At 41.9% G+C, this 72,089-nt stretch overlaps 2 protein-coding genes, 1 long non-coding RNA gene, 1 other non-coding gene and 1 pseudogene across 6 annotated transcripts; 2 read left to right on the top strand and 3 right to left on the bottom strand.

Moving 5' to 3' along the window:
• Positions 1 to 7,646: 7,646 nt before the first annotated feature.
• Positions 7,647 to 7,840, bottom strand: LOC144999341 (18S ribosomal RNA; annotated as a pseudogene).
• A 13,687-nt stretch (positions 7,841 to 21,527) lies between these two features.
• LOC144999195 (small nucleolar RNA R71) lies at positions 21,528 to 21,634 on the top strand. Its single transcript, XR_013660715.1, has one exon. It is a non-coding gene; the product is annotated as a small nucleolar RNA R71 (small nucleolar RNA).
• Positions 21,635 to 58,141: 36,507 nt separating this feature from the next.
• On the bottom strand, positions 58,142 to 59,742 carry LOC144997882 (uncharacterized). 2 transcript variants are annotated; one of them, XR_013660000.1, is made up of 4 exons: positions 59,254 to 59,742; positions 58,680 to 59,129; positions 58,467 to 58,603; positions 58,142 to 58,253 (listed from the first exon to the last, which is right to left on the bottom strand). It is a non-coding gene; the product is annotated as an uncharacterized LOC144997882 (long non-coding RNA). The 2 variants fall into 2 exon arrangements; XR_013659999.1 differs by having other exon boundaries at positions 58,142 to 58,603.
• A 1,005-nt stretch (positions 59,743 to 60,747) lies between these two features.
• On the top strand, positions 60,748 to 62,160 carry LOC144998006 (Ribosomal protein L12/ ATP-dependent Clp protease adaptor protein ClpS family protein). Its single transcript, XM_078957851.1, has 2 exons — positions 60,748 to 60,863; positions 61,328 to 62,160. The coding sequence occupies exon 2, from the start codon at positions 61,429 to 61,431 to the stop codon at positions 61,993 to 61,995; it is 567 nt and encodes a 188-aa protein (XP_078813977.1). The 5' UTR covers positions 60,748 to 60,863; positions 61,328 to 61,428; the 3' UTR covers positions 61,996 to 62,160.
• A 1,058-nt stretch (positions 62,161 to 63,218) lies between these two features.
• On the bottom strand, positions 63,219 to 66,770 carry LOC145048928 (Serine/Threonine-kinase ATM). 2 transcript variants are annotated; one of them, XM_078997579.1, is made up of 2 exons: positions 66,710 to 66,770; positions 63,219 to 66,270 (listed from the first exon to the last, which is right to left on the bottom strand). In XM_078997579.1, exon 2 carries the CDS (start codon positions 66,187 to 66,189, stop codon positions 63,418 to 63,420), a length of 2,772 nt encoding a protein of 923 aa, XP_078853705.1. In that variant the 5' UTR covers positions 66,190 to 66,270; positions 66,710 to 66,770; the 3' UTR covers positions 63,219 to 63,417. The 2 variants fall into 2 exon arrangements, with proteins under 2 accessions (XP_078853705.1, XP_078853704.1); XM_078997578.1 differs by having other exon boundaries at positions 66,500 to 66,754.
• Positions 66,771 to 72,089: the final 5,319 nt, after the last annotated feature.

Here is a 72,089-nt window from a genome sequence, read left to right as displayed (position 1 = left end):
AACCCGCGACCAAGTCTGCGGTCCTACTCGGCGAGTCTGGCTCCAACTCGCCGAGTCCCCTCTTAAAACACCCCAAAAACATAATTATAACAATACCTGAAATTCCGGGCTGTTACAACTCTCCCCCACTAGGACTAGACTTCGCCCTCGAAGTCTCACTCTGCAAATAACTCCGGATGTTGCTCCCGCATCTCACGCTCCGGCTCCCAAGTCATCTCCGATCCTTTCCGGTGTTGCCACTGCACCAACACCAGAGGTACCTCCTTGTTCCTCAGAACCTTGATCTTACGATCCCTGATGGCTACTGGTCTCTCGGCGTAATTCAGGCTCGCATCCACCTGAATATCCTCTAATGGAACCACTACCGACTCATCGGCTATACACTTCCTCAACTGCAATACATGAAAAGTATTGTGGATCTGTCCCAACTCTGCTGGCAACTCCAACCGATAGGCTACCCGGCCTACCCTTGCAATCACACGAAATGAACCTATAAACCGGGGCCCCAACTTGCCCCTCTTCCTGAACCGGATCACTCCTTTCCAAGGAGAAACCTTCAGGAGAACGAAGTCGCCAACCTAAATTCAAGCTCGGACCGGCGTCTGTCCGCATAACTCTTTTGTCGGCTCTGGGCGGTCAATAACCTCTGCCTAACCTGCTGAATCTGCTCTGTCGTCTGAAGTATGATCTCTGTACTGCCCATCACTCTCTGTCCCACCTCTCCCCAGCAAATGGGGGTCCGACACCTCCTACCATACAACAACTCAAAAGGTGGCATACCAATACTCGAATGATGGCTGTTGTTGTAGGAAAACTCTGCCAAGGGTAAATGCGCATCCCAGTTACCCCCGAAGTCTAACACACACGCTCGAAGCATGTCCTCCAATGTCTGAATCGTCCGCTCGCTCTGACCGTCTGTCTGGGGATGGTATACGGTACTAAAATGCAGTCTAGTACCCAGCTCCTCATGGAATTTCTTCCAGAACCTGGAAGTGAAGCGTACATCACGGTCCGAAACAATCGAGATCGGCACTCCATGCTGAGATACTACTTCCCTCACGTATATCTCCGCCAACTTCTCCGCTGATGAACTCTCGCTGATGGCAAGGAAATGTGCACTCTTCGTCAACCTATCCACAATCACCCAAATTGCATCGACTCCCCTGGCAGTTCTCGGCAATTTGGTGATGAAATCCATAGTAATCTGTTCCCACTTCCACTCAGGAATCTCCAAAGGCTGCAACTTGCCATGCGGTCTCTGGTGCTCGGCCTTAACCCTACGGCAGGTCAAACACCTCTCAACGAACCAGGCGACGTCTCTCTTCATACAAGGCCACCAGTATTCCTTCCTCAAGTCCAAATACATCTTTGTAGCACCGGGATGAATCGAAAATTTCGATCTGTGAGCCTCTTCCATCAAAGTAGCACGCGTACCGCCCACGAACGGTACCCAAATCCGGCCCTGAAACGTTAGAAGTCCTCGTCCATCCTTAACGAAATCTGAAATTAACCCAACGACTCGCTCTTTCTTCTGCATCTCGGATCTCACAGCCTCGGCCTGTGCCCCACGAATAGTATCCAATACCGGAGTCATCACCGTCAGTCTCAGATATACATCTCGCAATGGAGTGCTCTCCGCCCTGCGGCTCAATGCATCAGCTACCACATTAGCCTTGCCCGGGTGGTACAGGATTTCACAATCATAATCCTTGACCACATCCAACCACCTCCTCTGACGCATATTTAGGTTGGGCTGATCCATCAAATACTTCAAACTCTTATGGTCCGTGTATATCGTACATCGAACCCCATACAGGTAGTGACGCCAAATCTTGAGAGCGAACACTACTGCCCCCAACTCTAAATCGTGCGTAGGATATCTCACCTCATGAGGCTTTAGCTGCCTCGATGCATAAGCTATCACATGACCTCTCTGCATCAACACTGCACCCAGTCCCGAAATCGATGCATCGCAATATACGACAAAATGTTCCATCCCTTCCGGAAGAGCTAATACCGGGGCTTCGCACAGTCTCTGGTGAAGTGTCTCGAAGGAAGTCTGTTGCTCGGGTCCCCATGAGAATGCAACACCCTTCCAGGTCAATCTGGTGAGCGGCACTGCGATCTTGGAGAAGTCCCTAATAAACCTCCGATAGTACCCCGCCCACCCAAGGAAACTCCTGATCTCAGAAGGTGACTTCGGTACCTCCCAACTCATCACTGCCTCAACCTTGGCCGGATCGACCAATATCCCTGCCTGATTAATAACATGTCCAAGAAATTGGACCTCCCGCAACCAGAAGTCACATTTGGAGAACTTTGCATATAGCTTCTCCGACCTCAGTATCTCGAGGACCTCCCGCAAATGTCCCTCATGCTGCTCTCTAGATCACGAATACACTAGGATGTCGTCGATAAATACAATCACTGACCGATCCAACATCGGCCTGCATACCCTGTTCATGAGGACCATGAACACCGCCGGGGCATTGGTGAGCCCGAAAGGCATCACCACAAACTCGTAATGCCCATATCGCGTCCTAAATGCTGTCTTCTGGACGTCCTCATCCCGCACTCTTACCTGATGGTACCCTGACCTCAGATCGATCTTGGAAAACCAAGATGCCCCTTGCAACTGATCGAATAGATCATCGATCCTCGGTAACGGATAGCGGTTCTTGATCGTCACCTTGTTCAACTCCCGGTAATCAATACACATCCGGTGTGAACCATCCTTCTTCTTGACGAATAGAATCGGTGCTCCCCACGGCGAGCTACTCGGCCGAATAAATCCCTTCCCCAGCAACTCCTGGAGTTGCGAGGACAACTCTTGCATCTCTGGAGGTGCAAGACGATAAGGCACCTTTGCAATAGGCGCAGCCCCCGGAATCAGATCGATACCAAACTCCACTTGCCTCGCAGGAGGTACTCCTGGCAGTTCCTCGGGAAATACATCTGGAAACTCACGCACCACTGGAACCTCCTCCACTGACCTCGGTCTCTCGGAAGCCTCCCGCGTATCCATCACATACACCACAAAACCCTTACATCCCTGCTGTAGACATTGCCTCGCCCTAGCGGCCGAACAAAAAGCTGATCCCGAACGGGTACCCTCGCCATACACCATAAGAACTCTCCCACTAGGGTCTCATATAGTCACCAGCTGGCGCTCACAGTCGATGACAGCAGGGAATCGACTCAACTAGTCCATGCCCACGATGACACAGACATCACCCATCGCAATAGGAATTAGGTCAATCGGAAACTCAACCCCGAAGATCTCTAGTACGCATCCCCGAAGAACCTCCGTGGCACAAACCACCCTCTCGGCCGCTATAGAAACGCTCAGAGGCCGACTTAACGGCTCACGACTAATGCTGATATGCTGACTAAAAGCTAAAGCTACAAAGGACCTACTCGCACCCGAGTCAAATAACACTAGAGCAGGCATAGAGTTCACAAGAAAAGTACCTGCCACAACATCGGGCGCAGCGCGGACCTCCTCCGCAATCAGCTGAAAGGCTCTCCCACGAGCCCTCGGGGCCTCGACCTTCGCTGGTCGAGTCTCAGTAGTCCTGGTAGTAGGTGTAGACCCCTGACGAAGCTGCGGGCACTCGGCCTTCCGATGGCCTGTCTGGTTGCAATGAAAACAAACCATAAACCCCTTAGGACAATCCCTGGCAATGTGTCCCTCCTTGCCACACTTGTAGCAATCACCAGCTCGACACACCCCATCGTGACCCTTGCCGCACTTTCCGCAAGTGCGGCCCTTCGGACCTCCCGTCCTCAAATCGGCGGACTTGGTCCGCTTGGCTGCCGGCTGAGATTGAGCCGGCCGCCGGTCCACCTAGCGAGACTCGGCCTCCTCCCTGACCTGGGTCTCCAACTCGATCTCTCGCTTCCTGGTATTCGCCTGAAGCTCAGTAAAAGTACGATAGGTGGAGTTTGACACAAACTCCCGGATATCCCTCCTCAAAACACCCAAGTACCGGCTCATCCGCGACTGCTCTTTAGACACCAGCTCGGGGCAGAACATCGCCCTCTCATGAAATTTCCGCTGACCACCGCAACCGAATCAGTACCCTGCTTAAGGGTCAAGAACTCCTGAATCAATCGTTCCCTCTCCACTGGGGGAACGTACTCGTCCCTAAACATGGTGGTAAACCTCTCCCATGTCACTGCTGTAATCTCCGCCATCGTGAAGTTCGCCGTCACGAACTTCCACCAATCCTTCGCTCCCAGACGGAGCTGGTTCAAAGCGAACCGTACCCTCAGGTGCTCCGGGCATGAGCAAGTGTAGAAGCACCCTTCAATATCGGCGATCCACCTCATCGCAGCAATCGGGTCCTGCGTCCCATCGAACTCAGGGGGTTTCGTGTTGCTGAATTCCCGGAATAGCAACGAGTCGCCCCCCTTGTGGCCTGGCAGCGGCAGCGGCGGCAGCTTCAGTCAGTGCGGTGTACCGCTCTTCGAACGTCTCCATCAGAGTGGTCTTAATAGACCCAAACATCTCCGGAATCTCATCCCGGATCGCTGCAGCTACCTCCTCCTGAATCATCTGACGAATATCCTCGTCGCTCACACTGCTCGAACTCGCCCCGTGGCGTGTGGTAACCATGATGTCTCTGAAATACAACATAAAATTATCAGAGACTCCCTCAAGTACAATTGCACTTGATAACGCAACCCTACTCAGTCTCCGATATCCAGGGATTCTTACTTAGGTCTCCCACCGACCCGGTGTCTTCGGTAGTACGGGCCCAATACTACCGACCACACCGTATCAGCATTCGTCCCAAATCTTCCTCCCCAAACCCGGAATAGTGAGTACTCTACTTTTGATATGCACTATCTACCTGCACGCTATCAGATATCTCATATCGGCAAACTCCCTAGACTAAGGCATCACAAATCAGGCCACTCTAGTCCTATTATGAATACCTAGTCTTCTAGCATGCATAACAATTCATAATTCATTGCATAACATAACATTGTAAGGTATTCTGGGGATCTTTACCATTCGAGCGCTGGCTGATCGTACACACTGCTTCTTTCTTGTTTACCACGTTATCATTTATAAAGGTTTATGCCTTTATATTTTTTTTAAAAAATTTTCCTCAAATCCTCGGTTTGAGTTCAGTTACACCCGAAGGTACACCCGAAGGTACACCCGAATCCCTCAAACCAAGGCTCTGATACCAATTGTAACAACGCAAATTTTCAAACAAATTTTTCATTTAAAATAAAATGATTTTATTCAACTAAATATAATTATTCCAAGTTTCATATCAAAATACAATCATAAAATCCCCAAGATCTCAAAATAACAACAGTGTGTACACATCACGCCGGTGCCTTCCCACGGTCCTCGCTAGTACCTGAAACCCATACATAACAACTGTAACCATAAATGCTTAGTGAGTTCCCCAGTTTACTACTTACACATATACGCCTTTCCAGGCCCTGACTTCCGGTCTACAACACAACGACTTCCGGCCCGTAACATAATCGCCTTCCGGCCCATAACATATTCGCCTTCTGGCCCATAACATATTGCCTTCCGGCCCATAACATATTGCCTTCCGGCCCATAAACATACACAGCACATAATACATTTATCCTAACACATATAGCACATATATCATATATCATATCCGACCTTTCGGTCACATAACATATTGCCTTCCGGCCCATATAAACATACATAGCACGCATAGCAATTACCTTTCCATTTATAGCACTTATAACACATATCATATCCAACCTTCCGGTCACACAGTCAAACCCTTCTGGGTACAGTATAGTGAGAAGACTCACCTCACGGTAATGAAAGCTAGCGACTCCTGAAATCACTCGCACTCGATCCGCCGAGCTACAGACTCCCTATAATATCATATATCCCTTATTAATACTTTTATCTTTCAAAACAACTGACCCTAAGAAATCACATGTAGGTCAACTCTGGTCAACGGTCAACGGTCAACGGTCAACTCGACCGGACTCGGCGAGTGCTATGGCGACTCGGCGAGTCTAGACGTCCTCATAACTTCCTGATGTTCCCTTTCTACTCGTCAAGTATCTCTCTTGACTTGACGAGTTCCTCGTGGAAGAATCGCGGGGCCACCCCAACTCTACTCGCCGAGTCTGAAGAACAGCTCGACGAGTCCCAGTTAATCTCCAAGCTACTCGCCGAGTCTGTTCATTGGACTCGACGAGTCCATGCCATGCAGTCGATCAAACTGCTTCCTGAGATCAGTATTGTCCCGACCATTCATAGGTATGGTCCTCCTAAGCTGGTCCATCACTTAAGGCCTTCATTTAGGTGCTCATGCTACACCCCAAGACTTATAATTTACATTTTAACTTAAGGCATAAGGATTCCAATCCAAAACCTCTATTGATTCCCGAAATATACAAGCATGGGACATTCTGGACCTCTAAAGGTCCTAATACATGGCTACAATCGCTTGGGGAACAAGGGTAACATCCAATCTAGCCACAAAAGGGTTCCATAAACCCTAAATCCATGCACACATCAACATAGCAGAAAATGAACCGAATTATTACCTGAATAATGCACTCTCTGTGTCCCCAATCTTCAGAACGTGACTCCCTTGCTGTTCCTTTAGCCAAAACCCTTCTCTTCCTTGCACAACAACTTCTTCAAGGTCACCAATGGCCTTCAATCTTGCTCTAGATGCACACAACCGATTTAGGGTTCTTCTCAGTAGGCAAAAACGGACAATGACGGCCTATAAGTCATTTTATACGTCCCAAAACCAAACGGCTAGGGTTTCCGCTGAACAGCGCAGACTCGCCGAGTCCATATCTGGACTCGTCGAGTCCAGTCGCGAACCCGCGACCAAGTCTGCGGTCCTACTCGGCGAGTCTGGCTCCAACTCGCCGAGTCCCCTCTTAAAGCACCCCAAAAACATAATTATAACAATACCTGAAATTCCGGGCTGTTACACGAATAGAAATGATACCTTCGTGGCGGAGCATTTAGCAATGCTAGCAGCCTGGTGAGGGCTGGCTGTCTGGGGACATTTTAAGGTAGGGCCTGCTGGGCTTGCTTCTCATGGAAGTCTTTGCTGCTGAAACTGGTTTTATGAAGAATCCCGGGGAAAGGTGCTTAGGCTGTTTCAGTAAAGTAAGTCAAGTAAGTACTCGGATAGGATAAGTGCCATATAAAGAGTATTCTCACTCTAAGTAAGGAAGTACCTTAATTATATAAGTATGTTCCGCTTCTGCTTTCCCGGTTAGTTCGAAGTTAAACTTTTTGAATCGAAACGAACAGATGACACAACGTTCCCAACCACGTCATGAGAAAAGAGTTCTAGTAAAGAAGAAATCTCGTAGAGTATGTGAACTAAGACATTCAAGCTAAACCTAGTTTATCGGATATCAGACTTTCAAGTAGAATGTCAGAAGTAGAAGAAGGGAGTGAGGCTGTGGCGCTATATGATCTTTAGCTATAGGTCTCGTGTGCTTGCTATATAAAGTACATATACGAGTCACGAGTAAGAGGAAGTGGTAACGGTCAATGGATGTTCATATTTGAGTATTTGCTGACGGAATGCCTCACATCAAGGTGACAGGATTCGAACCTATGGCCCTCTGTACCCAAAACAGATGCGCTGACCAGTGTGGCTGATCATCCTCTCGGACCAGCTACTGATCATCGCCTTGGTAAGCTATTACCTCACCAACTAGCTAATCAGACGCGACCCCCTCCTCGGGCGGATTCCTCCTTTTGCTCCTCAGCCTACGAGGTATTAGCAGCCGTTTCCAGCTGTTGTTCCCCTCCCAAGGGCAGGTTCTTACGCGTTACTCACCCGTCAGCCGGGGGACCATGGATCAAGATTTCTGGTTACCCTTCGATTTTCAACTTCGCAGTCTGCTACTATTAGAGGGATATGGATTTCTTTCCCCCGGATATCGATTTATCGGGAGTGCTACTCTTTCCATCAAAGCAATCACACCCTTAATTCACACTCATTCTGCTCCACTCACACCCGAAAGAAAGCTAGCTCATCTCTCAGACTGGATCCGGTCGTAGAGACTGATTGATCGGTCACCAACCTGCAAGACCAAGAATTTGAAGAAAGATCTCTGCTTAGGCTTAAAATCTCTCTACCTCTCAAAGTCACCACTCCGTCCAGGTGTGGAGGTCAGAATCCCATCCTATCCACCCAGGCCGTCGTGTGTATATATATATATATATATATATATATATATATATATATATATATATATATATATATATATATAAACTACAAAAGACTAAGTGAAGTGAATAGTCGTATGGCCTACCCTAATACAAAATCATGGCTATCCCACTTATCTCCTCTTGATTATATCCACCAAGCTCTTCAAATCCTTCCTCCAAAATGCCTAAGAATGCTCTCTCTCTCTCTCTCTCTCTCTCTACACACACACAACGAAAGGCAAGTTAGGGTTTCTCTCTGGGGAAGGTGGCCGCAAAGGGAGGCCATAAGGGCCTTTAAATAGGCCACAAGCCCGAGAAATTAGGGTTTCCTTCAACAGCGCTGACTCGACGAGTCCATTCATTAATTCGCGTCACCAGTTGCGACTCTACTCAACGAGTTGAGGCACCAACTCATCGAGTCACTCCACATGTCTCAAAATAAAAATACATAAAATATTATAAATGGAAATCCGGATGTTACATTTAACCTTCCTATCCTTTATATCCTGCAAGTCTTTGGGACAGCTCGCTTCCAGTGCCCTTTATCGTGACAATAGTAACACTTTACTTCCTTAGGAATGGAAGAGGGAGCAGCAGAACTAGCTTTGGTCCTACTAGAAGAAGATCAATAGAAGTCAGAACAGTTACTGTTAATTTTCAGACTATTTGGATTAAGTTTGAGTATTTCAAGATTTACACTTTAGGAGATATCAGGAGAGAGGATGCCCTAGGGTTTATTGTGCAATAATAAACTTTCAAAACATCAAAAGTTTAGAGTTTACGACCTAAGAAAGAGTTTACGGTCGTAAACCCTAATGGAAAGTGGTATAAAATTGACACTTAGTTATTTTTATCACTTTTCCAACTTTCAAGATCCAAATCCCAAACTCTCTCTAGTATCATCCAAAGATTTCGTCCAAATCTTCTTCTAGTAAGTGTTTCTAACCCTTTCAAGTTAGTATATCACTTAATCTAGTGATTTAGCACACTTCTAACCATGAAATCATTCTAAAATGTTGATTCTTCAATTTACACCAAGAACACACACTAGTGTTCTTGGCCTTTTGGTACCTTTCAAGCTTCTAACTAGTAAGTATTCCTACCCTAGTGTATTATAAGGCTTGTTATACCTCTATACATCAAAGAAACTCAAGGAAACACCAAGATCAAAGGTGTTTACGGTTCAAGAACTCCTTGAACCGTAAACCCTTCTTTAAAGGACAAAAGTGTGCCTTAATCCCTTCCTTCCTTGTGAAACTAGTCTATATCCACTCCTTATTGTGTATAGGACTTGAAAACATGAAAATACTACTTTCCATATGGGTTTACGATAGTAAACCCAAAAGGAAATGGTCTTGGGGCCGTAAACTCCACAAAGGATTGTAATGATGCCCTAATATCTTCCAAAGGCCTAACTATCAAGTGGAAATGCTTCAAAGGACTTGTAAAACCTCAAAACAACTTATGTTAAAAGAGTGATGAGTTTACGATCGTAAAATCTTGAGCTTACGACCGTAAACTCATTGGGTAATGGTCGTGAAAATCGTAAACTCCAAACCCTTGAACCCTAAACACAATAGCAAGGTCCTTTAGCACTTAGATGTAATCCTTATGACTCGTAGCACTTATATAAGGTGTTTTACATGCCTTAGGATGTCTTAACTTTGTCAATTAGTGGTTTAAAGTCTAATTGAATACATATATGTGTGATTATATGTTAACTAGGATCATTGGGTGTGAACAAGTCTTCACTTGTCACCTAGCTATCCTACATCATTCAGTTCATCCAAACCACCATCTACAGGTGAGTTCATACCCCTAAATCAATGTTTTAAATGATTTTAAATGCTTTAATTGGGGGGGGGGGGATACAAGTAGAAAACAACATGTTAATGAGTCAATCACATGTGATTTATAATTGTGTTTTCATCCAGCTGATTTCACATACTTCAAAATGTGATGCATGAAATGGTTTTCTATCTTAAAAATACTTTGTTATCAAATGTATTAGTTTTGAAATGTTTATTAAAATGACATCAAGTCATTGTTATTTACTGTTCAAAACTCTTCAATGTCTTGCAAAACCATTTTCATCTTCTTGATCAAAACTATATATATACACTTATATTCTTATATACATGTATTGATATGATAGCTTCCATCCTTCATTCAGTTCCCACACTCCTGTGTAGCAAGGGTGTATAAACCTTCTTGTACATTAATTACCTTCAAGTAAACTATTATAGGGATAGTTTGGGGATACAAAACATTATTCCTATTACAAGGAATTACACCAGAGTCAGTTCATTCATGAGTCTATACTAAATGCTATATGAAGAGATACACTTACATCAAAGGACTCTGGTCCGCATGGCGACCCGTACTTCCCAAACCAAGGCAACGCTGGATGGCTAGAGGAAGAACCAGAAGATGATCACCCAATCCCTTTAGATGATCACCATGCTCAGGGTTTTTCTGATAGTTCTGACTCGGAGCCTGAAGTCAACAACCTACCTCCAGCTGCTCAAAACCCAAACCTGAACCCCCATCCCGCATTTCAAGGACCTACGCCTCTGTGGGCCACGAACTTGAATACATGGAGTTAGGAACAGGGCCAACCTATCCCCTACAACGAAGACAGAAGCTTCTACAACCTCACTGAGGGAGGTTCTGCTGACAGGGTCCTACCCATCATGGTTCGTAGGATTTCTCGAAACATGATACTGGGTCAATCAAATATCAGTCAAGTCTTGTAGATTGACGCCAACTCTGGCATTAACACAGTCCGCATTCGCCAACTAGAGTCTGATCATGAAAGGACTCTGGTCCACAATGCAGCTCTACAGAGAGAACTTGCTGAAACCCAAGCTGAAGTCAGGGAACTTCGAGCTCAGCAAGTCAGAGCTGACAGGAATATGAGGGACATAGAATGCCTACTGTCGGGATCAAGAACTCATGCTAGCAGTTCTCGTCACCGATAGAATCTCATCGACTCATCTTTTGGATATAACCTAGTTTATGTAAAAACTTTGGTCTAATTTCCTATCTTTGTAAATCTTAGATCCGTTAGGTCTTGATCTAGTCATAGTTCTGTAAAAATTTTCCTATCTTGGTTGATGTAAGGCTTACTTCTAGGCCATTTTTCCCAAACTTGTTACATCTGTAATCCCAGTATTATTGACAGATATCTAATCATATGAAAACTATTATCCAAATGCTTTCATCTTCATTCAATCATGCTATTCATTGTGTTGTTGGACTATAGAGAGTTAGTCCATGAGTCACTCTCATTATTCATTTATTCTTATCCGTGTTTTCATCTTTTAATCGTATAGTTAAAATATGCCGCCACGTAGGAATCCCAGGCGTAACCCAAATAACGAAACGCCGATACCACCACCGCTTCCACCACCTCAACCTCCTCAACCACTTCCTCCTTTCGATGCCACTATGTTCTAGGTAGCCTTCACAATAGCCATAGCAGCTGCTGTGTCAGCCATCAATACTCCTATCCCTAGTAGATCGGAACAGGTGCACATCCCTCCAACCATGCCGAGAGCCATGGGCATCCCCGGGAATGCACCTACAAGGACTTTACGAATTCTAAACCCCGGAACTTCAATGGAACTGGTGGGGTTATGGTCTTAAGGCAATGGATTGAAAAGATGGAAGTGATCTTTGAAATATGCACCTGCCCATAGGGCAACAAGGTCAAGTTTGCTACTTGTACCTTCTCTAACAGAGCACTAACTTGGTGGAATGGCCATGTTAAGTCTCTGACTATAGTGGTGGCAAATTCCATCAGCTGGGAAAACTTGAAAGCCATGATGATGAGAGAGTACTGTCCTCGAGGGGAAATACAAAAACTCGAATAGGAACTCTGGGGTCTGGAAATGATTGGTTCCGATATATCAACCTACACAAATAGGTTCTGTGATCTGGAAATCCTATGCCCTGACATGGTTGCTCTGGAGAGAAAAAGAATAGAGAGATACATTTGGGGACTGTCGCCCAAATCCATTCGAGTGTGTTAGCATCCAAGCCTGCTACTTTCGACAGTGCCAAGGAGCTGGCACAATCTCTCATAGATCACAGGAAACATCAGAACCCAACAATCCCTGCACCCGGACCACAAAAGGACAACAACAACAGCAAGAAAAAGGTGTGGAACAAGAGGAAAAGCGGGGCTTCATAAGAATCCTCCAAGAGACAACAACTTGTGGCAATCAATGCTGCCACAGTAACCCCCGTCGTCCCTACAAATCCTTTACCAGCAAACACTTATGCTGGAACCCTTCCGAAGGGCAACAAATGCGACTTCCACCACCACGGACCTTGCAAGGAAATGCAGTGCTCTAACTGTAACAGGAAGGGGCATACAACCCATTTCTGCAAGACTCCAGCAGGGCCGACCGCCCAAGTTCCTAATGTCGGTATGGGCCAAGCTTGCTATGGTTGTGGTGAGGTGGGCCACTACAAGAGGAACTGCCCTAAGGCGGGGATGGCTGGCAGAGTAGGAAGAGTTATGGCCATGGGCCACGAGGAAGCAGTAGTTGATCCTACGATAGTTACTTGTACGTTTCTCCTCAATAACTCATATGCTTGCATACTTTTCGACAGTGGAGCGGAGAAATTTACGTAAGTCATAAATTTGCACACCTACTTAAACAAAAACCATGTGCACTAGATAATTCATTCACGGTAGAAATGGAAAACGGGAAGACGGAAAGTACAAATTGAGTATACGTAGGTTGTACTTTAACTTTAGATGGCCATACTTTCAAGATAGACCTCATGCCGGTCCCAATTAAATGGTTCGACGTTATCATCGGCATGGATTGGTTGAGTCTTCTTCGTGCCGACATCATGTGCTTTGAAAAAGCAGTTCGTCTTAACCTTCCTAACAACGAAACCTTAGATATCTATGGCAACAAACCTAGTATGAGCCTTCGCATCATTTCGTGCATCCAAGCCCAGAAGTACTTACGAAAGGAATATCATGCATTCCTCGCACACATCATCGATACGAGTCAAGAAGTAAAAGAAATTCAGAACATCCCATAAGTACGCGACTTTCCCGACATATTTCCAGAAGAACTCCCAGGATTACCACCACAACGCCAAGTCGAGTTCAGAATCGACTTAGTACTGGGGGCTACTCTCGTAGCCAAATCTCCTTATCGTCTGTCACCAACAAAGATGCAGAAACTTTCCATTCAGCTTAAAGAACTTCTCAAGAAGGGATTCATTAGGCCAAGCTTCTCACCATGGGGAGCCCCGGTCTTGTTCGTCAAGAAGAAAGATGGATCGTTTCATATGTGCATCGACTACAGAGAACTCAACAAGCTTACCGTTAAGAATCATTATCCCTTGCCCCGCATTGACGATTTATTTGATCAACTTCAAGGAACCAACTACTTCTCAAAGATAGATCTACGATCCGGATAACACCAACTACGAGTGTTAGAGGAGGATGTTCCCAAGACAGCCTTCCGAACTCGTTATGGACACTATGAGTTTGTAGTAATGCCATTCGGATTAACTAACGCGCCCACAGTATTCATGGATCTGATAAATAGGGTGTGTCGTCCTTACTTGGATCAGTTCTTCATCGTCTTCATTGATGACATACTCATCTACTCTCGAAGTAAGGAAGAGCATAGTCAACATCTCCGCAAAGTCTTAGAAACATTACGATCAGAGAAGCTCTATGCGAAGTTCTCTAAGTGCGAATTTTGGATCCGAAGAGTCGAATTCTTGGGCCACGTTGTTAGCGAAGAGGGAATACACGTGGACCCTTCCAAAATCAAGGCCATTGAGAACTGGTCAGCACCGAAGACACCTATAGAAATTCATTAATTTCTAGGTCTCGTTGGCTACTATCGCAGGTTCATTCAGAACTTCTCCCGCATAGCGAAACCTCTTACGACATTGACCCAAAAGGGTGTGGCCTTTGACTGGGAAGAGAAACAACAAAGAGCATTCCAAACACTCAAGCGAGCCTTGTGCACCGCACCAATACCAACCCTCCCCGAAGGGATATAAGACTTCGTTGTCTATTGCGATGCATCAAATCAAGGACGTGGATGTGTTCTGGTGCAGTGAGGTAAAGTCATTGCCTATGCCTCAAGACAGCTAAAGGCACATGAGGTTAACTACACCACCCACGATCTTGAACTAGGAGCAGTTGTGTTTGCTCTGAAGATCTGGAGACATTACCTGTATGGTAAAAAAAAGCACGATCTTTACAGACCACAAAAGTCTACAACATATATTCGACCAGAAAGAGCTCAATGATGTGTGTAAAACTCACTTAGTTTTAAACCTACTTTAATTATCAAATAACACACAAAAGGCAGTGAACCTATCAATTGTGGTATAGCTAAATAAGCAGGGTATCGAACACAGGAAACGGCAAATTAAATTAAAAACTAATTCTATCTAAGTTGATTAAGAAATAGGGGTTTTTCTCTAGTTTTACAAGACTAGAAACTTACTAACTATAACTAATTTAAGACTAGAAAATAACAATTTAACTAGATTCAATAAATGGAAAGGAACTTCTGTTTAGTTCAACTCGGTTAACTCTATGGTTGATTTCAAGGTAATAGTGCAATGGATTAATTCTTTCATTGGTTACCGATTCAAGTGATTAGGTTCATGTTCACTATCCTAATCCTTATCAAATAAACTAACTCAAACAGTGGCCAATTGCTTAATTTAATTATATTTACTAGATTAATTATTCGGGTTAAGTTAGACTTGCAATAGCTAATTAATTTATTATTCTTAATTAACCTCTTGTTTGATGGTCATCTTACAAGCTTGCACATGAATTTACTCAATTTTCTTTTTAATTCTAGTTTCATATTCATTAATCCTAGACATATAGTATAGTGGTCACATATCATATGAGGTCAATAATCAATAGATGTTCATGCTAATCAATTATCTTCCTATTAGCAGAAAATTAATTATTATTCATACACAAGGTTCTTTAGCAAGCTAAAATAACAAAAATTCACCAACTTGGAATTAATCCTACCAATCAATCAAACCATATTGTCAACTTTGTATCCCCAAACAGAAGTCTAAAGATTTTAGTTCATAATTAAAGTAAATAACAGCAAACAAACAAGTTCAAGTTGCTTAATCATATTGACAAAACAAAAGAATAAGTAGAATGATGAAATTGTGCCTTAATTACTTCCGGAATTGAATTCTAGCTTTCTTTGTCGACTTCTAGGGTTCTTCTGGCTTCTTAATCTTAGCAAAACACTTCTGAATCGTCCCAGAACTCCCTTTAATCGATCTGTGGAGTTATCTTTAAATAAGGTATCGGACTCGTCGAGTCACGTGGTGACTCGTCGAGTCCCTCTCACATTCTCCGTATTGCGATAACTATCAGGAATTCCGAATCATTATCCTTCTGATTCCTCGACCGGACTCGTCGAATAGGCTATATGACTCGACGAGTAGAAACCTTTTTAGTGTTTTTCTTCTTCATTCCATTCTCGAGCTCCTAACCGCTTCTCCTGCTTCCTTTCGCTTCCGAGCTTCATCTTTGGACTGAAAAACATAATTTAACACTTTTAATTACCTTTTGTCCATAATATGCGATAATTTAGCTAATATATGAATAAAAAACTATACTTAATACACACTAAATATGCACATATCAAAATACCCCACACTTGACTTTTGCTTGCCCCCAAGCAAAACTGAATTTTAACACATTAGAATTATGTAAAACAACTCCAATCTAACCCAGCCATTATGCCAAGACCGCAACGCATGCATTTGTGTCTACAATTTTTCCTAAAGAACCTCCCATATTCCAAATACTCACAATCCTCATAAACATTCGCCCACTCACCCCGAACTATGCTCATTTTATGCAACCCTCTGAATCCATCCTTAGAAAACCTCTTTACCCTCAAGGTATTTTTAATTGAGCAACCCAAGCATACATATTCTAGAATTACAACTTTTCGATACCACTATGGAATTCTTTGAATTCTTCACTTTCTTGACAATTTCATCTTTGATATCTTTGAATTCACCACCTTGTATTGACTTTTGGTATCTTCAACTTTTTGGATTTCTTGGAATTTTGATCTTTAGATATTCACTTCATTTGCTCCAAAATTCTTACAACTTTTCTTGTAATTCTCTTTCTCTCTCTTTGTTTTACATGTATACCTCACCTTTTTCACTCAAATCCCTACATGCTTAAGCAGGGGAGCTCAATCTCAACCTTTATTGGCTAATGATAAAAATTTTCCTGGATACATTTCAGGTTTAGGCTGCTAAACATATTGCATCCCTCAGGCTGAGCAAGGTCGTATTTTTGTCTCATGATTTCACTGGAATAAGGAAGCCACAAATGCACTAGAACGTATATAAGCTCAACTAAACATTTGGGTCTTCATGCAATTATCAACACAATCCTAACATCGAATCCTAATTTTTTTTACCAAAATTTTCTAATTATGTCCTCAATAATACTTTTGGTATGCAAAATTTTTTAAAATTGACTATTATGTAACCAACCCCCTACCCCACACATATGTTATGCAATGCCCTTATTGCATATGATGCATAAAAACATAAAAAGAAACTATAGAGGGAATTGGAACAAACTCCCCTGGGATAGCAGTGGATAGGTTAATCACATTCATTTAAGCTCCACTTCAATTAACTTTAGACATGGTAACATCTCATCTATGTGTTGGGTGTCTCGTGTCGAGTGGGTCGCTCCAAATACGCGGAAATCGGTGTAAGATCTTCAAGAATGGATATGGAAGAATAAGTGAGCAAGTGGGACAAGTAGCAGCATCAAATCAGCAGTCCGTTGGTATAAAAAATGACTGACTCGTCGAGTACCAGTGCACCTTCTCAGAATATGTGGAAATACAAGGCGACTCGTCGAGTCAGGTAAGTGCACTCGACGAGTAGGCCACTAAACAAAAAAATTGGTATTTTGCAACTGTTTTAGCCTCTAAAAACTTCTTTGACTCTTCCCCATGATTAGACTCAATTGCTCATACCCCTAAGGACCGGACTCGACACTTTGACATTAAAGTTCCGCTTCCTTGACTCGCTTTCACTCGTAATAACACTCGTTTGCTATAACTCTAAACGCTTCCTAAGCAAGCAATCCTATTCCAATCCTGAAAAATAACTAAAGCATACAATCATTAAACACCATAAAATCTTAAACAAGTCATACACACCAAATAAGAATAAAAACAAAACAAAAAAAAATTGTTTGATTAAAACACAAAAATCAATCTTCGTCCTCCTCATCATCATTGGCGGCTCCACTTCCTCCGGCTCCACTTCGTCGGGCACCAATCACCTCATCCCAAGATGGAATAAATGGGTAATTTCCACCATCAATATGTGGAATATTGAAGTGGTCAAAGAGTCGAATATGAGATTGGTTGCTAAAATTCAACCCCCACGTCATTTGATCCTGCATCGGCCTCATCTCCACATCGTACCAATCCATTGGTACGTCTTCATTCTCGACCGGAATCACCGGCGGCTCGTCCTTGACATCCCACTCTCTTCGTGATCTTACCCTCCTTCCCGGTGCTTCGGGTCCAACAACAGGGTCATCATTCGGGATGGCATAATGGCCACCACCATAATCTTCAATTATACGTGCTCGTCGGAAAAGAATGGGATTGAACGGAGGTGTAGGGATCAATGTCATGAAGTTCCATGCACCGCGGTTCATCAACCCGAATGAGTTAGCCAGTCAGGTGACAAACATCCCACCATTAATATGGGAGGTTTTGCGATCTTTGACCGCACCCTCCGAGAGGTATGAAGCTAGACACCAAGGAATGTTGCAAAAGACGCCGGGTGTTATTATGCTCCATAAATAGAAGACGTCAAGGTTGGAAACCTTGTCATCATCTTTTCTTTGATTGATGGTCGAGGAAATAAGGCGGTGTGTTGGGGATCGGATGCTCCCTTCCTGTGCAGACTTTGGGATATAAACTTTGTTTCCAATGGTATTCCACCAGCTCGTGCTTGTAACTCCATCGGGGAACACCATATGAGTTTGCGCCAAAAAGGCCCGAAAGATGTTTGTGGAAACCAAGGGCTGATCCTAGATCCCTGGTCGACAGGCAAGATCCACCACCGAGCATTGACGATACTCGCCCCCAAGGCAAAAACTAAAGCTTGTCGGGTGATAAACATCCACTCGTCAAGGGTTTTGTCTAAACACTCGGCGAGTCGCGCAACCTGCACGAGTCAGTCGACGGGTCGCTGTAAATTGGACCATAAAACCTGTAAATTTTGTCAAGGGTTTTGTCTAAACACTTAGTATTGATGTATTAAGGCCAAAATAAGCATTCAAACAACATAATTCATGAGAAATCAAAACCCTAGAAATTTAGTACTTCTCAAAAACGGGTTTTTCATGCAATTGCTACCATAGATAGCCTTATAGTCATGTTCTTAACAGAAAATAAGAAGAAATTTGTTACCTTTTTGGATTGGGCTTGAGAAATTTGAAAGAACTTGAAGAAGAATGATGAATGCTTGAGAGAGAATGAATGTGACGGCACCCGACGAGTGTGGTTTGTGAAAACTGATTCTTAGGGTTAAAACCCTACTTACCCAATGTAAAAGTAATTTCAGATTTATTTTTTTTCTGTAAATCATACCGACTCATCGAGTCGTGGTCAGACTCGGCGAGTCTGGTCGCGAATTCAATTTTTTTCTGAAATCCATGTGGACTCGTCGAGTCGTGGTCAGACTCGGCGAGTCATTTAAAAAAATTTGCCTGATTTTCAAAATTTTGCTGTTTATTGTAAAGCATTTCACCCCACACTTAGCCTATGCACACTCTCAAGCAGACATGTCCGATGATTTGGAAGATTAAAATTCAAAAAACGAAGGGAAAATAAATAAAAAAAAAACTAAAAAGTAAAAGAAAGCAAACTCTATATAACGGGTTGCCTCCCGCCAAGCGCTTCTTTTTGAGGAGTCATTAGCTAGACTCCTTCCCATCTACGTTTTGTCATCTTCGAGCATCGGGAACGCACGCCTAACTTTTTGTGATTTGTACTTGGTCTTGTAAGCGTGGATCTTTTTCTTGTAAGCCCTTTTTAATGCATCTCTTTTTCTTTTCATTGCCTCATCTTCAGCTGCTTGGGCTTCCTTTTTTCTCTTTTTCTTCTTTACCCCCTTCTTTTTCACCTTCTCTTGAACCTCCTTCTTTTTAAATTTAATTACTTCACATTCCATGATGGTCCGTGCTTTAGGTTTAGTAGTGAATAGGTGATCAGCTTCCTCCCTCCTTTCCTTTATTTCTTCGTCCTTTCCAGTGCTTAACCCATCTTCAAGATGAACCGTATCAAGACATGCTACCTCGGCGTATTGAACTTTCCTTCCCTTTCCTCCTTCTGTTGTTTGTTCTTCTAAAGAATCATGTATATTATTGCAATCCAAGGTATGTGAAGAACTAGTAACAAGCAAATCTAAGTCGGCCAAGTGTTTGCCCAAATCGACTGGACTCGTCGAGTCCATTAAAGTGACTCGGCGAGTTGGTACGAATTCCATAAAATCTTGGGTTTTTTCTGAGTGGGCTCCTTCCAGTAGCATTTCTAATTCATCCAAGTCCTTGTTAACATCTCCTTCTTCTTCAGATTGTATCACAAACTTGCTCGGATCCTCTTTCATCAAACGTGCAAGCTCTTTTTTTAATATCTCATCATCCAATTGGATCATTGAGACTTCATCAATCTTTTCCTCTTCTTGCTTGATTTCTGGAATAGCTTTAAATGTCACAGCCTCATCACCCACTCTTAATGTCAATGTAGACTCACATATATCTATTAAAGCATATGCGGTGTTCAAGAAAGATCTCCCCAAAATAATTGGAATTTCGGGGTCTTCTTCCATATCAACAACCACGAAGTCTACTGGGAAAATAAACTTGACAACTTTTATAAGGAGATCTTCACAAACGCCTTTTGGATGGATTATTGTCTTGTTCGCCAAATGGATCTTCATATTCACCGGTTTTGGTTCTGGTAAATTCAATTTCTTAAAGAATGAAACAGGCATCATATTGATGCTTGCTCCCGAGTCAGCTAATGCTCGTGTGAAGACCTTATTACCAAATTGGCACGGAAGCACAATATTTCCATGATCACCCTTCTTTTTAGGTAGCTCACTCATCAATACTTCTGCGACTTCAGCCAAATCCTTCCTAGCAGCAAAGAGGCCCTTAAGCAAGTTGAAGTATTTAGGCGTTTGAAGTATTGTTTCCACAAATGGCACATTAACTTGAAGAGCGTTAACATGATTCATGAAGGTTCTGTATGCTTCTACTTTTTCTGCAGGCATGGCTTTGGTTGGGTATGGCAGTGGAGGCTTATAAGGTTTTGAAGAACTGATAGGTTTTTCAATTTCGCATGGACTCGTCGAGTCCAAAGGAGTGACTCGGCGAGTCGGGTCGGGTTTGGCTGGCTCCGATTCTTCTACCTTTTCTTCCTTCTTCTTGGAGATCCTTAGTGCTTCTGTAAATTTTTCTTCACTACTGGAGGTTATGACGCTTACGTTCTCCATTCTTGGATTGGGTTCGGTGTTGCTCGGAAGTTGGCCCGGTCTTCTTTCATTCACTTGATGTGCAAGCTGTCCCAGCTGTTTCTCAATGTTGAGAATGGATGCTTGCTGATTCCTCAACATGTTTCTGGTTTCTTGCATTGCTACATCGTGGTCATTGTGTCTTTTCTCGGACGCGGTTATGAACCTTGTGAGTATATCTTCTAAATTTTCCTTCTTTTCCATCACCGGCACTTCCTTTTGATAGAATCCCCTCTCCTTCTGTTTGTATTTCTCCTCCTTAGCCTTTTTATACTCTTCGTATGGGAGCCATTCCTTCTTCGGTTTCCTCCAATCTTCATCGTATCTATCGCCACTGGAGTAAAATACTTGCACCTTTTTATTTCCGTTCTCGTCTCGATCACAATCCTTGGTGAGGTGGGGGCCGCCACAATTTTCGCATCCAACCCTAATAGCATGGATTGTTTGATCTATTTTCGTCATTCTTCGGTCTAGGCTATTGATTTTAGCTATTACCGCCGCCATGCTATCGTTAACCGAGTTCACTGCTCCACGACTCACTTCGTTCCTCGGATTGTGGTATTCTCTAGAATGCTTGGAGAATTCTTCAATTAATTCCTTTATTTCCGAAGGCGGCTTTCTGGTGAGCGGGCCTTGTGAATCGAGTAGTTGCCTTGTGGTGACATTAACTCCATCATAAAAGATGGAGACCTCTTGTTGGCTATTGAGGTCATGGTGTGGGCAATTTCTAAGTAGGCTCTTGTACCTTTCCCAAGCTTCATAAAGAGATTCTCCGGGTTGTTGCTCGAATTTGGCAATCTCTTTCTTTAGCTTGGCTATCTTGGAAGGTGGGAAAAAATGGTCTATGAACTCTTCTTTCATCTTGGCCCATGTGGTAACGGGAGGAAGTGACTTTAACCAATCTTTTGCAGCTCCTTTAAATGTGACAGGAAGCATGCGAAGAAGCTGGATCTCGCGAGGCACATTGGGTACATTAAAGTAATCTGCCACATCATTTACTTCATCCAAGTGCTTATAGGCGTCTTCATGATCTCTCCCATGAAAAGGGATCTCCTTGAGTTGAGCGAGAATGTGGCCTTTTAGCTCAAAAGTAGCGGTTGCGGGAATTGCAGGTTGCACAAGTCCCGGGCCGGTGTCATCACGCATCCTTTTCTTCCATTCCCCCATGGGGATCTCGTCAATATTAACCATAGCGGTGGCTAAATCGTCTTCAAACTCGGATGTGTGCTCGTATGTGGGCTCGTTTTCTTCCTCGGTCTCCTACTCGGTGTCTTTTTGAATCGGGTCTTCGATTGTCAACGATGCACTGGACGCTCCTGATTTGCTGCTCCTTTTCTTGCTAAAAACGGATTTGAGGTTTTTGAGTGGTGAGTTCTTTGAAGAAGCGGTTTCTCCAACGGTTTTGCCTTTGTTTCTTCTTAATGCGGTTTTTGGATCTTCAAGAGGGTACACCAGAGGAGTATCAGATCCTCGGGTCATGAACCAAATGCAAACAAAACAAAAACGCGTAAAAAGAACAAAAGAAAATTAAACCTGATTCAGCGTCGTACTCGCCGAGTCTGGGCGAATGCACTCGGCGAGTCCAAGGTAAAATCAGGCCTTTTTTTTTTATACCTAAAAACTTAAAAAGAAATTAAACAGAAATTAACTTTGTGTAAGATGAATCTTACACAAAGGATCGATTGAATTAGAATTTTAATGCTAATTTTAGAACCGTTCCCCGGCAACAGCGCCAAAAACTTGATGTGTGTAAAACTCACTTAGTTTTAAACCTACTTTAATTATCAAATAACACACAAAAGGTAGTGAACCTATCAATTGTGGTATAGCTAAATAAGCAGGGTATCGAACACAGGAAACAGCAAATTAAATTAAAAACTAATTCTATCTAAGTTGATTAAGAAATAGGGGTTTTTCTCTAGTTTTACAAGACTAGAAACTTACTAACTATAACTAATTTAAGACTAGAAAATAACAATTTAACTAGATTATATAATTGGAAAGGAACTTCTGTTTAGTTCAACTCGGTTAACTCTATGGTTGATTTCAAGGTAATAGTGCAATGGATTAATTCTTTCGTTGGTTACCGATTCAAGTGATTAGGTTCATGTTCACTATCCTAATCCTTCGCAAATAAACTAACTCAAACAATGGCCAATTGCTTAATTTAATTATATTTACTAGATTAATTATTCGGGTTAAGTTAGACTTGCAATAGCTAATTAATTTATTATTCTTAATTAACCTCTTGTTTGATGGTCATCTTACAAGCTTGCACATGAATTTACTTAATTTTCTTATTAATTCTAGTTTCATATTCATTAATCCTAGACATATAGTATAGTGGTCACATATCATATGAGGTCAATAATCAATAGATGTTCATGCTAATCAATTATCTTCCTATTAACAGAAAATTAATTATTATTCATACACAAGGTTCTTTAGCAAGCTAAAATAACAAAAATTCACCAACTTGGAATTAATCCTACCAATCAATCAAACCATATTGTCAACTTTGTATCCCCAAACAAAAGTCTAAAGATTTTAGTTCATAATTAAAGTAAATAACAGCAAACAAACAAGTTCAAGTTGCTTAATCATATTGACAAAACAAAAGAATAAGTAGAATGATGAAATTGTGCCTTAATTACTTTCGGAATTGAATTCTAGCTTTCTTTGTCGACTTCTAGGGTTCTTCTGGCTTCTTAATCGCAGCAAAACACTTCTAAATCGTCCCAGAACTCCCTTTAATCGATCTGTGGAGTTATCTTTAAATAAGCTATCGGACTCGTCGAGTCACGTGGTGACTCGTCGAGTCCCTCTCACATTCTCCGTATTGCGATAACTATCAGGAATTCCGAATCATTATCCTTCTGATTCCTCGACCGGACTCGTCGAGTAGGCTATATGACTCGACGAGTAGAAACCTTTTTAGTGTTTTTCTTCTTCATTCCATTCTCGAGCTCCTAACCGCTTCTCCTGCTTCCTTTCGCTTCCGAGCTTCATCTTTGGACTGAAAAACATAATTTAACACTTTTAAGTACCTTTTGTCCATAATATGCGATAATTTAGCTAATATATGAATAAAAAACTATACTTAATACACACTAAATATGCACATATCAAAATACCCCACACTTGACTTTTGCTTGCCCCCAAGCAAAACTGAATTTTAACACATTAGAATTATGTAAAACAACTCCAATCTAACCCAACCATTATGCCAAGACCGCAACGCATGCATTTGTGTCTACAATTTTTCCTAAAGAACCTCCCATACTCCAAATACTCACAATCCTCATAAACATTCGCCCACTCACCCCGAACTATGCTCATTTTATGCAACCCTCCGAATCCATCCTTAGAAACCCTCTTTACCCTCAAGGTATTTTTAATTGAGCAACCCAAGCATACATATTCTAGAATTACAACTTTTCGATACCACTATGGAATTCTTTGAATTCTTCACTTTCTTGACAATTTCATCTTTGATATCTTTGAATTCACCACCTTGTATTGACTTTTGGTATCTTCAACTTTTTGGATTTCTTGGAATTTTGATCTTTAGATATTCACTTCATTTGCTCCAAAATTCTTACAACTTTTCTTGTAGTTCTCTCTCTCTCTTTTTTTTTACATGTATACCTCACCTTTTTCACTCAAATCCCTACATGCTTAAGCAGGGGCGCTCAATCTCAACCTTTATTGGCTAATGATAGTGAAGGTTCGCCAGAACGCTAAGCGACGACCAGAATTCACTTGGGAGAGAGAGGATCAGATGAAACTAAAATATTCTCACCTTTTTGCTTAGTTATTTGTAACTACTTATCTGCTTAAATTCTAATTTCGGGATGAAATTCCTTCTAATGAGTTGATGATGTTACAACCCGAAATTTCTATTCTATACAACATGTCAAGTCAATAGAAGTCAGAACAGTTACTGTGAATTTTCAGACTTTTTAGAATAAGTTTGAGTATTTCAATATTTACACTTTAGGAGATATCAGGAGAGAGGATGCCCTAGGGTTTATTGTGCAACAATAAACTTTCAAAACATCAAAAGTTTAGAGTTTACGACCTAAGCAACAGTTTACGGTCGTAAACCCTAATGGGAAGTGGTATAAAAGTGACACTTAGTTATTTTTATCACTTTTTCAACTTTCAAGATCCAAATCCCAAACTCTCTCAAGTATCATCCAAAGATTTTGTCCAAATCTTCTTCTAGTAAGTGTTTCTAACCCTTTCAAGTTAGTATATCACTTAATCTAGAGATTTAACACACTTCTAACCGTGAAATCATTCCAAAAGGTTGATTCTTCAATTTACACCAAGAACACACACTAGTGTTCTCGGCCTTTTGGTACCTTTCAAGATTCCAAATAGTAAGTATTCCTACCCTAGTGTACTGTAAGGCTTGTTATACCTCTATACATCAAAGAAACTCAAGGAAAAACCAAGAACAAATCTGTTTACCGTTCAATAACTCCTTGAACCGTAAACCCTTCTTTAAAGGCCAAAAGTGTGCCTTAGTCCCTTCCTTCCTTGTGAAACTAGTCTAGATCCACTCCTTATTGTTTATTGGACTTGAAAACATGAAAATACCACTTTCCATATGGGTTTACGGTAGTAAACCCAAAAGGAAATGGTATTGGGATCGTAAACTCCTCAAAGGAGTGTAATGATGCCCTAATCTCTTCCAAATGCCTAACCATCAAGTGGAAATGCTTCAAAGGACTTGTAAAACCTCTAAACAACTTATGGTCAAAGAGTGATGAGTTTACGACCGTAAACTCTTGAGTTTATGACTGTAAATTCATTGGGTAATGGTCGTGAAAACCGTAAACTCCAAAGGAGTTTACCCTTGAACCCCAAACACAATAGCAAGGTCCTTTAGCACTTAGATGCAATCCTTATGACTCGTAGCACTTATACAAGGTGTTTTACATTCCTTAGGATGTCTTAACTTTGTCAATTAGTTGTTTAAAGTCTAATTAAATACATATATGTGTGATTATATGTTAACTAGGATCATCGGGTGTGAACAAGTCTTCACTTGTCACCTAACTATCCTACATCATTCAGTTCATCCAAACCAACATCTACAGGTGAGTTCATACCGCTAAATCAATGTTTTAAATGATTTTAAATGCTTTAACTGGAGGGGGAATACAAGTAGAAAACAACATGTTAATGAGAATCACATATGATATATAATTGTGTTTTCATCCAACTGATTTCACATACTTCAAAATGTGATGCATGAAATGGTTTTCTATCTTAAAAATACTTTGTTATTAAATGTATTAGTTTTGAAATGTTTATTAAAATGACATCAAGTCATCGTTATTTATTGTTCAAAACTCTTAAATGTCTTACAAAACCATTTTCATCTTCTTGATCAAAACTATATCTATACACTTATGTTCTTATATATATATATATATATATATATATATATATATATATATATATATATATATATATATATATATATATATATATATATTGATATGATAGCTTCCATCCTTCATTCAGTTCCCACACTCTTGTGTTGCAAGGGTGTATAAACCTTCTTGGACATCAATTACCTTCCAGTAAACTTTTATAGGGATAGTTAGGAGATACAAAACATTATTCCTATTACAAGGAATTACACCAGAGTCAGTTCATTCATGAGTCTATACTAAATGCTATATGAAGAGATACACTTACATGGATACTTGTACCTAGATACTATATGATGAGATACTATTACATATCATGCGTTTAGTTTATTTCTGGATATCCTAGTACAAAAGGATACTATACGGGACTAACCATTCCGGCACCCACGTGTTAGCAACAGAGGTAATGAACATCTATGGATGCCTACGGTTAATACTTATACTAGGGGTACCTTTACGGGACTAACCATTCCTTCGACCTGCTGTTAGCTACAGAGGAAAATGAACATCTACGTATGTTCAAGGTTATTACTTTTCGGCAGTCGCGATGTCGTGTTTATCCTAATACAAAAGGATAATACTTATATGGCTATATTTTCCCTATTACTTTTATTTTGTGATACATTCACATAAACGATGAGTAGACTATAAATTGTTGATAGTACTCATACAAGGGAAAAAACCTTCTTTGTTACAACAAAACATTCAAGTCTTGGTAGAAGACTACTTTCAAAACATTCGGGTCTTGGTAGAAGACTACTTTTATACTAGTAGGAAATATGGGAATTTCTAGGGTTTTCATACTTATATCAAATGTTCCATTCAAAGATTTACATGGCATTCATAACAGCTTTCCAAAACAGGGTAATGACACTTAATTACTTATGAATTCACCAGCTTTATTGTAACACCGTGATTTTCAAGGCAAAATTTTCATTTAATTAATCAAATTAATATTAAATCACTTGTCTAAAATCTCATACACATTTGAATTACAAAAACATAGTTCCATTTTCACTTAGTAGAAAACCAGGATCCTCCAGAATACAACTCTTGCTTTGGTGTGTACAATCGAGCTGGTGCCATCCCGCGTTACTGAAAGAACCTGAAACAACATACATAAAACACTGTAAGCACGACCTTCCGGTCCACTGCACAATGCCTTCCGGCCCATGAGATAATCGCCTTCCGGCCCATAACGTGTTGCCTTCCGGCCCATAGTACATTGCCTTCCGGCCCATAACATATTGCCTTCCGGCCCAAAAACATAATACATTTACTCTAACACATAAAGCACATATATCATATATCATACCTGACCTTTCTGTCACATAACACTTTGCCTTCCGGCCCATATAGACATGCATATCACGCGTAGCAACTAACTTTCCATTTATAGCATATATACATAACACATAACATATTCGACCTTCCGGTCACACAATCAAACCCTTCCGGGTACAGTATAGTGAGAAGACTCACCTCGTGGATGCTGGAAGTTAGCAACTCCTGCCTTCACTTGCACCTGATCCGCCGAGCTACAAGCTCCCTATAACAATATATCTCTTATTAATACTTTTATCTTCCACGTTAACTGACCCTAAGAAATCACACACAGGTCAACTCTGGTCAACGGTCATCTCGACTGGACTTGACGAGTACCCTGGCGACTCGGCAAGTCTAGCCGTCCTCACAAATTCCTGGATGTTCCCTTTCTACTCGTCGAGTATCTCTCTTGACTCGATGAGTTCCTCGTGGAAGAATCGCGGGGCCACCCCGACTCCACTCGCCGAGTCTGAAGAACAACTCGACGAGTCCCAGCTATTCTTCAAGCTACTCGCCGAGTCTGCTCATCCGACTCGGCGAGTCCATGCCATGCAGTCGATCAAACTGCTTCCTAAGATCAGAATCGTCCCGACCAATCATAGGTCTGGTCCTCCTAAGCTGGTCCATCACAAAAGGCCTTCATTTAGGTGCTCATGCTACACCCCAAGACTCATAATTCCCATGTTAACCTAAGGCATAAGGATTTCAATCCAAAACCTTCACCAATTCCCGAAATGCACAGACCTGGGATCTTCTGGACCTCCAAGGGTCCCAACACAGGGTTACAATCGTTTGGGGGACAAGGGTAACCATTAATCTAATCACAAAAGGGTTCCTTAAACCCTAATCCATGCACACATTCACATAACAGAATATAATCCGGAATGTTACCTGAATAATGCCCTCTCTGTGTCCCCAAGCCTCAGAACATGATTCCCTTGTTGTTCCTTTAGCCAAAACCTTCCCCTTCTTGAACAATAACTTCTTCAAAATCACCAAAAGCCTTCAATCCTTGCCCTAGATGCCCCCAACCGATTTAGGGTTCTTCTCAGCAGCTAAAAGGGAACAACGACGGCCAATGATCCCATTTATACGTCCCCAAACCTGAACGGCTAGGGTTTACGCTAAACAGCGCAGACTCGTCGAGTCCCTATCTGGACTCGTCGAGTCCAGTCGCAAACCCGCAACCAAATCTGCGATCCTACTCGGCGAGTCAGGCTCCAACTCGCCGAGTCCCCCCTTTAAAACACCCCAAAATGTGATTTAACAATACTTTGAGATTTCGGGCTATTACAATTCTCCCCCACTAGAAACAGACTACGCCCTCGAAGTCTCACTCTGAAAATAGTTCCGGATGCTGCTCTCGCATCTCACGTTCCGGCTCCCCAGTCACTTCCGATCTCTTCCGAGGTTACCACCGAACCAATACCAGAGGTACCTCCTTGTTCCTCAGAACCTTGATCTCCCGATCCCTGATGGCCACTGGCTTCTCAGCGTAACACAGGCTCGCATCCACCTAATTGTTCTTTAGTGGAACCACTGTTGACTCATCGGCTATACACTTCTTCAATTGCGACACATGAAAAGTGTCATGGATCCATCCCAATTCCGCTGGCAGCTCCAAACGATAGGCCACCCGTCCTACCTTCGCACCTTCACGAAAAGGCCCAACATATCGGGGCCCCAACTTGCCCCTCTTCCTGAATCGAATCACCCCTTTCCAAGGAGGGACCGTCAGAAGTACAAAGTCTCCGACCTGAAACACATGCTTGCAACGGCGTCTGTCCTCATAACTTTCCTGTCAACTCTAGACGATCATTAACCTTTGATTAACCTGTTGCATCTGCTCTGTCGACTCAAGCATGATCTCTGCACTGTCCACCACTCCCTGTAACCGAGAATTACCCAAGATGCAACTCTGCTCTAAATCTCAACGATCACTCGACCCATAAGGATTAGGAAACCATGAATCACCGGATCCCCGATCCTAAGCCTACTTTATCCATTTCGGAACAACTGAGGGACCCATTCTCAATTCTCAGAGCAACTCTCCCGAGTTCTCCTCTTGCAATCGCATGCACATGCTGCACTAGCCCCAACATACCTTCTTCTTCCTTTATCTAGGGAAATCCTCTTGACGACCTTGTCACTACTCCATGTATCGCACATGTTCTAGATCTGCTCGCAAGGACTCTCGGGTCCATTCGTTACCTCTCCTCAGCAAATGAGGGTCCGGCACCACCTCCTATGCAACAGCTCAAAGGGCGGCATACTAATGCACTAATGATGGCTGTTGATATGAGACAACTCAACCAAGGATCAATACGTACCACGGCTTTCTCAGAAATCTAATGCACATGCCCGAAGCATGTCTTCGAGCGTCTGGATCGTTTACTCTCTCTAAAGTGTCCTCAGATATCATCATGCTAAGCTCCTTTCCCATATTCCTCCTCAAGACTGAGTACTGGATCAGCTTTTGGCTCCACATCTGAGCCCCCAACTATCACCCATCTCATGACCCAATTATTCCACTAACTTTCTCCCCGTGACCACTATCCCGGTCCAGTGACACGCAAGTCACAAGATTCTCTTTTCCTCGTGCGAGCAATACAATCCAACCGAGGATCATCTCAACTCTAATCTCTGGGTTCTGCTGCGCATATTCGTCGCGTATCTCCTCGCATCTCCCGAAAGGGACGGATACCCCCGTCTTGCCCCCGACTCAACATCTAGGCTCCAAAAACTCAATAATAGGACTACTCAAACCCAAAACTCTTCCACACCATAAACTGCTCGGAAAACATTCCAACATCGTATTCTCTTGCCATTTAATGAGTACTGCGACTCCACGCTGTATCACAACATCTTCTGAATAGTGAGTACTGCGACTCGAATATCCACCACAGACTACGGAGACAATCAACATAACAAATACCCATCTCTGCGAATATCCACTCCCTCAAATAATCTCCCTGGACACCCATACCCGAAGGGCTCCCACTAGATCCACAGATACTTGATATGTCACACGTCGATTCAATTCAGGATTCATGAGTAACTCCGAAATAAAGATATCATACCCGGATATCTCAGAATACCTCAACCGAACATCACAAGATCCTGCCACGACCACTGATCTCCTGCCCCAAGTATCATGTAGATACAATAATACATCACCTCGGAATCCCATAAATAGATCTGCATTTTCCCACATTACAACTCCGACGCATATAATTTCCCGATTGGAATACGAGAAAACGCTGACGCTACGAAATATGCTGAAAGTTCTCCGAAACCCTTCTTCCGATGCTCAAGATCCAACCAAGAATGCGCATACCGACCCAAACATTCTCTATCTACTTGTAACGACACCAAACCCCTGTCATAGATACATTCGTTCTCCTCCTCAAGTACTTCCCGCATTAACTCACTCTGACCCTTTTCCTCGATCATCGACACCTCTGGTCTCATGATTCCTTACAGCATATCCCTATACTTCACTTATAACCACTCTTGACAAATCTTTGCTTTCTTACATACTGCCCCCCGGTTCTCCCCCACTCAGGGTTCAAACCATCACCAATTAGCACACACCCAACCCACAACTACTTTTCACCAGCGAAATCGTACCTGCTCCAGGAAAGTGCTACGTAACGCCCGGTAATTCCCCCTTAAGGAGTCAATCGACCCCCTATACTCTGAACCTCTGATGAACTCCTCAAGAACTTCTCATCACAACTGCTTCTAATTGTTCCAAATCTCATACCAATCCAACACTAAGCATCTCAACTACTCAATAACATCCCTGGCTCATAGACTGCACTGCAATTATCGTTCCTCTCACCTCAGCTCATCAACCAATGTTCCAACACCGAAATTGTCCCAAGGACAGGGACCCACTCTCAACATAGATGAAAACTCTCTGCAGTGCAAAACTTGACTGAACTCTCCGCTGCTACCACTATGACGCATCCTACTATTCTCACTTAGGTGTAGTGTGGTTTTCGACTACCTCAGTCCCAACTGACTGTCTGCTCACGATAAGTCACTGCCTCGCGGCACACCTGCTACCTGATACTCTGAGGGAAAACATTGTCGATAACTACCTGCAGGGTGTACTCCCAAATCCACAACTAAAACATCAAGCCCCTCGTGTATTGCTCACGAACATAAATGGCACCACCCTCCTAGAAGATGGCCTCTCCCTTATCGCCTGATTGTTTGACTCAATCGAAATTTTCCTCTGTCTTTAACTTCTTACCAAAATACTCTGATGGGCACTCGCCTTTCCTCTCGGGGAACGCTTCCCCATACTCAATCATGGTCTACAGGCCTAAAACCCATAGCATCCGATCTCTACCCCATCGATCATGACCCGATAGCAAGATAGTCACAAGCATCATCCGCTACGAACCCTGGTACTCATCCCATGACGTCCCTTCTCAATCTGTTCCGGTGTATGGTACCCGAACCATAACATCACTCCTCAATCTGCTCCGATGTATGATACTCGAACCATAACATCTATCCTCAAGCTGTTCCGATGTATGGTACCCTGACCATAACATCACTCCGCAATCCGCTCCGATGTATGGTACTCGAACCACAGCATCTATCTTCAATCTGTTCCGATGTATGGTACCCTGACCATAACATCACTCTGCAATCCGCTCCGATGTATGGTACTCGAACCACAACATCTATCCTCAATCTGTTCCGATGTATGGTACCCTGACCATAACATCACTCCGCATTCCGTTCCTTAGGACCTTCGGAATGCTCCTTGTATCAAGTATGGGTCCTCTGCTTTCAGTAGTACGGGCCCATACTACCTTCCACATCTACCCATACTTTCCACACGGACCATCCCAGAGTTCCCAAGTAGCTGATCGACCTCCTCTTTTACCAATCCATCATGCGTACTCGCTCCCCAGCGAAATCCTCTACTCTACCAGCGCACTCATCTGGCTAGGTTTACTCCCTAGTCCCTTCCGCCGTCCTCCCACTTCTTTGCTATCAGCTGCTGAAGAGCTCCTAATGATGCCAACCATCTACCTCCTGAGTATCGTCATACTCACGTAGTAGCTGACTCCCATCATCGAGAATTCCACAAAGCACAAAGCAAGCAGCATTCGAGCATCGAAGAATACATAGGACTCCCTATCTGTGATAGCTCCACCTTCTCGGCTCATCCTCGGAAGTACCACTAAACTCTGTAGCTCTACCCCTCGTGCGTCCTAACTGGATATTCTCGCTCATCACACATTCAAAAGCATAATGCACATATGACAACAAATCCTAGGCTAAGGCATCACAAATCAGGCCATTCTAGTCCTAAGATATGAAATACCTAGCCTGTCTCTAGCATGCAATAATATCTCATAAAGTGCATAATAGATATTTCATAACACAAAAGTAAGGGTATTTTGGGAAATCACCGTTTGGCTCTGGCTGATTGTACACACTGCTCTTTCTTGCTTTCTCTTTGAACTCTTATTCACTTTTAGAAAACTATTTATTTGAAAACTTTTTCTTACTTCCTCAGTTTGAGTCCAGATTTACCCGAAGGCGTATCCGAATCCCTCAAACCAAGGCTCTGATACCAATTTGTAACACCGTGATTTTCAAGGCAAAATTTTCATTTAATTAATCAAATTAATATTAAATCACTTGTCTAAAATCTCATACACATTTGAATTACAAAAACATAGTTCCATTTTCACTTAGTAGAAAACCAGGATCCTCCAGAATACAACTCTTGCTTTGGTGTGTACAATCGAGCCGGTGCCATCCCGCGTTACTAAAAGAACCTGAAACAACATACATAAAACACTGTAAGCACGAAGCTTAGTGAGTTCCCCAATATACACCTTACGCATATACGCCTTTCCAGGCCCTGACCTTCCGGTCCACTGCACAATGCCTTCCGGCCCATGAGATAATCGCCTTCCGGCCCATAACGTGTTGCCTTCCGGCCCATAGTACATTGCCTTCCGGCCCATAACATATTGCCTTCCGGCCCAAAAACATAATACATTTACTCTAACACATAAAGCACATATATCATATATCATACCTGACCTTTCTGTCACATAACACTTTGCCTTCCGGCCCACATAGACATGCATATCACGCGTAGCAACTAACTTTCCATTTATAGCATATGTACATAACACATAACATATTCGACCTTCCGGTCACACAATCAAACCCTTCCGGGTACAGTATAGTGAGAAGACTCACCTCGTGGATGCTGGAAGTTAGCAACTCCTGCCTTCACTTGCACCTGATCCGCCGAGCTACAAGCTCCCTATAACAATATATCTCTTATTAATACTTTTATCTTCCACGTTAACTGACCCTAAGAAATCACACACAGGTCAACTCTGGTCAACGGTCATCTCGACTGGACTCGACGAGTACCCTGGCGACTCGGCAAGTCTAGCCGTCCTCACAAATTCCTGGATGTTCCCTTTCTACTCGTCGAGTATCTCTCTTGACTTGATGAGTTCCTCGTGGAAGAATCGCGGGGCCACCCCGACTCCACTCGCCGAGTCTGAAGAACAACTCGACGAGTCCCAGCTATTCTTCAAGCTACTCGTCGAGTCTGCTCATCCGACTCGGCGAGTCCATGCCATGCAGTCGATCAAACTGCTTCCTAAGATCAGAATCGTCCCGACCAATCATAGGTCTGGTCCTCCTAAGCTGGTCCATCACAAAAGGCCTTCATTTAGGTGCTCATGCTACACCCCAAGACTCATAATTCCCATGTTAACCTAAGGCATAAGGATTTCAATCCAAAACCTTCACCAATTCCTGAAATGCACAGACCTGGGATCTTCTGGACCTCCAAGGGTCCCAACACAGGGTTACAATCGTTTGGGGGACAAGGGTAACCATTAATCTAATCACAAAAGGGTTCCTTAAACCCTAATCCATGCACACATTCACATAACAGAATATAATCCGGAATGTTACCTGAATAATGCCCTCTCTGTGTCCCCAAGCCTCAGAACATGATTCCCTTGTTGTTCCTTTAGCCAAAACCTTCCCCTTCTTGAACAATAACTTCTTCAAAATCACCAAAAGCCTTCAATCCTTGCTCTAGATGCCCCCAACCGATTTAGGGTTCTTCTCAGCAGCTAAAAGGGAACAACGACGGCCAATGATCCCATTTATACGTCCCCAAACCTGAACGGCTAGGGTTTACGCTAAACAGCGCAGACTCACCGAGTCCCTATCTGGACTCGTCGAGTCCAGTCGCGAACCCGCGACCAAATCTGCGATCCTACTCGGCGAGTCAGGCTCCAACTCGCCGAGTCCCCCCTTTAAAACACCCCAAAATGTGATTTAACAATACTTTGAGATTTCGGGCTGTTACATTTATGCTGATCTACACTTTCAAAATAACTTGTATTCTCAGGTCACTAGTATACAGGTACGATGACCATGTTTTTGAGAAGACGGAGCACAAACAAGACTCGTCTTTATTTTGATTACATATTTTGGTGTCTTATTACTATCAAAGAACACACATGTATTAAAACTTTACTTTTAATGCAATGGATGATGGTGTTGCTTATTTACTACTTTACAATGTTATGATACTTCACATGAAGTCCTCCACCCCTGAATGTTTCCGCCGTTCTTGGTTTTGGGGTGTGACAGATTGGTATCAAAGCATTGTTTATAGTGAATATAGTATATCAACCCATAAAAGATATACTAACTATAAATACATTGGGATTAAAACACTCTGACTAAGAGTCTATACTTTTAAATAATAAAATATTTAAGTAAGTATACGTGCCTGCATTCATACTAAAATTGGTGTTACAACGACAAGAACAAAAGTATTACGATTGTTGGATATCACAAGTGAGCCTGGGGATATATGGTTAGTCTTGGGAGTGGCATATCCTGATCAACTATGCTGGTCCGAGGAGTGATTAGCATATGCCCAAGAATGGTTGTGATGTGGCAACAAGTATAAAAACTTACCAACACATCCACCAAGAAATACCATAGGGGTATTTGGTCTTACTGTAATTACTTATTTGAGAACTAAATAGATCTTTAATAATATGTCAATAGTTGTTTAGTGGATACACTAAACAAGTATTAAAGCATTGGTGTTTAGTATTGAACTAGGGAAGATTATCCGCTTTGCGGGGTTGGATACGCCATAGGAATAGACAAAAAAGGAACAACAACATTGGTGTTTCCAAAATTGCCCTTGGACTCTTTGTTTGGAGCCATGTTGAAGTGTGTGTCAAAAGAAAAGTTATTATCTTCCATACCTAGCTATGATGCCCTTCTCTTCCTAGCACATATCTCAAATCGTACAGCAAATCTAACATGAAAATACAGTTAAGCGGTAAAAATCAACAAAATTTTAACCAAATTAGCAATTCAAATTAAAATTAACAAATTACACTATTTTTTCAGTTTATGAAAGGTTAAAAAGCTCTTCTGTAATAGTTTGCTCTACTTTAGAATTGAAAAGTGGCATAGTGAGTTACATTCTGAATATTAAGCTGTGGTCGTATTGTAACGTCCCAAAATACGACCCAAAATTTTTTGTTTAATCATTACTAAAATCATTAGATCAATACCATAAAATAAAAATCCATACGTCAATATCTCAAAACCATAACAAAGTACCACGAGAAAATTGTATCAAGAATGTATCAATCATATCTATGAAAAGCTAAATCAACTCCCGGGACAAAAACTGAAGTTGTGGTGTGTACGATGTCATCATCCCGAGCTTTTCACTTTACTTGCGGAAGTACCTAAAACCAAAATTGAAACTATAAGCACAAAGCTTAGTGAGCTCCCCCAAACTACCACATACCATACAATAACATATAAACACATACTGGGCCTTGCCCGCTGCATCGGACCGAAGTCCGAAACTAACCAGGGCCTTGCCCTCTACATCGAATAGAAGCCCGAAAACTACATCGGACCGAAGTCCAGAACTAACAGGGACCTTTTCCCCTGCATCGGACCGAAGTCCGAAACTAACTACATCAGACCGAAATTCGGAACTTACTGGGACCTTGTCCCCTGCATCGGACCGAAAGTCCGGAAACTGATTGAGCATAACATAGCATAGCATAAACATATCAACTAGCATAGTCACATTTACTGCATACTGCATTGGACTGAAGTCCGGAACACATAACACAAACATGCTTGAATCACAAAGACATCAAGCAATCTAACTACTACATTGGACCGAGGTCCGGAACTACTGCTAACTAAACGGGCCGACATTGTGGCCGTAGACCCGTTCCTATTGGAAGGAAGACTCACCTCGTAGTCTGGCTACTATAAGAACTGCTATGGAATCTGTCTGTTGCTACTCCGGTATCTCCCCGGCTACAATTTCCATAAGTACACTCAATCAAATACTGATAACTATACCGAGGGTAAAATGACTATTTTACCCCTGATCAAAGTCAACCTCTTGGTCAAAGTCAACATAAAGTTGACCTGACTCGTCGAGTTGGGCCACCAACTCATCGAGTCCCTACTATCATTTCTCAATTCTGCTCGCTACTACTCATCGAGTTTGGCATACTCTCGACGAGTTCCTCTTTCATACAAACACTTAGTCAATCTACATCCGACTCACCGAGTTGTATGAAAAACTCGTCGAGTTCTCTTTCATCATATGAACACCCCGACTGGGACTCGCCGAGTTGTATGAACAACACGTCAAGTCTGTTCTTGAGATATGAAGATTGCCTTGGACTCGCCGAGTCAGGGCATTAACTCGCTGAGTCCCTCCATGAATGAGTTCGATCTTCGAATCACTGAGTCCACCTACAACTCACTGGTTCCACTCGGCATAATAGATAGAAGGGGGGGGGGGGAACTTGAGGACTCGCGAATCGACTCGCCGAGTCTGAAGAACAACTCGTCGAGTCGGTTGCATGCTGTGACATCCCCACTTTCACGGTCAGAAAAGACCGATTTGTTTATGCTTTGTTTTATAAAATTAGAGTAATCTTTTAAAGAAAACGGTTGCAGAATTTGTTCCCAAAACAAGATATGATAATAACTTATCAAAACATTTCTCAAAGAGAATGTATTTTTATTTAATAATAAAACCTCGGGATGTCATGTTCCGATACAGACATATAACCATAAACAGAACTTACATTCAATTACACTAAATATTTACATCTCCTTTAATCTCTCAGTGCAAAGCAGCTTCGTATCGATACCTGTGATACAATTAAACTGAGTGGGTCAGGCTTGGGAGCCTAGTGAGCATATAGGGTTTTCAACCCACAATAATATAATTATTATATTCAATCATCAAACAATCAACCCAATTACCCATCCCCATTATCTTCTTTTAATCTTCCCTAAAGATATTATCCTAAGGGTCATCTCCTATATCATATTTACCGCTCATCTCCTTACATCTTATATCCTTATATGCTTGTTCCTAAGAACTTTTCCTAAGGATCATCGCCTGTATCATATATACAATGCTAATTCGGGGATCACTCCCTCAATATATGTCTAGTAAGGGTTAGGGTATCATCGCATGATTACACAGCCACAACATCGCCTGGACTTGTAAATCATAATAAGGGTTAGACTATCATCGCATGAATATGCAGCCACAACATCGCCTGGACTCGTAATTCATAATAAGGGTTAGACTATCATCGCATGAATACGTAGCCACAACATCGCCTGGACTCATAATTCATAATAAGGGTTAGACTATCATCTCATGAATACATAGCCACAACATCGCCTGGACTCGTAATTCATCACCTATCTATCATCACCTAATTATCATCACAATTATATCCTCACCTTTCTCTTATCACATTCTTTCAACACACATCAACGATTTCATCTACCAATGTTCTACCCAACATATTTGTAGATATAAATTACATATAAAACTTATTTAAAAACTCGTATAAAACATTCATTCAGCATCCATCTCAAGTAAACAAACAATGTATAAACACATAGCATGTATTTCATAGCAAATACTTCATATCTATGTGTAAGATGAAAGTGACTATACACTCACACATATAAACAACTTTATATTAGACAAATAACATGTATTTCGTATAAAATACTTCATAATTATGCGTTAGAAGAAAGTAACTACACACTCACTTGATCAGAAGATGATCGGACAGCACTACGGCTTGTAGAAGTAGTATTCTTCGGTAGATCTGGAAGATCTTCACAAAAACCGGACTTCTCACGGACAGAGCTTTGCCTCAGGAATTGCACTTCTCGGGATCTTCGGGGCCTCGGGACTTGCTTCGGGGCTCGGGAATGATACCGGGGTTTCGGGATGATTCTTGCACGAAAAACGATGCAAAAACGCGAGAGAAAGGGAAGAAATGAGCAAAGAACTCGGCTGCCCTCAACACCCTTTTATAGGGGGCTGGAAACCCAAATTACATTGGGCGTAATTCTAAATTACGCTGGGCGTAACATGGATCAGATCGCTCACTCCCCCCATAGATAATATCGGTTAATTTATAATTAAATTAAATATCAAAAATATTTAATAAACTTCAAAAATTCATATCTTCCTCATACGAACTCTGTTTTCGACGTTCTTTATATCCCCGTGTAAGTGAGACTATGCTCTACAACTTTTGTTTAGACTTCGTCAGCTAATTTTGAATTTATTTTTATTATTTATTTTTAGTAGGTCGGGACAGGAAAACTCTGTTATAAAATCATAACTTCTTCATCTGACGTCTGTTTTCGCCTATCTTTTTCTCATTTTACTACAATTAATGAGATCTTCGATTCTCATTTAGATTGTTTCGACTAAAAACTGCTCGGTCTCAAATCGAGTATTCGGGCTGCATACCGCTAAGTCGAAACTTCGAAAAATCATAACTTCCTCATACGAAGTCAGATTTGGGCGTTCTTTTTATGCACGCTCACGGTTTAATGTATTCTACGACTTTCATTTAGATTTCTAAGGCTAAATATCACTCTAACGTAAATCTACTTTTTACGTCGCGCTGTGTCGTGCCGGTTCTGTCGCGAAACTTCGACAGGTCATAACTTCTTCGTTATAACTCGGATTTCGGCGTTCTTTATATGTATGGAATCCTTGTAACATATACTACAACTTAGTTCAGATTATTCATTCTAAATAATCTTTCATCAAAAATTCATTTTTGACGCCTATCGTCTCTAAATTGACTAGCCCTGATCTATGGGCGTTACACATCCAACTTCTATACAGTTGATTCTGCTCAAAACCAATGCATACAACTTATAGATCTGGGTTCTTAAGGCTTGGTTACCATGTAAAGTTTCCAACTTTACATGTACATATGCATAAAAAGGGATTTAAAGGCTCAAAAGACACTTAAAAGAGTAGATCTAGGGCTTGCATGCAAAATAGCTCCATAAAGGTATTAGATCTAAGTTTTTTGAACTGAAACATGGCTAGATCTGAAGCATAATCAACCCAATGTGATCTCTCTACTATAAACAAGCTAAAAAATGGATAAAATGGCCTAAATGTGCTTATAATGGAGAATCAGCACAGAAACAGAAGGAATCCGATTATTACCTCAATAAACTCTGTAGTGGGTGCAAGGTATTGGATATCCTTCTACTCCCTTGGATCTAGCTTCCTTCTTCTCTTCAAAAAATCAAGATTCACACAAGATGTAACACCCAAAGTTTCGAAGACCAAGAAGGGAAAGAAAAGCCCCAAATTAAGGGCCGACTCGGCGAGTCCAAGGAGGGACTCGGCGAGTCTGAGCGGGATCCGGGTCGAGCTGTAAGCGACCGACTCGGCGAGTCGGTCAAGGTGACTCGAAGAGTCTGGTCTGTGCGTGGAAAACCCTAAATTCAGGACTTGGGGCCTATATAAATGTCTTAATCTTCTTCCTAGGGTTCCTTACTGCCTCTTTAGCCCTGGATATCAAACCCTAGCTGTCATATCTTCTAGTTGAGCCTTGGAAGGTGCTTTAAAGCTTGGAAAAGGAAGAAGGAACTTGGAGGAGCAAGAAGGAGCTATAGATCTGGGATTGTGAGTTCATTTTGAGCACTTGGAGGTAATAAACTAGTTCCTGGACCCTTTTTGCACCTAGATCTATGTGTGGTTGTTGGGGCTCTTTTGCCATAATGTTATTATTTTGGGTTAGAAGCCGGATCTGGAGTTGCTACTTCAGATTCAAGTGTCTTAGGGCCTGGAGAAGCATAAAGTATCAGCCATTGTGTCTATTTTGAAGTCCCTTGGCCTTACACCCTAGTTAATGGCGTACCTTGCCTAGATCTCCTTCTCTACACGTAAAGTTTGCAACTTTACATGTGGAATAGGCTTGGGAAGGGTGGATCTATAGTTTGGAGTCCATGCATGACTCAAAAATCCTCTGCATGTAAGGAGATCTGAAGGGACTCGACGAGTCCTTTGAGTGGACTCGGCGAGTAGCATGAAGTTTTGGAGAAACTCGACGAGTGGGATGAACGACTCGTCGAGTCGTATGAAGATTGCCTTGGACTCGGCGAGTCTGTTCTTGGACTCGGCGAGTCAGGTCGCGAAACCCCAAACCCTTCAAGTTGTGACTCGAATCAGTGAGTCGGGTGGAGACTCAGTGAGTTGAACAGGTCTGGACTCAGAAATCGGTGGACTCGGCGAGTCATGGACTGACTCGGCGAGTCGAGTCGTGAATGAAAGGAATCTGATTATTTTGAACTCGGCGAGTCAGTAGGGTGACTCGGCGAGTAGGGTTGACCTGGAAGGTTGGCTTTGGACCAGGGTGGACTTGATTGCCTTTCGGGGGTCAGTTAGACTCAGTGTTGCATTGATATTGGTAGTTCGGGGAGCAAGGGGAGCAGGAGTTCCGTGAGTTATCGGGAAGCAGCTAGTGAGATCACCAGCAAGTTCAGCCAGTTCAGGTGAGTTTCCTTCCAGTAGGAACGGGTCTAAGGCCACAATGCCGGCCCGTTCAGTTAGCAGTAGTTTCCGGATTTAGGTCCGATGCAGTAGTTGGTATGTTCGATGCCTTCGTGGTTCGAACAGGATTTGTGTGCTATGTTTTATGTGTTAAGTACTATGTTCCGGGCCACGGCCCGATGTAGCATGTCGTATATGTGTTATGCTAGTTGATGTGTTATGTTATGCCATGTTCAGTCAGACAGTTCCGGACTTCGGTCCGATGCAGTTAGTTCCGGACTTCGGTCCGATGCAGGGGACAAGGTCCCAGTCAGTTCCGGACTTCGGTCCGATGCAGTTAGTTCCGGACTTCGGTCCGATGCAGGGGACAAGGTCCCAGTCAGTTCCGGACTCCGGTCCGATGCGGTTTCCGGGCTTCGGCCCGATGCAGTGGGCAAGGCCCAATATGTGTTTATATGTTATTGTATGGTATGTGGTAGTTTGGGGGAGCTCACTAAGCTTCGTGCTTACAGTTTCAGTTTTGGTTTCAGGTACTTCCGCAAGCGAAGGGAAGAGCTCAGGGTGATAGCATCGCACACACCACAGCTTAGCTTTTATCCTGGGGATGGTTTTAGTTATTTTGGATTTGATATAGTATGATACAGTTTTCCGCACAGTATTTTATTATGATTTAGGGTGCATCGCGTATGTTTTTTTTATGTTATGATACTCATATTATGGTTTTGATTATATTGAAAAACCAAATTTTTGGGTCGTATTTTTGGGTCGTTATAAGTTGGTATCAGAGCCCTGGTTTGAGGGATTCGGATACACTTCCGGGTGTATCTGAACTCAAACTAAGGGGAAATAAAAGATTTTTATTTTTTAAAATAAAAACGTCTTCTAAAAAGAATTTTGAAAGCACCTAGAAAGAAAGAAATTTTTAACGAGATAGAGGTGTGTGCATGCGATCAGCCGAGCTCAAGTAAGTACTCCCAATTTACCCATACAAGTTATGTGATTATTTTCAATTTCAGTTTCAGTTTAGTTTCAGTTCCAGCTTCAGTAAAACAGCATGCTAGAATAGGACTAAGAATCTAGGATGATGCCTTATGTGCCTGCTTTATGTGTTCCAGCTTGATGAAAATTGCATGCTAGCGATGAGTAGACAGTAGTAGGATAGCCTGTGTAGGCTATGCCTGAAAGTATAAGCTTAGCATTGTATGCTAGTGCAGTTTCTTGTTATGAGAATTGTTTTGCCTAAGTATGTTTCCTTTATCTGAATGCTGCTTGCTTTGTGCTTTGTGGGACTCTGAGTGATGGGAGTTAGCCATTAGGTGAATACGTCGCATCACATGTGATTAGGGTTGAATAATCTCAGCGTGCTGGATTTGGCCCTACTGCGCAGCTCTCGTTTGAGTCCAACCGTTGTAGGGACGAGTCCTTTACTTGAAGGATTATCCGAGCCTCGTCACATGTGATGGTATTCAGGTGGTGACTAATTGGCATTACAAGGAGGCCTTCAGCAGCTGAGGACTGTTTGGGTAGAGTTAGAGGTTCCCTAGGGCAAGCCTAGGATGAGAGTAGCAGAGATCAGTAGAAGAGAAAAGGGGACTTGGTGGAGTTGAGGTAACTCTTGAGGAAAGTACGGATAGATGTGGAAGGTAGTAGGGGCCCATACTACTGAAAGCAGAGGATCCGTACTCGATTCAAGAGGGGCCGAGGCGAAACCAAGGAACTAGTAGAGTATGTGAGAGATCCCTCAGCAGTAGTATGTAATTGATCAGGGATTGTTATATTTTCAGCATGGTGACGTTGCGCGAGATATCAGTTGGCAGTTCAGGTGCAGGGGAGGGGTCTGGCTCGGGTTTTGGAGCCGGGCAACTTGATGATCAGATGAGGGATTTCATTTCCGCAGAGATTATGCGCAACATCATTGATCAGACTCCAGTGATTTTCGGTTCAGTTAGAGAGGCCATTGTGGAGCTCATGGACAGTCACCTTAAGGCCTTAGGGGCCGGGGCAGTTTCAGGACAGTTTGAGGCTCATATAGAGCCCGATTCTGATGGATCCCAGGGATCCATCAGAAAGGGGAGTCCCATTTTTAGCACTTGTCATCCGGGGTCGGGGGTGAGTGGTCCCCCTTACCCCCAAGAGGGTTCCCTGCGGGATTGGATTGCTACGGAGGTTTCGCGGGTTCTCCAGGAAGAGTTACCAAACACCATTGGGCGTATCACCGATAGTGTGGTCGACGGGATTGAAAGGCGGACCTCAGCTGTCCAGGCAATGGGTGAAATGGTCACTATGACCCATGAGCGGGAGATTGACTCGGATAGTCAGCTTGGGAAGAGGAAGCGGTCTTCCGGTCTAGTTCGGCAAGATGGGCAGTCGGACACTATCGAAGTGGGTGTCAGAAGCCCGCAAGGTCGAGATAGTTGCTCGAGGGAGAAGGGAGCACGAGCTGGCGTGCGCAGCAAGTCTAAGTGCGGCAGATGCGGATGGAAGGGTCACAAACATCAGGAATGCACAGTAGAAGTAGAGTTATGCCATCGTTGTCATCAACCTGGCCATGTTAGGGTGAATTGCCCCGTTCAGCGGTTGGGACAGCCTTATTGCCATAGTAGAGTTCGAAAATCAGAGAGATTTGAGGATCCTTCAGATCAGGTTGCAGGTATGATTCTTTTCCCTCTATTTTACTATTCACAACATTATTGCTATGTTGCTGCATTGATGTCAATAAACTTAGGTGTGGTGTTAGTGTGGCTTGTTTATGATTATGATATATGCCTTTTGCATACCTCGGAGAATTGGTTGGTAGATAGGGGATGTGCTCTTATGAAGAAGGTTTCGGAGAATGCAGTAACTGTAGCATGGTTGGGAGAGATTTGGTTCGTTTCGCTAATTCGGAGTGGTTAGTGTTGGAATGGATTGGTTAGATCCCTAGCTATGGCAGGCTTGGGTTCCTTAGCAGGATGATTATGGAATGACAGCAAGGATCGGGATCTCTTTTGAGTGTGAAGCCGCAAGGGATAAGCAGGATCGAAGTGGGGGAGAACCCTCCGGGTATATTTGGATAAGAGTCTCGTAGACTCAGAATGAGTGCGCGGCCTCTAAGAAGAAATGGTAGTAGCTCAGTGATGGATGGATTGAGAAGTTCAGAATTAGGAGTTCGAGAACTTTTCCCAGCAGTTAGTTCATGTAATCGAGATGGTTAGAAGCTGGTTGGGAATCCAAGATTGAGGGCCACCTGACGGGCGCATGAGAGTCGGAATGAAGACCCTGAGAACGGGTAGCAGGAGATGTTTTAGCATTGGTAGCCAGTGTCTGAGGCAGCATGCAGGTTGCGTAGATTCAGTAGTTGGGAGGTTGGAAACTTCCCAACAATAGCTTCTTGTATCCAGATTAGTAGACGGTTGGTTTGGGAACCAAGCCGGAGAATTCCTCGACGAAGCACTAAGTATATCAAGGATATAAGATGTCAAGGATGATGCAGAATTCAAAGACTGAGGGCTGGTCTGAGAAATCGGGATGAAGAATCACTAGCGGGACTAGGGATAGTCAGGATGTCCTCGGGATGGTACTAGTAGTGTTGTAAGCCTGTGGGGGTAGCCGTAGCACTCACTAGCAGTCAGATAGTAGTAGAGTGTTGTAAGTCTGCGGGGGTAGCCGTAGCATTCACTAGCAGTCAGATAGTAGTAGAGTGTTGTAAGTCTGCGGGGGTAGCCGTAGCATTCACTAGCAGTCAGATAGTAGTAGAGTGTTGTAAGTCTGCGGGGGTAGCCGTAGCATTCACTAGCAGTCAGATAGTAGTAGAGTGTTGTAAGTCTGCGGGGGTAGCCGTAGCATTCACTAGCAGTCAGATAGTAGTAGAGTGTTGTAAGTCTGCGGGGGTAGCCGTAGCATTCACTAGCAGTCAGATAGTAGTAGAGTGTTGTAAGCCTGTGGGGGTAGCCGTAGCGTTCATTAGCAGCCAGATAGTATTTGAGACTTGTGAATCTGCGGGTGTAGCCGTGGCTTTTATCAGATTGGTAGCAGCTTGAGCGCGTGGCTGAACGCGGGAATGTAGTAACTCCCACCCGTTCGGGTGCAGCGGTGGGAATATGGGAATCCACGAATTAGATTCGGATTTCCCAAATGGTTCAGTTATGGCTAAGTCAGCGAATCTTGGCTATAGATCGTCACATCAGTTATGAGATAAGAGTAGCAGTGGACCATTGAGGTTCGGGAATGTTAAGGGCTACCGTCAGTCTGGGAGCCATCATGTTATTAGTCATAGAATGGATGATGTCAGGATGTGAAGTATGGACCCGATCGGTTGGATCGGAAGGTTGTTAGAGCCTCAGTGACAGAATAACTAGTGGAAACTAGTCCTTGAGGAAGATTTCATTCAGAAGTCGTGGAAGCGACTAAGTGAGGATTCCCTTGACTCCACAGTTGGACTTGAGTTTAGTGTTTCAGGCAGCTCAGTGTTTCAGCCAGTTTAGTGTTTCAGGCAGCTCAGTGTTTCGGCCAACTCAGTGTCTCAGGCAGCTCAGTGATTCAGCCAGATCAGTGTTTCAGGCAGTTTAGTGTTTCAGGCAAGTTCGGTATTCTAGACAATTCAGTGTTTGAAAGGTTTCGGAGTTTTGGGTCAGTATTGTGTTTGTGTTGGAAGGCAAGTGTTGACGGTATAGTTGGTTGATTTGGAAATGGCAAGTCTCTCTCAGTGGGATCAGCTGAGCCTTCGGCCGAGTTTAGTGATATGTAAAGATAGCTAGGCAGGTAGCTTTTCTTTCAGGATGGAAGGCTCGAGTTAGTAGGAGTTGAGTAATCAGATGGCATATAAGCAAGCTATTCCCAGCAACATCGTTTCAGTATGAGCGGAAGAATGAATAAAACAGTTATAGATAGTCGAAGTATTTTCAGGAGTCGCTGGAAGCAAATAGGAGATTGCGAAGGGGTGTAGTAACCGGTAGGGTTCGGTAACCCGAATATGGAGACGTCAGTAAGGACCAGGGGTGCTCGGCACCAAGTTATGTCAGATAGGGGCGTCGGTGGTTGTTGGCGGTATTGACCCGTACTGGAATCGGCGGGGGGATGGAGTTGGTGAAGTATAGGACCTTCACAGTTACAGAGAAATAGTTGGTTATAGAACCTTGCCTTGGGAAGGCAAGGGATTTGCGCAAGGACAGGAAGGGGTGAACCCCTATAGGTTTAGTTCAGTACTTGGTGAGTACCAGAAGGATTGCCGGTTGAGTAAGTTAGGTCTCCAGGATGTTCAGGGTCAGGGTTGACCCGAGATGTTATCTGCAGGGATTAAGGTTAGTCAGAAGGATCGAGCAAAAGCCAACGAGGGTAGGCAGCTGGTGTTGGAATAGTTGGTTGGGTTTAGAGGCAGCTCGCAGGCAGTGGGCCATAGCAGACTTCGAGGACGAAGTTTAGTTTAAGTGGGGGAGAGTTGTAACACCCAAAGTTTCGAAGACCAAGAAGGGAAAGAAAAGCCCCAAATTAAGGGCCGACTCGGCGAGTCCGAGCGGGATCCGGGTCGAGGTGTAAGTGACCGACTCGGCGAGTCGGTCAAGGTGACTCGACGAGTCTGGTCTGTGCGTGGAAAACCCTAAATTCAGGACTTGGGGCCTATATAAATGTCTTAATCTTCTTCCTAGGGTTCCTTACTGCCTCTTTAGCCCTGGATATCAAACCCTAGCCGTCATATCTTCTAGTTGAGCCTTGGAAGATGCTTTAAAGCTTGGAAAAGGAAGAAGGAACTTGGAGGAGCAAGAAGGAGCTATAGATTTGGGATTGTGAGTTCATTTTGAGCACTTGGAGGTAATAAACTAGTTCCTGGACCCTTTTTGCACCTAGATCTATGTGTGGTTGTTGGGGCTCTTTTGCCAAAATGTTATTATTTTGGGTTAGAAGCCGGATCTGGAGTTGCTACTTCAGATTCAAGTGTCTTAGGGCCTGGAGAAGCATAAAGTATCAGCCATTGTGTCAATTTTGAAGTCCCTTGGCCTTACACCCTAGGTAATGGCGTACCTTGCCTAGATCTCCTTCTCTACACGTAAAGTTTGCAACTTTACGTGTGGAATAGGCTTGGGAAGGGTGGATCTATAGTTTGGAGTCCATGCATGACTCAAAAATCCTCTGCATGTAAGGAGATTTGAAGGGACTCGACGAGTCCTTTGAGTGGACTCAGCGAGTAGCATGAAGTTTTGGAGAAACTCGACGAGTGGGATGAACGACTCGTCGAGTCGTATGAAGATTGCCTTGGACTCGGCGAGTCTGTTCTTGGACTCGGCGAGTCAGGTCGTGAAACCCCAAACCCTTCGAGTTGTGACTCGAATCAGTGAGTCGGGTGGAGACTCAGTGAGTTGAACAGGTCTGGACTCAGAAATCGGTGGACTCGGCGAGTCATGGACTGACTCGGCGAGTCGAGTCGTGAATGAAAGGAATCTGATCATTTTGAACTCGGTGAGTCAGTAGGGTGACTCGGCGAGTAGGGTTGACCTGGAAGGTTGGCTTTGGACCAGGGTGGACTTGATTGCCTTTCGGGGGTCAGTTAGACTCAGTGTTGCATTGATATTGGTAGTTCGGGGAGCAAGAGTTCCGTGAGTTGTCGGGAAGCAGCTAGTGAGATCACCAGTAAGTTCAGCCAGTTCAGGTGAGTTTCCTTCCAGTAGGAACGGGTCTAAGGCCACAATGCCGGCCCGTTCAGTTAGCAGTAGTTTCCGGATTTAGGTCCGATGCAGTAGTTGGTATGTTCGATGCCTTCGTGGTTCGAACAGGATTTGTGTGCTATGTTTTATGTGTTAAGTACTATGTTCCGGGCCACGGCCCGATGTAGCATGTCGTATATGTGTTATGCTAGTTGATGTGTTATGTTATGCCATGTTCAGTCAGACAGTTCCGGACTTCGGTCCGATGCAGTTAGTTCCGGACTTCGGTCCGATGCAGTCAGTTCCGGACTTCGGTCCGATGCAGTCAGTTCCGGACTTCGGTCCAATGCAGTTAGTTTCGGACTTCGGTCCGATGCAGGGGACAAGGTCCCAGTCAGTTCCGGACTTCGGTCCGATGCAGTTAGTTCCGGGCTTCGGTCCGATGCAGGGGACAAGGTCCCAGTCAGTTCCGGACTCCGGTCCGATGCGGTTTCCGGGCTTCGGCCCGATGCAGTGGGCAAGGCCCAATATGTGTTTATATGTTATTGTATGGTATGTGGTAGTTTGGGGGAGCTCACTAAGCTTCGTGCTTACAGTTTCAGTTTTGGTTTCAGGTACTTCCGCAAGCGAAGGGAAGAGCTCGGGGTGATAGCATCGCACACACCACAGCTTAGCTTTTATCCTGGGGATGGTTTTAGTTGTTTTGGATTTGATATAGTATGATACAGTTTTCCGCACAGTATTTTATTATGATTTGGGGTGCATCGCGTATGTTTTTTTTATGTTATGATACTCATATTATGGTTTTGATTATATTGAAAAACAAAATTTTTGGGTCGTATTTTTGGGTCGTTATACAAGAAATGCTCAAAATGCTCAAGGAATGGTTAGGGTTTGCTAAATGATGCTTCGAGGGTGAAGGAGGTGAGGTTGGGGCTCATAACATGGTTTAAATAGGGTGCAAAACCCGTGGATCTAGGGTTTCTTCCAGACTGGCGGACTCTCCGAGTCCAGGATATGGACTCGCCGAGTTGCCAACTTAAACGTGCTCAATATCTCGTCTCTACTCCGCGAGTCGGGCCTACAACGCACTGAGTCCCAACTAAAAAAAAGCAAAAATACTTAGATTAAATCACATACTAGGAACTAGGTGTTACAAATCTCCCCCACTTATTTTAGACTTCGTCCTCGAAGTCTGTCGCTGCTGCATCTGGAAACAACTCTTGGTAGTGCTCCATAATCTCCTCCTCAGCCTCCCTCGTCCATTCAGACCACTTCCGGTGCTGCCACTGCACCTTTACCAGCTGAACCACCTTGTTCCTCAAGGTCTTCATCTTTCGATCCAAAATTGCAACCGGTCTCTCAATATAACTCATGTTGCCATCAACCTGAATATCCTCCAAAGGTACAACTGCTGACTCATCCACCAAACACTTCCTCAATTAGGAAACATGGAAAATGTTGTGGATCTAACTAAGCTCTGCCGAAAGATCCAACCGATAAGCGACCTGACCCACCCTGGCCAAAACCCTAAAAAGGCCGATGAACCTGGGGCCCAGCTTGCCCCTCTTCCGAAACCTAATGATACCCTTCTAGGTTGATACCTTCAGGAGGACCATGTCGCTACCTGAAACTCCAAGTCTGATAGCCTCCTGTCGGCGTAACTCTTCTGCCAACTCTATGCAGTCTGTAGTCTACTACAAACCTGCTGGATCATCTATGTCGTCTTGAGCACCACTTCGGTGCTCCCAATGACACGCTGACCGACCTCGCCCCAACAAATCGGGGTCCTGCACTTCCTCCCATAGAGCATCTCGAAGGGAGGGAGGTCAATACTCGCATGATAATTGTTGTTATATGAAAATTCCACTAACGGAAGATACGTATCCCAACTGCCACTGAAATCTAGGACACATGCCCGGAGCATGTCCTCAAGAGTCTGAATTGTCCTTTCGCTCTGCCCGTCCATCTGAGGGTGGAAAGCGGTGTTGAAATGGAGACGAGTACCTATCTCATCATGAAACTGCTTCCAGAATCTGGAAGTAAAACGGACATCTCGATCTGACACCACTGAAACAGGCACCCCATGTCGTGCCACAACCTATCGCACATAAATATCGGCTAGCTTCTCAGCCGATATGCTCTCCTGGATCGGTATAAAATGAGCACTCTTCGTCAACCGATCCACTATGACCCAAATCGAATCCACTCCACGTGCGGTCCTGGGGAGCTTAGTGACAAAATACATGGTGATGTCTTCCCATTTCCACACTGGAATGTCTAACGGCTGCATCTTTCCGTGAGGCCTCTGGTGCTCCACCTTAACCTTCCTACAGGTCAGGAACCTCTCCACATACCAGGTGACATCCCACTTCATGCAGGGCCACTAATAGTCAGGTCGAAGATCCCTATACATATTCGTTGCCCTTGGATGGATGGAAAATCGAGACTTATGAGCCTCGTCCATCAGCACGTGTCGTACTTCGCCCCAGTGCGGTACCCAAACTCTCCCATGAACGGTCAACAATCCTCGACTATCATAGTCAAAGGAAGCTACCTGGCCCACAATCCTCTCACACTTCTGCCTCTCCTCCTTGAGGCCCTCGAACTGAGCCTCTCGGATCTGCTCTAACAATGGAGTAATTACTGTCATCCTCAAACATATGTCCCTGATCGGGGCCGCTACCGCCTTGCAGCTTAGGGCGTCGGCCACTACGTTGGCCTTCCCTGGGTGATAAAGGATCTCACAATCATAATCCTTTACCACATCTAACCATCGTCGTTGCCTCATATTAAGATTCGGCTGATCCATGAGGTACCTTAGACTCTTATGATCTGTGTAGATGGTATAACGGACCCCATAAAGGTAATGCCTCCAAATCTTGAGAGCAAACATCACTGCCCCCAGCTCTAAATCATTTGTAGGATAGTTAGCCTCGTGAGGCTTCAACTGTCTCGAGGCGTAAGCTATCACACGGCCTCGCTGCATCAACACCGCTCCCATACCTGTGATCGAAGCATCACAGTAGACTAAAAAATCCTCTACTCCCTCTGGAAGGGTAAGGATAGGTGCCTAGCACAATCTCTGCCTGAGGGTCTCGAATATTGCCTGCTGCTCAGGCCCCCAGCGAAACACCACCGACTTCTTAGTCAGTCGGGTGAGCGGTACAGCTATTTTGGAGAAATCTTGGATGAATCTCCCGTAGTACCCTGCCAAACCTAGGAAGCTCCTAATCTCAGATGGAGATCTCGGGACCTCCCACTGCATCACGGCCTCTATCTTGGCCGGATCTACCAACATACCCTTCTGTTTGATGAGGTGTCCAAGGAACTGCACCTCGTGCAACCAGAACTCACACTTGGAGAACTTTGAGAAAAGTCTCTCACTCCTCAAAATCTCTAGCACCTCTCTCAGGTGCTCCTCATGCTGCTCCTGAGTCTTGGAATAAACCAAGATGTCATCAATGAATACTATCACCGACCGATCCAACAACGGCCGACATATGCGGTTCACGAGATCCATGAACGTGGCTGGAGCGTTGGTGAGCCCAAACGGCATCACCACGAACTCATAATGACCATACCGGGTCCTGAAAGCAGTCTTCTGCACATCCTCATCTCTGACTCGCATCTGATGATACCTGGAGCGTAAATCGATCTTGTAAAACCAAGATGCCCCCTGCAGTTGATCAAACAAGTCATCTATCCTTGGGAGTGGGTAACGGTTCTTTACCGTTACTTTATTCACCTCCCGATAATCTATACACATACGGTGCGACCCGTCCTTCTTCTTCACGAACAAAATCGTTGCTCCCCAGGGAGAACTGCTCGGCCTGATAAAACCCTTGTCTAGCAGCTCATGCAGCTGCGTAGACAATTCCTGCATCTCTAGGGGAGCCAACCGATACGGTGCCTTAGCTATCGGAGCCGCAGCAGGGATCAGGTCAATCCTGAACTCGACCTGTCTCTCGGGAGGTATTCCAGGAAAATCCTCTGGAAATACATCTGGGTAGTCTCGCACTACCGGAACATCATCAACTGTCACCTTACCCTTCTCATGGGCGTCTAAAACATAGGCAATATAACCAGCGCATCCCTGCTGGAAATAGCGCCTCGCTCTCGCTGTTGAACACAAAACTAGTCCGCGTTGTGGCCTCTCGCCCTGAATCACTAACTCTCCCCTACTGGGAGTTTGAACCCTCACTAACTGCAGCTTACAATCTATCACCACCCCCATTGGGGCTCAGCCAATCCATGCCTACTATGACCTTATTTCCTCGCAGGGGAATAGGAACCAAGTCCACCGGAAACTGCTCATAACTGTAGAGCACATCCTCTATGTACTCTCGCCACCCTAACGGTCCTGTCAGCTGCTATCTCAACCTCAAGTGGACAATCTATCTCCCCTGGAGCTCTGCTAAACCTCTTGCTAAGCACAAGAGAGATGAATGATCGGGTTGCCCCCGAATCAAAAAATAATGTGGATGAAATGCCGTTCACTGAGAACGACCCTATACAAAACATATAACCATAAGAAACAATCAATAATAAATGCAGAGATAAGGGAAAAATACATACCCGTCACCATGTTAGGAGTCGCTCGCGCCTCCTCTGCTGTTAGCTGAAAAACCCTACTCTTCGCCACCGGCGTCTCAACTCGGCCCTAACGGCCATCTGTAATCCTCAAAGTAGCAGGAGCAGGTGCTGACACCTTCCCTGCAATAGCTAAACTCGAACACTGGGACTTTTTATGTCCCCTCTGATTGCACTGGAAGCAAATCAGATCCGTTGTCGCAATGGTGGTAGTAGTGGTTGTACAATCTTTGCTTATATGCTCAGTCAAACCGCACTTGTAGCAGCCGGAACTCCCTACCTTACACGCCCCGTCGTGCAATCTCCCACACTTGCCACACCAACCATGGCTCTGCTAACTCCTAGATCTGTGATCTGAACCTTAGGCTTTTTTCCCGAACTCCCTGAACCCAAAGTCGCCTCCGACTTCCTTTTTCTCTCCATCTCAAGGTCAATCTCTCTCTCTCTCTCTCGAGCCCTAGCAATCATGTCATCCAGCGTTTTACAGTTGGACCGGCTCACAAAGTGACGAATATCACACCGTAGCATCTCATGATAATGGTCCTTCTTCATTTCCTCATCAGCTGCATACTGAGGAACGAGAAGCGCCCTTTCCCTGAACTTGGCAGTAATCTCAGCCACTGTCTTTGTAGTCTGGGTGAGATCCTGAAACTCCCTAGCTAACTGTTGCACCTCAATAACTGGTGCGAACTCAGCTTTGAACCTAGCAGTAAAGTCAGCCCAGGTCATAGCGTCCAAAGCTGCGTCATCTCCAATGACATGTCCGACCCCCTCCCACCAATCTCGTGCCCTGTCCTTCATAAGACAGGATGCCAATCTGACCTTGTCCCCCTCGGGACACCTGCTCGTGCGGAAAGCGTTGGAAACATCCGCCAACCATCTAGTACTCGCTATGGGGTCCCACGCCCCGTGATAATCTGGAGCTCCACATGCCTGTAACTCCCTGAATGTAAGCGTGCACGACCCCATCATGGCCACCACCTCAGCACGAAATGTGCCTAGTCTCTCCTCCATCAACTCTAGTATACCCTCCTTGATCGAACCAAAGATCACTGGAGTTTTCTCAAGAATGATACGGGTCACCTCTGAAGTGAAAAACTCTCTAGTCTTCTCATCTAGATGCTCGCCTCCCGAGCCTGATCCGGATCCCTCTCTGGCACCCGAACTGCCGGCTGCTGGCCTAGGTCGCAAAACCACCATTCTGAAAAACATATCATGGCAAACGTCAGTACACTGATATATCTCAAGGGATCGTTGCTACTACAAGCTTCCCGATCTCATCTCAACCTTCCTTGATTCGAGTATGGATCCTTTTCTTTCAGTATTATGGGCCCATACTACCTTCCACATCTATCCATACTTTCCTCAAGAACTGCCTTGACTCCACCGAGTCACTCTACTGCTACTGACTTCTTCTACTCACATCCTAGGCTTGCCCTAGGGAAACCTTTGACTCCACCCTAACCAGTCATCACCTGCTGAAGGCCTCCTTGTAATTCCAATTAGCCACCTCATGAATACCATCACATGCAATGAGGCTCGGATAATCCTTCGAGTAAAAGACTCATCCCTACAACGGTTAGACTCAAACGAAAGTTGCGCAATGGGGTCAAATCCGGCACTCTGAGATTATCCAACCATGACCACATGTGACGTGATGTATTCACCTAATAGCTAACTCCCATCACTCAGAGTCTCACAAAGCACAAAGCAAGCAGCATTCGAATAAGGGAAACATACTTATGCAAACTATTCTCATAACAACAAACTGTACTAGCATACAATGCTAAGATCATACTATCAGGCATAACCTACACAGGCTATCCTACTACTATCTATTCACTACTAGCATGCAATTCTCATCAAGCTGAAACACATAAGGCAGGAACATAACGTATCATCCTAGATCCTTAGTCCTATACTAGCATGATGTTCTACTGAAACTAAAACGGATAATATAACTTGTATGGGTAATTTTGGAGTACTTACTTGAGCTCGGATGATCGCACGCACCACACCTTTTTCTCTTTATCAAAACTCTTTTTCTTTCTAAGTTATTTTTCAAAAATCCTTTTCGAAAATGTTTTTCCTTTGAAAATCTTTTACCGTTTCCTTAGTTTGAGACACACCCGAAAGTGTATCCGAATCCCTCAAGCCAAGGCTCTGATACCAACTTGTAACGTCCCAAAATATGACCCAAAATTTTTGTTTAATCATTACTAAAATCATTAGATCAATACCATAAAATAAAAACCCATACGTCAATATCTCAAAACCATAAAAAGTATCACTAGAAAATTGTATCAAGACTGTATCAATCATATCTATGAAAAGCTAAATCAACTCCCAGGACAAAAACTGAAGTTGTGGTGTGTGCAATGCCATCATCCCGAGCTCTTCCCTTTACTTGCGGAAGTACCTGAAACCAAAACTGAAACTGTAAGCACAAAGCTTAGTGAGCTCCCCCAAACTACCACATACCATACAATAACATATAAACACATACTAGGCCTTGCCCGCTGCATCGAACCGAAGTCCAGAAACTGCATCGGACCGAAGTCCGGAACTAACCAGGGCCTTGCCCTCTGCATCGGACCGAAGCCCGGAAACTGCATCGGACCGAAGTCCGAAACTAACAGGGACCGTGTACCCTGCATCGGACAGAAGTCCGGAACTAACTATATTGGACCGAAATCCAGAACTGACTGGGACCTTGTCCCCTGCATCGGACCAAATTCCGGAAGCTGACTGAGCATAACATGACATAGCATAAACATATCAACTAGCATAGGCACATATACTGCATACTGCATCGGACCGAAGTCCGGAACACATAACACAAACATGATTGAATCACAAAAACATCAAGCAATCTAACTACTGCTAACTAAACGGTTCGGCATTGTGGCTGTAGACCCATTCCTACTGGAAGGAAGGCTCACCTCGTAGTCTGGCTGCTGTAAGAATTGCTCTGGAATCTGTCTGTTGCTACTCTGGTATCTCCCCGACTACAATTTCCATAAGTACACTCAATCAAATACTGATAACTATACTGAGGGTAAAATGACTATTTTACCCCTGATCAAAGTCAACCTCTTAGTAAAGTCAACATACAGTTGACCTGACTTATCGAGTTGGGCCACCAACTCGTTGAGTCCCTACTCTCATTTCTCAATTCTGCTCGCTACTACTCGTCAAGTTTGCCATAGACTCGACGAGTTCCTCTTTGATACAAACACTTAGTCAATCTGCATCTGACTCGCCGAGTTCTATGAACAACTCATCGAGTGCTCTTTCATCATATGAACACCCCGAATGGGACTCGCCGAGTTGTATGAACAACTCATCGAGTCTGTTCTTGAGATATGAAGATTGCCTTGGACTCGTCGAGTCCCTCCATGAATGAGTCTGATCATCAACTCACTGAGTCCACCTACAACTCACTGGTTCCACTCGACATAATAGATAGAAGGGGGAAAAACCCGAGGACTTGCGACCCGACTCGCGGAGTCTGAAGAACGACTCACCGAGTCGGTTGCATGCAACTTCTATACAGTTGATTCTACTCAAAACCAATGCATACAACTTATATATCTGGGCTCTTAAGGCTTGGTTACCACGTAAAGTTTCCAACTTTACATGTACATATGCATGAAAAGGGATTTAAAGGCTCAAAAGACACTTAAAAGAGTAGATCTAGGGCTTTCATGCAACACGACTCCATAAAGGTGTTAGATCTAAGTTTTTGGAACTGAAACATGGCTAGATCCGAAGGATAATCAACCCAATGTGATCTCTCTACTATAAACAAGCTAAGAAATGGATAAAATGGCCTAAATGTGCTTATAATGGAGAATTAATCATAGAACTAGAAGGAATCCGATTATGACCTCATTAAACTCTGTAGTGGGTGCAAGATCTTGGATCTCCTTCTCCTCCCTTGGATCTAGCTTTCTTCTTCTCTTCAAAACTTCAAGATTCACATAAGAAATGCTCAAAATGCTTAAGGAATGGTTAGGGTTTGCTAAATGATGCTCTGAGGGTGAAGGAGGCGAGGTTGGGGCTCATAACATGGTTTAAATAGGGTGCAAAACCCGTGGATCTAGGGTTTCTTCTAGACTGGCGGACTCATCAAGTCCAGGATATGAACTCGCCGAATTGCCAACTTAAACATGCTCAATATCTCGTCTCTACTCGGCGAGTCGGGCCTACAACTCACCGAGTCCCAGCTAAAAAAAGCAAAAAAATTTAGATTAAAATACATACTAGGAACCAAATGTTACACTTATCCTTTTATTTAAATTAGGCAACCACCAACCACCAAATACATCTCACATCTGTAATGAATGATCAAAATTGTATGTTAGCAAAGGATAGTTTAAAAATTATTGAAGGTGATGTTGAGTGGTTCAGTTTTTTTGTTTTTTTGAATCTCATTTGATTAGTTTCGTGCCTCTAAAACTTTATTTTTTTGGATTCCATAACATTGATAGAAGGTAAAATGGTAGATTTTGAATAATTTATACGTTGCATTGATCTTTATATAATGTATAAATGTTAGTTGATAAAAATACATAAAGAACTCACTAAAGTAAGAAATTGAATGGAAAAAATCATTTTATATATTTACTAAACCGTTAATATATAAAGTATATGTTTTATAGTTCTAATACCCTTTACATAAACATGGTACTTCTAAAAATCGGCCCATAGGAGTAGATTTTCGAAAGTAATGTGCCATGACTGAAAAGATGAATTCAAATAAAGAAAATTATTATTGTCAATCTTTAAGTTAAAAAGAATAAGACAGTTGATGGAAGTTGCAAAAAAAGTGTAACAAAATAATTGTACTTGATCAAAATCTATAGGTGTATCATCCAACTTTTGTTGTGTATAATTTGTTGAATAATATGTTCTCAAGCAAAAAATATAAAGATGAAATGAGAAATTTTGTAGTTGACTATTTGTATTTCATATTGTGGTCATGTGTTTATGACACAAAGATACAAATTCAAAATAGAAAAACAAAAACAAAGCTTGGCCAAATTCAATCTGATTGGTTATCATTAACACCTTCACTAGAAATCTGATTAGAAATCTGATTGGCTATCATGGATTACAAAACTCAATCATATAAAAGAATCATGTCGGTCCAAAAAGTCCCAAAAACTGAATTGGTAAATTCAATTAAAATCACATTTCTACTTAGAGTACATTGCTAATTTCATTAAAAAGTCCCCAAAACATTAACTTTAGTAACAACTCTCTGCTGTAGCGCCAAAAGCAAGCAAAATCACAATAAATTACTGAAACGAAAAGATTATATACCTTATAGAGAAGGATGTTCGTAACTGTTAGTTAGCAAAAAGCTATCAATGGAAACAAATTCACCTTGTATCTATGTTTAACATAATAGAATAAACCAACTTATAACTTCTTCAGAAACTGGGTACCAAAAAACCAATAAATACAAGTTCAAATAACATATAGTCGGACAGGGCAACCAGGGGCAAGGTGAATACCTACAAAAAATTCAACATCAACGTCAGCAAACAAGCCTAGCATGCAGGGGCAAAGTTGTCATTACTCCATAAAAAACCTCGTATAGCCCTTATAGTTGTAAAGGACATCCGAGGGTAAAATGGTCATTATACCAAAAAAAACTTTTTAAATTTAGTAGCAACAAATAAGCAGAGCGATGTCATCCGGAATTTTGAAATAGCCTAATAATCTACCAGGAACAATTATATGTGCGTTGATTTTCTCTTTGTAATTTCGGGCAATACATTTGAGAAGCTCCCAAGCATCTGTCCTTTGTACTCTCCAAGATAGTGATTTGTGTTGGTCTTCACAAAATCAGCAAGATTCTTACCTGCACAAAGCCAAAGAATTCAAAATATATATACACCGGAAATATTTTGTTAACCCAACGATTAGAACTTACGTACATGTATCTAGTATCTTGGACTCTGATCTTGTACCAATAGCAGTTATTTTGATATGATCGATATGACATTCACTTTGAATCGCTAGCGCTTGCATCATAACTACATATTGCATCCCTGTCCTGATCTCGAGATCAATTATATGATTTTTTTGTAGCTTTTGTCAAGTTTTTTTATTATTGTATGAAACGAACTGAACTGACAAACTTGCGATAAAGGAACTTTTTGGTGAAATGGAAAGATGCATGTGTCTACGTTCATCAAGGCTTCTTGAAGATCAAACCGGATACTTTCAAGTCCATTACGTGCGACGCTTCCTAATTCGCTGTTTATTTTCATCGAATTACTTCAGAAAAAATAGTAAACCAATCTTTCAACAGGGTTTCCTTCATTAAAACACATATTGCTGCATAACTGATCAAAGGCATTTCATCGAACATGTGGTGAGCGAATCTGATAAGAAGAGCAAGTTATGGTTTTTTCAGAAAGAAAGAAAAGAAGGCAGGTGGAATGTGAAGTAGGTAGAAAAAGAAAGCAACTGTGTGCTAAATCAGATACAGAAAGATGAAACACAAACCTTAATTTTCATTTTTAGCAATGTGGTTCCTTTTTTTCGAACTTCGATCATGGGTTTGAGGTTTCTTTCGTCTTTCCCACTATATGTCATCATTGAGTACATGCACAACCACTGAAAATCGATTTTAGGGCTTTCCTATGTGATCGGGTGTGGCAGCCCTGCTCCGACGTCTTCTTCTCCCACCGATGTCGATATCAAATGGAATCAACTGCAGGTGGGTACACTATTGGAATTTTTGGAAAACGAAACAAAGATTTAATTTGATGGCATATAGACGGTGTGAGAAAGTTATGTAAGTATTGAAGCGGTGGATCGGCACATTTGGATCAAGACGGTGGAAGGAGGAGCGGTGGAAGCAGAAAGAAGAAGGGTATGAATAGCGTTGAAATGGCCGTAGAAGAAAAAAGAATCGTAGAGGGTTCAATGGAATAAAACGGTGAACTGGCACTAATCTCATTTTTATTAGATACACTGGCGGTGGAGAAGCACGTAGACAACAGAGAAAGAGGCAAGATGCACGTATAATCCACTATCTGGTATAAAATAGATAATTATCAAAAAGCAAAATAGAAAAAAAAAATAACCAATAGGAAGCAAGTCGTGTTCATAAGGACTTTTAAATTATATATATATATATATATATATATATATATATATATATATATATATATATATATATTACTAAACTTTTTTTAGGTTCTTATTCCATAATTGAGGTAACCGGGTAAATTTGTGGACGACATGATATTCCATATGACAAAATTTATTTATTTAAGAGTAAATTATTGAAATCGTTTATGTGGTTTGGTCAAAATTGCATGTTTGGTTCCTAACTTTTTTTTTTGCACTCGGATTGTCCCTATGATTTGATTTTGTTGCGTTTTTTGTCCCTGTGGTTTGATTTTGTTGCATTTTTCATCCCTTACATACATAAAGTTAGGGACCAAACATGCAATTTTTACCAAACCATAGGAACGAAAAACGCAACAAAATCAAACCACAGGGACGATCCGAGTGAAAAAAAAAAGTTAGGAACTGAAAATGCAATTTTGACCAAACCATACGGACGATTTAATTGTATTTTGCGCTAACATTGCGTCCACTATAACGTTTTATATAATACATTGTTCAGTTAAACTTTTTAACAATGTAATATGAACAAAATAAAAATTAGTATTCTGTTAAATACAAATGAAAATTAAATAACTTAAAAAAGCAAATTACGAATTATTGATTGTCATGACTCATGACATTAACATTAATAAAGAATGGGCCACACACTCTACAATATAGTATTGGGTTTTGCAATGTATGGCCCAACTTACTTTTGTTGCATATTCCTATTAGTTTATTGGGCAACGGCCGTTGGTCATCACAAGTCACAAGCCATTCGCCAATTATTATTGATATTTTATCCGTCGTTGAAACTTGAAGGGCTTCAAGTGTCATCAAGTAAAACTACAAGGGCCAAAATTTCAATTAAGAGCCAGATACATTGTTTTTCCAAGAAGGTTTGATCGCTCATTTTCATTTCATAGGCGGCGATTCCTTCAAGCTTCAAATCGGTGGACTGTCTTCGATTCTGCAGCCTCACTGTTCTTCTAATCACGGTTCGTTAAACGATTCAGTCCCCGGTTACATTTGTTACTGTTTCACTTCTTTTTTCCTTTTCTCTCATTCGCTTTCCGCCCTCTTTTAGTATGATGCGTCAATTTGATTGCTTATCAAGTTTCTGGTTTTCGATATCTTTATCCTTGTATGTGTGTATCCATGAATATGTAATTACGAATTTGGAAATACGGAGCTGATTCTTTGTGCTTTATGGCACCATTTCATATGCATTCCAAGTGTTCGATGTAATACCTCGTTTGTTTCCAAATCGATTTTGGTCAGTTTTTAAAATATGGAACACCCAGGAATATACCTGGAAAAAACAGTTTAAATGAATGGTTTTGTGCACTATATGAATTTCTAAACATTTACACAAAACTGTGAACTTATTATCTCACCAATGATTACTTCCAATTATCTTGAAATGTTGATGGTATCTGAAGCCTTCCCATCTTTTTTCCAGGTGTAAGAAGGTCCAAACAAGTGTCATGCAGTATACGCACATTCTAGAATTGGAGACGCCATATCTATGAGTCTTCTTTCCTACTGAAAACAACCAAAACCATGAAATCTTTAGCACTTCTTAGGTCAATTCGCATGCGCCCTATTGGGCCTTTACAAATCCGTTCTTTTCAACCCGATTTTGTCCCTGCAGACCCAAAATCCAAACCCAAAAGGTACAAATTACCCGCATCATATGACCCATATGGCCCTAGACCTCCACCTTCTGACAAAATCATCCAACTTGCTGAAAAAATTGCAGCCCTACCCCCTGAAGAGCGTATGCAAATAGGTCCTACACTTAGAGAGAGACTAAGGCATCCTAAAATGCAGTCGATTTCAGTTGAAGGGGTGGATTTGGGTGCCCGAGGTGTGGCAGGAGGTGGGGGAGGGAAGGTTGAAGAGAAAGTTGAGAAAACAGCATTTGATATAAAGTTGGAGAAATTTGATGCAGCTTCTAAAATTAAGGTGATTAAAGAGGTTCGTGCTTTTACAAATCTTGGATTGAAGGAAGCTAAAGATATGGTTGAAAAAGTTCCTGTTGTGATTAAACAAGGTGTTACTAAAGAAGAGGCGAATGAGATCATAGAGAAGATTAAAGCTGTTGGAGGTGTTGCTGTTATGGAGTGATATGTTTCTTTTACTTTAGGGTTTCTTGATTGTAGGAAAGATTTTTGAGTGAAGTACTTTTGATCAAAAGATTGTTTGCTAGATTTGGTTTTGGTTAAAAAGTTGGATGTAGGATTTACATGAAAACAAGATTTGTCCTTTAATAATATTTGTGACTTTTACCCCTTTCTTATCTTCTAGATTTATGAACTATGGAGTATGTTCTTGGTTAATTTCTTCTAATATTTGTTCTTAATGTCATATGTTTTGCACATGTTCACATTTAGGGCTTTTCGTGTTTTCTAACATTGGGTTTGCTTTTGCACTTAATGTATAAAGTGATTATTATGGTAAATATCAGTTTTCAGTGCTTGAGAGAAACAAATAATGATTTTGACTTTTAATTATCTAGTATTTGAATTAATTCCATCATATTTTATTAAGTCTTAAACTTTTGTTTTTGTAATAATGGAACTTGTATAAAAGAATAGACGTTTTTATACAATTTGGGTATTTATTTGTATAAATACAGTCATATGAAAAGTCAAATAAGATTCTATTTCATGCAACAAAACCGACTAAAATCAATGTTTTAAAAACCAGTTTTTAATTGAACTCGTCTGATGATCTATTCCCGATTTAACCGGTTTGGCCGCCAGTCTATATTTGATAGTGATGTGCGTCGGTTTTCAAGTTGTATACATTTCGGATAACCTGGTCGATTGATATATTCAATTTGTTCTAGAAATTGGTTGTTTTTTAATGGGCTAAGTGAGATCTAATTATCTAAGTCCAATAAAACAGTTCAAACGGTTTTTTATCCACTGGTTCAACCCGGTTTTTAAAGAAACCGTCTGGGTCGATCCAGTTTAGAAATTGGTATAAAACCAGATGTTGTTGAATCACTCAAACTGTCACCAATGAAAATACCTTCGTGAATTTGGATTGTTTTGTCCCATAATTAGGATTTATCTAAATGGTATTTGTGTTTTTCTTTTTTACATATATTATGTACTTTACAAATTTTTGTAATCATTTTAATTGTAGGTTGGAGAACTTGTATTCTTGAACTATTTGGTGATTTATTAATATAATTAATTAAACTTTGTTACGTGATGTTCAACCCACCAAGAGGTGCTTCAACACTTCTCTATATCATATAAAAAAAAAATTTATTTAGATATGATTCATCTTGTTAATATATATTCAGTCCCAAAACTTAACACTCAAAGGCACACCAACAATTCCTAGAAACAAAAACCATTTTCAGAACCAATAAGAGTCTTATAAAACCAACCACTACTATCCAAAACATAATCTTTCAAAACACTCTCTCTATCATCCTCTCTCAATGCAATCCAAAATAATAAAAAAGGAGGTTATTCGTTAAATTACAAAGAGAGAATTCATTCCAAAAACCCTAATCAAATTCAAAGCCACCAATCATAGAGAAGAGGAAGAACACCCATCCATCCCACTCACTTTAATTTTATTCATCAACCCTCTAATCTCACTCTCAAGTTTCCCTCTCATCTCACCCGACAACCCACCCCCAGCTTTTTCCAACATTACCCTCATCATTTCAAGATTCTTTCTTATAACCCCAAGATCATTACCATTATTACCCTCTTGTTGAACATGAACAGGTTTTTTAATCCCTAAAGGAATCGCGGGTTTAACACTATACAAATGCTGAACCCTATAACTTACAAGAGACTCCCCAAATGGTCTTTCCTTTTCCAATTTTTGAACTGCCTCTCCAACAACCAACGGGTTCACAAACACAACTTGACCCGTCAGATCTTGACCCATGACCCGCGTCTCAGACCCGTTCAACCCGTATTTACAAAACACCAAATTCAAATCTTGTTGGGAGGGTAACGGGTGATGTGGGGAGAATTTTAACAAAAGAGCTGTACCCGAAGAAGCTTCATTCCCATAACTTAAATCCATTGAAGGCAACCGAATTTCTTCCATTTTTTTAGTTTTAGTTTCATTTGCGTATCCGTTTAAATCCGGGATCATGTATGGACCGATGACACCTGGCGTATCGAATTTCCCTTCTTGCCCTCCTTGTGATAACGCGGGGCTCTTAATAGGAGTCTTGAATTCGATAGGGTCGGTGTTATTGAGATGCTGAATTCGGTAATTAACAAGGGCGGGTCCAAAAGGTTGGTCATTTTGTAATCCCCAAAATGCCCCTCCAGCACTAGAAGAATCAGAAAACACAACTTGACCACTTAGATTTTCAGTGGATATGAACGTTTCGGATTCGTTTAATTCCCCGTATTTAGAAAATACCAAATTTAAAACTTGGGTGGAGGGTAAAGGGTAGTTTGATGAAAATTTTAAGAGGAAAGCAGTACCTGTGACTTGTATGTTTTCTTGATTCACTTTGTTGTAACTTAAATCTATACATGGGACTCCGGTTTCTTCTTTTTTCTTTCCTCTTTTACCCTTTTTCTTCTCACCACCATTTTTGGTCAGATCTGGTGTCACAATCAAACCATCGTTCGCTTGAAACTCCACATGTTTCCTTTTTCGCCCTCTCTTTTTTGGCTCATGGTTAACCTTACTCACCTGTGGTTGACCATGGTTTATTAACCATGGTTGGGTTGACCCAAATCCATACATGGCTTGGTTTGATCCTTCCATTGAAGGAAACACATATGGATTCATGTTCATGTGTCCATTCACATTGGGCAAGGGAGTGGGATTACTATTCCAGGCTTGGATAGGGGTATTGTTGTCCATATTGTTCAAACTCCTTTTGGGTAAGAGTTTACGAAGGGGTGGTTTGGTCATTTGTGGATCTTTAAAATTATAGATGGTATTATTTTGAACTCCTTGATTTGCCATTGATTGAGGAACAAGAACAGGATTAGCATTCTGGAAATCTAGAATCAGTGAACTGGATTTATTCTTCTTCTTTCTCACTTTCTTGGGTTTCTCTGATTCCAGAGTTTTTATTCCGGTGGTGATGCTGATTCCATTTGTGGAATCACTGAATACCCATTTCCTAAATCCAGCTACAAAATGTTTAACAGAATCAAATTTGTCACTTTCACTTGGAAAACCACAATCTTGAGCTGCAGATTGAAGCACAGAGAGCACATCAGATGAACATATATTTACTGGTAATGGATCTTCCTTCATGACAAGCTTTTTGGTATACTTCTTTCTTGGCTTCTTCTTCGATGGCAATTCATTAGTTTTATTCAATTCCATTCCTCCATTATCATCTTCCTTCAATTCTTCCTTTCTTTGTTCTCCCGGATATGACAAAAACCTACTCTTCCTTCTTTCTCTTGTTTCATATCCTTTTTCGGATTTTCCACCACTACCCTCTGTATCATCTTCCATTATTAAATATCCATTTTCGTCCTCGGTTTTAATTTTTGATGGACTCCAAGAAGGCTTAAGTTGATGAACTGGGATTTGGCAATGCCCTAATGAATGATTAAAAGCAGACAAGAAATTCATATTGATGGAAAAATCAACCTTATTAGGCATACAAACATTTCTTGAAAGATCTTCTATATATTCAAGAAACTTTACAGGCTCAAATCGAGTCAATGAAAGATCATCAACATTACCCCTTCTTTTCATCACCACATTAGAGAAACAAGAACAAGTGAACTCTGTCTTTACACGTTGACCAACCTCAGCTAGAGCCTTATCTATGGCACCAAAGAAGTTTTTGGAGTTTCTTTGGTTTGAAAACCGTTGAAAGTGCTCAATGAATGGCTTGAGTTCATTAGGTCGACACCAAATGTAATTTCCATTGCCAAAACATCTTATCAGAAGTCCATTCTCCCTTATCTGTACACTAGAAGCTTCACAAACAATTCCAGGCCACCATGATTGTTTCTTGATCATTGCCCACACTAAATCACCCACACTGACCCCACATTGTTTGTAAGCAGCAGTAACCTCACCTTGATTTCTCTTTGATGATCGATGTTCTTCCAAATGATGTGAAATATCGCCAGTTAATTCCACAAAAAGGGAAATACCTTTCATAGGAACATCTGCATGGCTACTTAAATCAACCCCGCTACCATTTTCTGCAACTGATGTTGACACAGGTTCATCACGCTTCTCTTCCCCCATATCAAACGACTTATCCGTTTCCTCCACTAGATTCACATTTCCATCTTGTTTAGATGACACTAAACCCTCGATTAGGGTTTCTGAGGTGTTAAAGGTTTCCATATAAATAACATTCAACAAAGTCAATTAGTCAAACCCTCCCTGTCACAATTTTCTGTTTCACAAACAGCATCGACTTCACAACTGTCAAAAAATCGCACATAAATACAATTAGCCTTTCGCAATCAATAATCAACAAGGGAACCAATTCCAAATTCGAGCCCTAATCATATAAAACTAAAAAAAGGTTCGACCTTTGACGTAGTAACAAACTAGAAACCTCGAAGGAACAAAGAAAGTATGTTACTGGGGTAGAAAAAAGAAACTAAAAGATACCGACACATAGAAGGATTAGAAGAAAAACAGCAAGTACCTGAAAATTAATTACATTTGTGAAGAGATGGAAGATGAAGGGAAGACGAAGAAGAAGATGAAGAAGAAGAAGAAGAAGAAGAAAAATTAGGGCTCATTTGGTTGGTTTTGATCGGGGAATGATGCGAAGAGAAAGATTCGGTTATGTTGTTGTTGTTGTTATTGAAAATGGAGGAGCGGAGAGTTTGAGTTAGTGAGTGGATCTGTGTACCTGACGAAGTACCTCTCTCTGCATACATACATGTGACATGTAACATCATACATCATCATAGTTTAAGACTTAGGAGTTCACCCGAGTTCAACAAGGAGGGAAAAGAATAAAAATGGACAAAAAAATATTAAATTAATTCCTATCTCTACAAATATTTCAGCTCTTTAGGATTATCGTTCTACCATTTAATTTAATTTTATATGATATATTCTTAATATATTTTTAATGAAATAGCTAAAAGGATACGGTATGGGCACATCTCGTGCTTGTTGTAGCTGAGGTGGACGCCAAAAACAGCGTTGCATCAAGTTGTACACAGCCCCCTTATCTCGTTGCTTCTCGTCGAGGGGCATCTAGTTGTCATTACAACCTACACCAATAAGTAAAAATCTGAACGTTACCATTCTTTTCTAGTCGCTGTCAACAGTCATAACAATAAAAAAAAATTACATTTTTATTGTTATTATTATTATTATTATTATTATTATTATATATATATATATATATATATATATATATATATATATATATATATATATATATATATATATATATATATATATATATATGAAATGAATGTTAGGAATAGTAAACTTTTTTTTTTTTTTTTTGGCAATTTTATCTTTAGTCATTTTGATACTTTTGATCGCAAAACCTTAATGGTTTGACAACTTTGATTCTTTTTCTAAAAAGTTGTTAAATCCTACCTCTTTAATTTTTTAGTCATTTTGATACTTCTGGTCCTTACGATCAAAACTTTTACATTTTTTCATAAAAACATGAAAAAACGGTATGAGGCAAAGCTCGAACTTTTCATCCTTGCACTATCTACGATTGTCATATTTATCGATTCAGAAACAACATTGAAAACTTCTGGCCCCCGCGTAGCAGGGGTAACCTTTCTAGTTATTATTATTATTATTATTATTATTATTATTATTATTATTATATTAAGGAAGTTGCTTCTTGATTTAATACAAATCAAATTTATTTTATATTTTTTTGATTTAATTTAAATAACCTTTTTTAATTTGATTTTTTTGTCTTTTGTTTTTTGTTGTCTTTTGTTTTATTATTATTATTATTATTATTATTATTATTATTATTATTATTATTATTATGTTGCTTTGTTTTTAATTATGTGTTTTAGAAAAAAAAAAATCATATATAGTTGTTCGGACTATCTCTATGTTATTTTCTTGTTCTTTGTCTATGTGTTATTTTTTGTTTTTGTTTAAAAAAAATTACAAACAATTATATGTATGTTTGTATGTTGGTTTTATTTAATGACTACTAAAATTGCAACAAAATAATAACATTAGATAGTTTGAACTACTAAAATAACACAATGATAGTCACAATGAAAAAAGAAAAAGAACATATAAATAGTCTGAATAAAAAAATAACACAAAGATAGTCAAACAAAAAAAAAAATAACTGAAGGATAACTGAAAAAAAAAAAACATAAAGATTGTAACACCCATAAAAAAATCATGCCAAATTTGAACTTAAAAAAAAAACATTTCAAACCATTAAAAATCATTACAACTTGTTTTTAATGTATAATATCAGAGTTTTCCCAGAAACATAAACAAAGCAGGAGGAGTTGTACGATCACGTCTTTGCCTTGTCGCGATCCCTTGATATACCTGAAACAATAATCTGAAACTGTAAGCCCGAGAGTTTAGTGAGTCCCCCCCCCCCCCCCCCCAAAAAAAAAAAAAAAAAAAATACCAACGCCATACAGTCATAACCATATCATATAAACATATAGGCAACAACATGCATAATGAGCCTTTAGCCTGACTAGACCGCCTTGCAGGCCTTCATCCTATCTGGACCGCTCTCATGGCCTTCGACATGTCTGGACCGCCTCGTAGGGCCTACAGCCTATCCGGACCGCTCGTTGGGCCTTCGGCCTAACTGAACCCCTTTGCAAGGCCTTCAATTTATCTGGACCGCCCTAGGTATGTTGGCCTTCAGCACAAAGCAGGACCACCTCAACCCAAACCCCAATCAACAAACATGTACACATACATATCATACACTAGCATATATAACAGTCAAGACGATCTAACAGATCACTAATCATAGCAACATCCTATTACCACGGTACAGACCTAACCAGGTCATTAAGCATATCACCATCCTAACTACCCGGATGTAAACCAATAAGCATATCAGACAATAGTCCCGGATACAAATCTGACAAGGATCGAAATTGGTGCCTTAGACCCATTAGATATAGTTGATAAGTTTTGAGCATTCTAAAACTCCTAAGTGTACATGCAACCCTAGGAAACCTTGGATCTATGTTTGTCTAAAATACATGCAAAATATGATTTCCAAGGTTCTTAATCCTATCTAGCATACATGGGGAACTTTTAATCTAAAAGTTGGCTAGAATTACATACCTTGTAGTTGATTTGATTCCTTGAAAACCTTGAGGGCCTAGCACCCCAAGTGTGGTGCCTCAAATGCTTCACACAACACCAAATGCTTTGGAAAAACCTTGAGAGAATATGTAACACTTGTAAAATCGGCCTAGCCCTCTCTTGTACTTAGTGTAGCCGATTTTCGTGAGTATGATGTCCTTTATATAGTGTGTCACATCTAGAGTTACACCATGTAAACCCTAATGTGACATGACTCTTCATTTCCATGACCCATGGGTTTGTAACTCCCATAGAGCATCCATGGAGCATCCTATGGGTTTAACCCAACTTGATAATCCATGGAGCCTTTTAGCCCACTATACAAGTTATGGATGATTTACATAACCAACCCATATATTTAATTAATAATCTTTTGATCACTTAATTAATTCCAAATTAATTCTTGATCAACACTAATTAAATAATATTATTAATATATTATAACTTATAATATATTAATAAACCACAAGTGTTATTTCTTTCTTTTAGTCTATCCAAATGCATGATGCCATGCAACCCAAATGGACCATGTCGGATCGGGTCAAGTACATACCAAATATAGTTATGGATTTAGACACCTTATCCAACAGTCTCCCACTTGGATAAGTCTAATAACTATATTTGTAAGTATGACTTCAAGAACCGATCAGCAATCATAGCTCTTTCAAGGTCTCTTGGAACTGAGAAGATGATGATGTGCCATTTAAGATAAGTGATCATATAATCCTATGTTCTAGATATCAGCCGGACAAATACATGGAACAATGTCTTACTTATTGTCCAACAGTTTGTTTCCCGATTTCCTATTTGTTTGACATATAACTAAATTTAACACATCAATTCGGTTCTAACCGGGCCCGGTACATAGGTCAAAACAAAATCATCGAGGGGCCCAGATATCGCTTCTAATCCAAGAAGGAACAGATAAACTTCAACTCATATGCTTATTCTACTACTTGTTGAATCACACATAACAGTACGTTTTATAACATCGAGTTACCAATGCGGTTTCGTACTATCAATGCATAACCAACTCATAGGCAACAAGTCATATCTCTAGGTTTGAAGACTTATATGATATTACCGTCTCACGATCACTCAAGATAAATTACATGAAGTGATACCAGTGAGCGTGGGTTGAGTCCAATGCTCAGAACTTATGAGCACTCATGAGTGTTGTAGCCATGTAGAACAACTTAGACCTCTGCAATCATCTCATGACAGTCTTGATTCATACATACTTCCAACATATGACCAACTGTGGAGATTCGAATAATATGATATACCAAACATAATTATTCTGGAAGTCAAAACATGCAAAAGAAATATAGTAAACGATTGACAAAAGATAGCAACACTTTACTCATAAATAAACACAACTTTTATTCATCATCAAATGTTAATTACACTTTACAAATTTCAAAATTATCTAACTACTAAAACTAATATCATCCTTCAACCCTATGCTCCGAGCATGTTAAAGATGCTTAACCCGACTCAGTCCCTTCGTGAGGGGATCTGATGGGTTCTCATCCGATGATACCCTCATTGCCACGAGGAGTCCTTCTTCTATTTGATGTCTGATGAAATGGTATTTTCTGTCGATGTGTCTGGATCTCCCGTGATCCCTTGGTTCTTTGGCTAAGGCAACTGCACTTTCACTATCACAAAAAATTTCCATTGGCTCCTTTATAGCTGGTACAACTCCAATGTCTCCAATGAAGTTCTTCATCCATATCGCCTCCTTTGCTGCCTCGCTTGCGGCTATATACTCTGATTCGCCATCAGCCACTTTCTCTTGCTTGGAACTCTTCCAAGTAATTGCTCCTCTATTTAAGGTAAAGAATCAGCCCAACTGAGAGTGGAAATTATCCCTATTAGTCTAAAAGCTAGCATCACTATACCCTACAACTCTCAAGTCATCACTCCCACCGAGGGTAAGGACTTAGTCCTTAGTCCTCCGCATGTACTTGAGGATATTCTTTACCGCAATCCAGTTTGCCTTGCCAGGGTTCCCCTGATATCGGCTAACCATGCTTAAAGCAAAGGCTACATCAGGTCGAATGCAGGTCATAGCATACATGATCGAACCTACTGCAGAGGAATAAGGTACTCGACTCATTTCTGATATCTCGGTCTCAGTAATCGGGCTCTGAGTTTTACTCAGTCTGGGGTTACTCTGTGTGGGTAACTCTCCTTTCTTGGAGTCTTGTATGCTGAACCTCTTCAGCACCTTATCCAAGTAAGTACTTTGACTAAGTCCAATTAGTCTTTTACTCCGGTCTCTCATAATCCTTATCCCTAGAATATAGGCAACTTCTTCTAGGTCTTTCATAGAGAAACACTTCCCAAGCCAGGAATTCACTTCCTGCAAGGTTGGGATGTCATTTCCTATGAGTAGTATGTCATCCACATACAGTACTAAAAAGCTGACTATACTCCCACTAGCCTTGACATAGACACAAGATTCATCTTCATTCCTCGAAAAGCCAAATTCTTTGACTTTCTCATCAAAGAAAAGATTCCATCTGCGAGGTGCCTATTTCAATCCATAAATGGATTTCTTGAGATTACACACTCTATTAGGGTATTTTGTACTGACAAAACCATCTAACAGACTCATGTAAACATCTTCAGCTAAACATCCATTAAGGAAGGCGGTTTTGACATCCATTTGCCATATTTCATAATCATGAAATGCAGCGATGGCTAACAGAACCCTAATGGACTTAATCTTTACTACTGGTGAAAAGGTCTCATCACAATCAACTCCCGGAGTTTGAGAAAAGCCCTTTGCAACCAGTCGCGCCTTATTTGTGTGTATATTACCATCCATGTCGGTCTTCTTCTTTAAGATCCATTTGCACCCAACTGTCTTACGACCTAGTACATTGTCATCCAAGTTCCAAACTTGATTGTCATACATGGACTGTATCTCACTGTCC

The sequence above is a fragment of the Lactuca saligna genome, chromosome 5, assembly GCF_052625555.1.
Source record: "Lactuca saligna cultivar CGN05327 chromosome 5, ASM5262555v1, whole genome shotgun sequence".
NCBI classification, from domain to species: Eukaryota; Viridiplantae; Streptophyta; class Magnoliopsida; order Asterales; family Asteraceae; genus Lactuca; species Lactuca saligna.
This window is presented reverse-complemented; position numbering and strand designations above follow the sequence as displayed.

Excerpts from the sequence above, each read along its gene's own strand:
- LOC144998006 (XM_078957851.1), top strand. The coding sequence starts at position 61,429 with ATGAAATCTTTAGCACTTCTTAGGTCAATTCGCATGCGCCCTATTGGG.
- LOC145048928 (XM_078997579.1), bottom strand. The coding sequence starts at position 66,189 with ATGGAAACCTTTAACACCTCAGAAACCCTAATCGAGGGTTTAGTGTCA.